The sequence below is a fragment of the Marmota monax genome, unplaced genomic scaffold, assembly GCF_021218885.2.
Source record: "Marmota monax isolate L192 unplaced genomic scaffold, Marmota_monax_Labrador192_F-V1.1 WCK01_AAM20220418_F8-fsc00603, whole genome shotgun sequence".
Taxonomy (NCBI): domain Eukaryota; kingdom Metazoa; phylum Chordata; class Mammalia; order Rodentia; family Sciuridae; genus Marmota; species Marmota monax.
Window position 1 is genome coordinate 18,399 of NW_026694785.1, and position 72,089 is coordinate 90,487.

Genomic DNA, 72,089 nt, shown 5'->3' on the forward strand with positions numbered 1-72,089 from the left:
TATTTAAAAGCTAAAAAAAAAATAGGACAAATGCATCATCTGGTATACAAAGAATTTTTAAACGATGACTAAATAATTACATGGTAAATAATTTATAATAATTTTGTTTCAGAAACTAAGCTTGAAGCACTTAACAAAAATCTCCCCAACCAGAAATGAGCTTTCAAAAACTTTAGTAATATGCAGGGAATATACCTATATATGTTTGTTACTTCCTTGGCCTCTTAGAAGAAATCAGCAAATGTGTTTTTAGAAAGAATTGCAAGCATTTAAAAATATATACATACTTCTTTCACGGAGAAGCCCATGGATAATGCAGCCACATCTGGGATTCTTTCTCCTGGTATAGGCCAATTTCCATTTCGGAAAACAACAGACCCTGGTGATCTTAATATACTGAATTCATTCCCCCAAACCCCTGAAAAGAAAACAGATTCAATGAATCATCAGCACCATAACTCTTTTGTACCCACCTTGAAAACTGTTAAATATAATACATGTTTCCCCACCATCCACCGACTTGGCATACTAAATTACAATTGACGAAATGCTGAATCCTCAATGTCAACAAATTATTTTTCAAAGTTTAAGTTCAGTTAGATGCATATGCCTGTAAATCTCAGCAACTCGGGAGATCAGGGCAGGAGGATTGCACGTTCAAGGCCAGCCTGAGTAACTCAGTGAGATCTTGACTCAAAACAGAAAAAAGAGGGGAGGGATGGCTAGGAATGTAGCTCAGTGGTAGAGTGTTTGCCTAGGGTGCGCAGGGCTCTGGGTTCCAGCTCCAGTACCACAAAAAAAAAAAAAAAAGAAGAAGAAGAAGAAGAAGAAGAAGAAGAATTTAAGTTCATATATTCTTTTTTTTTTAATGGTGCTGAGGATTGAACCCAGGGCCTGTGCATGCAAGGCAAGCACTCTACCAACTGAGCTATAGTCCCAGCCCAAGTTCATATATTCTGCTCAAACAAAAGTACAACCACAAAACAGGATTTTCCTAATGATGTAGACGCCTTCCTACAAACAACACCTAAAAGGCACATGTGACCATCTGGCAAAAATTAGCAGTCAGTGGCATTTCTCCAGAATTTAAAAACAACAACAACAACAACAAAAAGTAAAACCCCAGGGGCTGGGGATGTGGCTCAAGTGGTAGCGTGCTCGCCTAGCATGTGTGAGGCACTGGGTTCGATTCTCAGCATGTAAAAATAAAATAAAGATACTGTGTCCACCTAAAAAACTAAAAATAAATATTGGGCTGGGGATGTGGCTCAAGTGGTAGTGAGCTCGCCTGGCATGCGTGTGGCCCGGGTTCGATCCTCAGCACCACATACCAACAAAGATGTTGTGTCCGCCGAGAACTAAAAAATAAACGTTGAAAAATTCTCCCTCTCTCTTTAAAAAAAAAAAAAAAAAAAAAGTAAAACCCTGGAACAGGCTAAAAAGAAAGAAAACTTGAAATCTCTAAATTATTTCTACCCTGGACCCTCTCTACAAAGTATGAATTCATAAAGTTTCTAGTATCTCATTATAAGACTTTAGTATGTTCTTATCTCAGGATAGATCAATGTCCTACATGCAAACCTAGTGAAATGAGAACTGTCAAGTGGAGGGTGCGTGTGACCAGTCACAAAATAAAACAATTCAGACTTTAGAAACAAAGTCCATGAGGTTTTTTCAGTCAACCTATCTGGAGGGTGTGAACAGGTATTCTGTAATGATTAAGTCAACTACTCCAAGAGTATGGTGTCTGGATTTAAAGATAAAGGCTAATTGAATAAAGGGACCATTTTTATAAGCCCTCCAAGGCTAAGGCTAAGGTTTTTGGCTTCTTTTTTTTTTTTAACCTTTATTTTATTTATTTGTTTTTATGTGGTGCTGAGGATCAAACCCAGGGCCTCGCACGTACTAGGCGAGCGCTCTACCGCTGAGCCCCAGCCCCAGCCCCAGGTTTTTGGCTTCTTCTCCTGTTATGTATTAACCCAGTGGAGTCTAGTTTATACAAGGCAAGGAACTAGTGGAAAGTTTTAGGTTCTTATGAAAAGATCAGCTGCAAGTCCAAAACAAATCTTGGCTCCTATAGGAAGATGAGACTTTAATAAAGCAGGGCTGTTGTTCTCTTGACTTAGAGAAGTACCATTTACAGGGAATAGGAATAAAGTTGGGAGGCGCCAGTAAATGTCTTGGTGTTGCAGTATTGACAGTAAATAAAAGGCCTGGTTTCAATTCGGCACAGCAGCCAGAACAGGGATTTCCAAATCGTTCTAGCCAGAGGCAGTCCAAAAACCAGCAGACTGGAAGGGTCACTTGTAACCCACAGACATCTTGGTTCGCTAAACTCTAAGGAAAATGGGGCAGCACAAGACCTATGCTTTCCAAGTACCATTTGCTTTGAAGGAACCATATTTTCACCTGGAGTACCTTTGTTTTGAGATGTGGCCCTACTCACTCAACCCTGCAAAAGCCACACTATTTAACTTTGGGTCACCTTTGTAGTTAGATTAACCTCCATGGACATACAACAAACTCCTTCAGGAGGCTACCACTTTAGGAAACCTTAGAAATAGGCTCCTTATACAGAGAAAGGTCACATTGTCCAAACTTCTGCTCACTGCAGGTATCACAGCTCTGGGACGCCTGGCTGAAAGCCACCCATACTTGACTTGAACATCACCAATCATGAGGAACCCCATCGCAATTTACAAACACTGTATTTACCTGAAGTCAGCTCCACTGTCCCAACATTCTAGTCCTTTGAAAAGTTCCTCCTTGTACTGAACTGAAATGGGCTCCCTGACCTTCAACTTCTTGAGTTATCACTCAGTCTCACCCGATTACCTTGTCCCCAGAAAGAAGAGGAATTCCTTTCCTCATCACCAATTTATCTGCACAAGCCCCTCCCTGTATGTCCTCTCCCTCCAGACATGAGGGCAGGGATGGCCCCCTCCACTCTAACATAGGCTTGTGTTCAGCCTTCTTAGGGACTTTCACTCATTCACCTACAAAACGATTCATTCAAATGTTAATTTTTTTTTTTTTAGAGAGAGAGAGAGAGAGAGAGAGAGAGAGAATTTTTTTAATATTTATTTTTTAGTTTTCGGCGGACACAACATCTTTCTTTGTGTGTGGTGCTGAGGATCGAACCCGGGCCGCACGCACGCCAGGCAAGCGCGCTCAGCTACCGCTTGAGCCACATCCCCAGCCCTCATTCAAATGTTACTAAGCCACTATTCTGAGACAGACAACATATCAGAAGATAGGCGACGATATGGTGGTAGGCATAGAAAGATGTCCCTGAAGAAAATCAGCTCCGTGAAGGAGGGATTTGCATCTTGTTCACTCAGTATCCCCAGGGTAAGAACGGTGCTTGACAAATTGCTACTCAATACATACTTGCACAGTTAATGAGTGAATGAAGTCACCTCAAACGACCAACGTTCCCCTCTCAAAAACATGCTGAGGGTGTTCCCATTCTAAAATTAAAATGACAAACAACAACTCCAAAACCAGCTACCAGCCTCTGCTTCCCTTCAAAGGAAGAATCCTAGGACTGGAATCAACCATGACCTGCTTCTCTACTTCACCTCCTGGACGCTACCCAGCTACCAAGCCCAGAGTTCCGGATCCCTCCACCACTCACACAGCCCGCCAAGTCCAAAAGACAATTTTCAGCCCTTAATTTACTGAACTTCCCGAAGCATCTGAAATGGGAACACCCTCCTTGAAAATCTCCTTCCTTGAACTTCACGAAGCCAGGGTCCCTGGTTTTCCTTCAATCCCTCTAGTTGCTTTCCTGTTTCTCATCCTTTGAAGCAGTGATGGCCCAACTTTTTAGATTTCAACCCTTTCAGCACAAAGATGGAAGGAAGCCCGTACATATGTGTACATGTATGTACACGTGGGTGCACGCGTATGCTGCACACTTGTACTAAAATGATAGGCTACAGAGCTGGGGATGTAGCTCAGAGGTAGAGCACTTGCCTAGAATGCTTGAGGCCATTGGGTTTAATCCCCAGAACTGTAATAATAACAATGATATTAATACTAACAACAATAGGCTATGTATTTGCATTACATTACAAAGCACACAGAAATGAAAATTTCTAATAAGATTGATACCTGTATAGTATTCTTCCCAATCTAATCATGAGAAAACATCAGTCAAACTGAGGGACATAAACAAGTGACCATTACTGTTTTCAAAAAGATTACTTTTTTTTAAAGTTCTAGTACATTCTCCTAACATCTAAATGGATCACGTAGCATATTCCACTTCGGAGATCTGAGAGCTCCATTCTTGACCCCCTACTTTCCCATTTTAAGAGCTCTCCCTGGCTGAGCCCATCCACTCCTAGGTTGTGAACACCAGAAATGCACTGACGCCTCCCTGATTTTTATTTCCAGCCTAGATCTCCCTTAGGTCTGAGACCTACATACTCAACAGTCCGTTGACATTTCCTTCTAAGTCCCACCTGCCCTTCAGACTCAACAGGTTCAAAACTGGATCTACCATCTTTCCACATGATTCTCCTGCATTCTTTGGCTCCAAAAAGGATGCCATCCTCTGCCCAGTTGCTTGAATCAGTTGCCTTTAAATATATATATATATATATATATATATATATTTTTTTTTTTTTTTTTTTAATTTAAAAAACAATTTTGGATTTGGATTGAACCCAGGGGTGTTTAACCACTGAACCACATTCTCAGCCCTTTTTATGTTTTCACTAAGTTGCTTAGGGTCTCCCTAAGTTGCTGAGGCTGGCCTCAAACGTGATCCTCCTGCCTCAGCCTCCCGAGCTACTGGGATTATAGGCACGTGCCACCATGGCTGGAACTTTTAAATCCTTTTGCAGCACCACGACTAATTGAACCACTGAATTCTATTGACTGCTTTTTCTTATCATCTCCTGAATCCGTTTCCCTCAGTGTCCCTCACCAGGTTTGCTAGATCTGGTTGCCTCTATGACCCTGTTTTCTCATCACTTTTACAAAATACAAATGTGTTTGTCCACCTCTCTGCTTCAATGTCCAGAGCCTCTGACGCAAATCCAAAACATAATAGCCCAGGGGCCTCACCAACCTTACTTCTGGGATCTCTCCAACTTAGCCCCTATACATTCTTGCCTCAGCAAACTATTTGGTCTTTGCCTTTCACATGTCTGTGCTTCTGTCTAAAATGCCTTTTCTTTTCTTTCCGTGTATTTTCTTTTCTTGCTGGGAATGGAACCTGGGGTTTTATGCATGCTACACAAGTGCTCTCCCACTGAGTTACATCCCCAGCCCTAAAAATGTCCTTTCTTTTCACTCCAACCTTTCCCATATTTGCCCTGTGAGGTACCTCCCCAGTCTGGGTGAGAGGCTCCGTGTCCTTCTCTCTAAGAGCTCCACCATACTATGCTATGATCTATGAATGGATGGAATCCATCAATAAGAAAAAAAAGGGGGGTTCTAGTTTTGTCCTCCTGGGTATCAATGACCAAATCAACTCCATCTTCTACATGACATCCCTTAAATTCCATGTGCTTCACTCTTCACCTTTCCTCTCAAGGTTAAATATCTGAATTTTTTTCAAATACTCCTCAGGACATGATATTTATAACTCTAGTTCCTTAGTTCTCTCTCCAGTTCTGTAACCATGTTTTAAAGGATTTTGATTTTCTTCTCAAATAGAGAAGTTGGAGCTCTTGAAGATGTTTTCCATTAAATTACCCTTAGTCATTGTGGAAAATAATAATTTAACCTCATCTGACAAGACCCAGCAATGCAGAAGTTCTTGGTTTGTAGAAACTAGATCATTCTAGTAAGGAAAGCATGTTCAAACCATGTACAGAAACAATTATTTGATCTCAGACTCAAAACCAAACCAGAAAACCTAAACCTCACTGAATCAAAACAATGTCATTAAAGCAGAGAATTTCAACAGATGTTTTGTTTAAAGCACAGTATTAAAGGAAAGATTTTCTTAATTTCAAAAACTGAATTAAAATAAAAAATTCACCCAAAGTATCTTCTTTTCTTGTGTGTGTGGTACTGACAATTGAACCTGGGGGCACCACTGAGCTATATCCCCAGCCCTGTTTGTGCATTTCTTATTTCAAGACATGGGCTCGTTAGTCATTAAGACAGCCCTCCTTGAACTTGGCAATCCTCCTCCTCAGCCTCCAGAGTGGCTGGGATTAGGTCTGAGCCACCATGCCTAATCCAAAGTATCTTAATGGACAGATCAGAATGACCTTTTCAAAGTCAGCTAATGAAAAGAAACAAAAAGCTGGGTGTGGTGGCACACCTCTGTAGTCCCAGTGACTCAGGAGGCTGAGGCAGGAGGATCACCAAGGCCAGCCTCAGCCATTTAACAAGACTGTCCCGAAATAAAAAATAAAAAGGGCCGGGTTTGGAGTATAGTTTAATGGTAGAGCGTTCCTGGGTTCAATCCCTGGTTTCACCAAAAAAAAAAAAAAAAAAAAAAAAGAAAAGAAATGTAACTATTATCAACACACATCCCTGAGCACCTCCAGAGATGGAAGAGAACTACCGATTTCAAGAACATCACTGGTCTATACCTCCCACAGAATTAAATTGTCATTCCTGACGCAGGACCTCCCACAGCATAGGCACAGACCTCCCACTGGTTTTAAAGTGACACACGGGAGACCAGGGCACCAATTCCTCCAAGTTGTTCTCAACTTAGGCTCTTGTTGCCCACCGTGTGCATTCCCTGGATCGGCCCCCATCACACCACATTCTCCCATGCAGCACTGCCTTTGCTACAACACACATTATGGAAAAGGCCCGTGCTTTGGAGCCAGCTGGTCTGGGTTCAAGTCCAGCTTCACTACTTACTGCCTCTATGGTGTTGAATAATCTATTTAGGTCTGATCACTCTGCAAAACGAGGACGACACCCTTTTCTGAGGATTGCTGTCAAATGCAATGCATTACCACATAATACACAAGTTGAGAGGCCAAATGTTCGCTGACTTCCACTCTTGCTCAATGCTTAGGGAACCCAGGTTCCTCTCAGAAAGCTGCCATTGATTTGACATGTGACCCTAAGGATGTGACTCACATCCCAGTTTCCAAATCCTTAAAACTGGGAACTGTGACAAAATATGGAGAGGTGCTTTGTGTTCACCTGGATACAAATCACATAAAATAATGACACCATCCCAGTTTTTACATCCTGAAACATACATGAGTTAGAGCCGTCACCATTATTGATGACAACCACTACATTGAAGACATTAACCGAATGCAAAGAATAATAATAAAGGCAGCAGCCAATGGCAGCTAAGGAATCGGTCTTTCCTTCTTCGCAGCGGGCTGTGGTTCACCAGTCCATTGAGAAATGCGCCCGACCTCCGAAGGGCCTCCCGAGCCGGAAGAGGAGGCCAGGCTGATTGGAGGTTGGCGGCACTGCGGGAGGACGCGCCTTCCTCAAAAAGGCGGAGGGTGGAGGCCGACTCCGAGAACCCCCCACGGAGCCCGGCCCTGGCCCTGGACCGTCGGTCCCTAAGGCCGCACCGCTACGAGCGGATCCCGGGTAACAGCCCTGAGAGAGGCGGCTGAGGCGAGGCCGGCCCTGGCTGCCCGCACTGCGGCATCCGCCGGGCAGCCGCCCACCCCCGGCCGCCCGGGACCCCCGAGCCCCGCGGCGCAGGGCTTCCCAAAGCACGTCCCGCACGTCCGCCCCGACTCCTCACCCGCCACCGACAAGCACAGGATCACGGCGAGCACAACCATGGTGCCGCGGCGGCTTCAGCAGCGCAAGGCGACACTGGGAGGGCGGGTGGGATTCGAGCCACCACCGCAGCTTGAGGGGGTGACACGCTTGATATCGCTCCGATTCCGAGAACTCGCCCCTTTGTAGCGCCGGGACGGCTGCCGCCTTCTCAACCAATGGGCAGCTACGCCGCGAACTACGGGAGAGACGTAGCAGGGAGCGGCCAGCCTTTTGGGCGGGGTATAGAATGATGGATGGAATGCCCTGCCAATGGTAGCCAAGGATTGAAGAGCTGGGCGGTGCCGACCTCCTGCCGGCGATGACGGGTCATAAGATGAAGGGTAAGGCAGGGGGTGTTGAGGGGCTGACCGAGCCGGTCGCGGGGTCGCGAGAGCCCACCGGGTGAGGCTGCCTCTTGAGTGCCGACTTTTTGTTCAGTCTCCGGCGACGATCTCCAACTGGGGGGGGGGGGGTCTGTCTTTCCGGGTCGTGGGCTCCACCCTGCTACGAATGCCAACTGTACAACGGCAGGTTCGGGTTTCGCTTTAACAAGTACCCAGATGTTGAGCATCTGCGGGAAAAAAGCTAGATGCCCCTGGGAATCCCTGCTCCCAAGGAGGGGTGTTGGATAAAATACAGGACTCCCAGAATTGAATTTCAGATAAACAACAAATATTTTTTAGTACGTCTCGAACATTTTTATGGGACATACTAAAGGAAGTATTCATTTTTTTTATCTGAAAATCAAATATAACTGAGCGTCCTTATTTTGATTAGCCGAATCTGGCAGCCCTGCCTCCGAATACTTTCCGAACTACCAAGAACGGTGGGACGGAACATCCATTTTTCAGTTTCTAGTCTGGGCAAGGTGTTCTGTGCCGATATAGCAGAGCTAGACTTAGTAATTGGACCAGGATCTTCCCTTCCCACAGCTTATGGTCTTTAGTCCCTACGGTGTGAAGCAGGAAGTGACACTGGTTAGAAAATGATACTCCTGCTGATGACCTTGACAGATGGATATGATTTCAGTATGCGAGGAGGTAGGGAGCTTCTTCCAGGTAGGGGAAACTCTAAAGTAAGAAAGCCTCCTCATTAACTGTTCAGCTTGATAAAAGAAGAGATTGTATGAGGGAAGGGGATGCCAAGCTAAAACTTTAAGTTAGGGACATATTTATTAAGAATCTTGAAATGTACATGAGAAAGAACTACACTTTTCAGGAAATGCATAGAAGGTGGTTGAGTACTGTTCAGTGCACAAATATAAGACAGACTTATTAGGAGAAGAATGTCTCTGTTTTCTCAGTTCCCACTCTTTATTTTCTTCTTAGAATTAACTTGGAAGGAGAAAAGAGACAGAGAGAGACAGACAGACGGACGGATGGACAGGCACGGGCGCGGGTTGAAAACAGCAATCCCAGGAGTTTCCCAGGCAGCAAAACAACCCAAGGAAAATTTGCCCACCTCAAAACTGGAATCAGAAGATTCCCCAAATACTCAGCCTGAGCTTTCTAGAACCCATTTTGCTTATCAAAACCACTGTGTGTGTGTGTCTGTTGCAAGCACTCCACCACCAAGCCACATGCCCAGCCCCAAAGCCACTCTCAGTTTAGAAAACGGACTCTGGAGTTTCTCCCTCAACCTCAGGAAACTCTGAACTCTCAAAATTGCATTTTTTTCCAGCAGAGAATTTTCACAAATGTGACTTAAATCTGAAAAAGCAAAGATATTTTGTCCATTGAAAATGTAAAATTATGAGAACCAAAATGTCTAAAGCAGCTAATTTCCAAAACATCAACTCTAACATGACTAGCTTGAAAAAAATTTTTTTAATCATTTTTAGGCATGATGAATTCATTTCTGTGCACATCAATTGAAAAATCCTTCTTGCTTCATATCCTAGAACGGTTTTAAACCAGAGGCCCTTCAAGAGCTTATCTAAATTACCCTTATTTAGGGAGACAATCAGCTAAAAGTGGACCAGAGTTTCTGCAGTTTCATCTAGCCTAAAGAAACAGGGGAAGGAGGTTTTTTTTTTCTTTTTCTGTTCTTAAAAGAGTTCTAGGACAATCTTATTTCTTTTAATTTGAGGAATAGCATCAAAATTGTATAGATAGGAATATAAAACAAATCTCCACCCTGCAAGAAAACCTCATAGTGTCACAATTTTTCTTACTCTGTTTGTCTTGAGAAATAACATAGTCTTTTGGGCTAAGGGCAAATAGCTTATCCTTACATCTAAAGTTCCCTTCCCGCTTTCTCAGAGGACCATTACTGCTTATTAGAGCCTCAGAATTTAGCAAGAAATGCTCTGGAAGCCTTCTCCTCGGTGCATAGATTGAGAGATTGAACCTAGGGAAGTGCATATGTTGTCAAGATCACACTGTGAGTGGTCAGCAGTTCTGTTTTATGATTCAGTCTTTTTTTTTTTAAAGAGAGAGAGACTGAGAATTTTTTAATATTCAACATCTTTATTTTATTTTTATGTGGTGCTGAGGATCGAACCCAGCGCCCCGCGCATGCCAGGTGAGCGCGTTCCCTCCTGAGCCACATCCCCAGCCCATCAGTCTTTTGTTCTTTGGTACCAGGGATTAAACCCAGGGACACTTAACCACTGAGCCCCATCCCCAGCCTTATTTTGCAATTTATTTAGAGACAGGGTCTCACTGAGTTGCTTAGCACCTCGCTAAGTTGCTGGGGCTGACTTAGAACTTGCAATCCTCCTGCCTCAGCCTCGGAAATAGTTGCTGGGATTTCAGCCACCCCCATCCCCGCCTGGCTACAATGGATGATGTACTGTGTGGTTAACTTTTCCTTTGAGGCATTAAAAGGTGCATATGTGTTTGCAGAAAAGGCCTATTTGGCAGCTCAAAAAAAAAAAAAAAAAACAACCTTCTTCCCCTTCCCTTGCTGCCACAGGCCAGGGGCCTGCCAGCCATTGCCCTGAGGGGAAGACTCAGAGGAGAAAGGGAAAACAGAGATGTCAATTTCTTGGCTCTTGAATTTCAAGACTAAAGTTCTGAATGTGAGATTTGAAAGAACACACATTTTGGTTGGCGTCCCTAATTCTGTTCCCTTCCCCAATTCATTCTAGCAATGAGTTCTGAGTTACCCCAGAGAGAGCTTGGTGGCCTGGCCTGCAAACCAGCCCTCTGGAAGCCCTGTAGAGGCTGAGGTCATGCTCTGCCCCCAGAGCATGCAACCTCCCACTCAATGATAATAATTATTATTAATGAAGAATTTCTGCTCTTCAAAAAACTGGGGAACATTTTTTTTTTTTTTGGTACAGAGGATTGAACCCAGGGGTGTTTTACCACTGGGCCACATCTCCAGCCCTTTTCATTTTTTATTCAGAGACAGGGTCTCAGTAATTTGCTTAGGGTTTCCCTGAATTGCTGAGGCTGGCCTTGAACTTGTGATCCTCCTGCCTCAGCCTCCTAAGCCACTGAGATTACAGGCATGCACCACCATGCCCAGCTCTTGGAAATGATGTTGACCAAATTATATGGTTATATTGTGTGTGCATACAAATATGTAACAACAAATTCCACCGTTATATATAATGATCATGCACCAACAAAAATATGGAAAAAAAGGATTTCTGTTCTTCAAAAGACATCATATGCAGTACAGAAAGGTGGGGAAGGGAGAGGAGGATAGCTGTACAATGCAGAAACCTGACAACACTCCCTCAGTCAGGAGATCAAGGTCAACATCAGCAGTGATAAACCACATTGATAGTATGTATCCGGATATGATATGATGCTTCACCTGTGTGGTCTTCCACCCCCATGAGAGAAGTATGGGACAAATTCTAGTAGAGGAGCTTTCTACAAAACACCTGATCACTACCCTTCAAAACTGTCAATGTTGCCAAAGATAAGGAAAGTCTAAGAAACTGTCACAGCCAAGAGAAGCCTAAAGAGAAATGATGATGGAATGTAATGAGGTGTCCTGCTTGGGCTACTCCAACAGAAAAAAGGAAATATGAATAAAGTATGAACTTTAGTTAATAGTAATACATCAATATTGGTTCATTAGTTGTGACAAATGGACCACACTGACGCTAATAATAGGGAAGGCTGGGTGTGAGGTATGTGGGAAATATCTGTATTGTATTCTCGATTTTTCTGTAAATGTCAAACTGTTCTGAAAAAAAAAAAACACTATAAAGTAAGTGAAAATATGAGCCAGAAAATGGGAAAAGATAAGTTGTATCCAGAATATATGAATCACCCTGTGACTCAATAAGAACAAGACAATCTGATAGAAAAGTAGGTCACAGACTTTCACAGACCTCACCAAAGAGGAAATCAAAGGCCAGTAAATACATATTAAAAAAAGATTCTCAACCTTATTATTAGTTAGGGAAATGCAAATCTGAAACCACGAGATAGCACCACACACCACTAGGTTGGCAAAAGCTAAATGCCTGGCCATGCCAAGCGTAGGCAAGGATTGTGAATCAGCTGAAACTCGTATTGTGCTAGTAGGAGTATAAATTGGTGCAATGGTATCCAAGAATATTGCCTAATCTATTAAAGTTGAAGCTATTCCTAGCCTATGAGTCAGCTGTTCAGTTGGAATAAATACCACACTAAAATGCATTTACATACGACAGAATACATGTACAAGAATGTCCCTACCAGCACCGGTCGTAATAGCCCCAGAGTGAAAGCAGTTTAAATGTCCATTAGCAATAGAATGTCTGGGTGTGGTGGTGCATGCTTGTGATCCCAGTGACTTGGGAGGCTGAGGCAGGAGGATCACAAGTTGGAGGCCAGCCTCAACAACTTATTGAGGCCCTAAGCAACTTAGTGAGACCCTGTCTCTAAATAAAAAATAAAAAGGGCTGGGGATGTGGCTCAGGGGTTAAGTGCCCCTGGGTTCAATCCCCAGTACCAAAAAACAAAGCAAAAAATAAATAAATAAATAAAAATAAAGAGATTGTTATGTAAAAATCAGAATAGTGGTAGCCTCCAGGGTGGAGAGAAAACAGATATTTCTGAAACACACATGCAGCAGGATTTAGGGGTGCCAGTCATTTCTTAATATAGGTAGTGGTTGCTACACTAGTGTTCATTTTATATGATTATCCATATTCTGAACATTGATGTGTATTCATTGTGTGTTATATTTCACAGTAGAAAGCCTTTATAAGTCTAGTTTGCTCCTTTGAATCTTGAGAAGGCACACTTCCCTTTGACTTGGTAGAAATTACATGTAGTGGATTCAATTTATGTTTGAAGAATCTTGTATTTACAGATCAGTTCTTCAGTGAGTGTGGAAGTTTCCAAAGAAAGGCCAGTGTTATGGTTGCCCTTATAAGGGACTGTCTTCCCAGATATTTTATTTATTTATTTAGGTGCTGGAGATGTGAACCCAGGGACACTTAACCACTGAGCCATATCCTTTTAAATATTTTATTTACAGACAGAGCCTTGCTGAATTGCTGAGGCTGACTTTGAACTCGTGATCCTCCTGCCTCAGCCTCCTGAGCTGCTGGGATTACAGGTGTGTGCCACCACGCCCTGCTTAGTGTGTTCTCTTCAAAAATGCAAGTGACATGGGACTCCTACTTCATCATTGTCGACTCGGTGTGTATACTGTCAGATATACATTAAAATACCCAAAACATTAGGCTCAGCTGCACCCATCTCCACAACTGGAATGTACTGTAATAAGCCATCTTTGGCAGGGCAGTCGCATGGGTCACACCTGGTCATTCTTGAAACCTTCCCATTCCTTCTCACGTCCCCGCCAGCTAGTCTGTGCTTGATAAACTACCAACTGAAATGGGGTGGTCACGTGACCCAGACAGGCCAATGGGCTTCTCAATCCTAGAATTTGGGGATTGGGGCTCAAAGATCCTACTGATTTCTTTGGTAACCCTTGAACAGAGAGACCTGGGAGTTACCATCTTTTGCCACATATTTAGAGAGGAGTAAAGCTGACATCCGAAGACAAGTAGACAGGAAAGACCAGATGTGTCCACTGGTCCTACCGGGTTTGAAATTCTTGGTTGTCAATCCCTGGGAAGTCTCAACGGCTTTCCCTGACTTGGAAATAGGTGAAATGCCCCCAGAATCCTTATAACTCAATCCTGTCATTTAAAAAATAAATTTACTGTAATTATACTAAAATGTTTTACCATCTTAACCATTTTTGGGGGTAGGTGGTACTGGGGATTGAACTCAGGGGCACTCGACCACTGAGCCACATCCCCAGCCCTATTTTGTATTTTATTTAGAGACAGGGTCTCACTGAGTTGCTTAGCGCCTTGCTCTTGCTGAGGCTGGCTTTGAACTGCGATCCTCCTGCCTCGGCCTCCCGAAACCCTGGGAATTACAGGAGCTTCTTAACCATTTTAAGTGTACAGTTCAGTGGCATTAAGTACTTTGGAATTGTTAAGCAACTGTTACCACCATCCATCTCCAAAACACTTTCCTTGTGTAAATCTGCAACTCTGTACACATTAAACAATCATTCCTCCTTCCTCCCTTCCCCCAGCTTCTGACAACTATCATTCCATTTTCTCTCTATGAATTTGAGTACTGGTAAGTTACATTGTATTCTTTTGCAACTGGCTTCTTTGTTTTTAAAAATTTGTTTTCCCCAGTACTGGAGATTGAACCCAGGGGCATGCAGCTCTGACTTATACCCAAAGCCCCTTTAAAATTTAATTTAATTTTGAGACAAGGTCTCACCAGGTTGCCAAGGTTGGCCTTGAACTTGATCCTCTTATCTCAGCCTCTCCAACTGCTAGGATTATAAGCATGTGCCACTGCTGCTGGCTGCAATGGGCTTATCTTATTTAATATCCTTACAGTATCCTTGAGGTCCCTCCATATTGTAGCACATGTCAGAATTGCCTTCCTTTTTAAGGCTGAATAGTATTCCACTATATGGATTTATCACATTTTGTTTATCCATTCATCTGTTGATGGACACTTGGGTTGCTTCTGTGTTTTGGTTATTATGGATAGTTCTGCTATGAACATGGATTTGTAAAACATCTCTTCAAGACTGTTTTCAGCTGGGCATGGTGGTGCACACCTGTCATCCCAGCAGCTTGGGAGGCTGAGGCAGGAGGATCATGAATTCAAAGCCAGCTTCAGCAACTTAGTGAGGCCCTAAGCATATCTGTGAGTCCCTGTCTCTAAATTAAAATATAAAACAGGGATTGAGACATGGCTCAGTGGTTAAGTGCCCCTAAGTTCAGTCCCCAGTATAAACCCTGTTTTCAGCTAGGAAGTGGGCTTTGCCAGATCATGAAATTGTATTTTAATTTTTTGAGAAACTACCATACGGTTTTCCACAGAGCATATAGCCCTGTGTAATTTCACCAACCATGCGTAAGGTTCCCAGCCTCTTTACATCCTTGCCAACGCTTGGTATTTATTTATTTATTTATTTATCTCTTTATCTCTTTATTTATTTATTTTATATTGGTTATCCCAATGGGTATAAGGGCAGTCTCTTCTTTTGCATCAGCTGATTTGATTGGGTGTGTGGGGCTTGTGACTAACAACCCTGACTAAAATAAGAATGTTTTAGGGCTGGGGTGTGGCTCAGTGGCAAAGTACTTACCTAGCATGTGCAAGGCCCTGGGTTCCATCCCCAGTGCGCGTGTGCACACACACATACACACGCGCGCGCACGCACACACACACACAAAAGCATGTTCTTTTTTGTTCACTGTTTAAGTACCCCTATTTCTTTCTCTCAAGCTCCTTATAACATGCTTCTGATAAATTTATCACTAATTCCTCCTTTTTTGAGGTCTGTTTATACTTTTTATGTATTTATTTTATTTGTTCTTTTTAGCTACACAGGACAGTGGAGTGTATTTGGACATATCATACAGACATGGAGTATCACTTCCCATTCTTGCTGGGGTTGTGGCTCAGGGATAGAGCATTTGCCTTGTGCATATAAGGTTCTGGGTTGGATCCTCAGCACCACATAAAAATAAATTACTAACTTCCCATTCTTGTGGTTGCACATGATGTGGAGTTTCACTGGTCGTGTATTCATATATGAACTCAGGAAAGTTCTGCCCCATTCATTCTAATATCTTTGCTATTCCCATCCCCCTCCCCTCCCTCATACTTTTGATTTAACAATAGCAAAATCACGATGGCTCAGAAGCCAGTGTCCTGGAGGGCATAGTAGCTATAGTCTCCTCTAAGACATGTCATGCTCAGAAGCTGTGTGCCAGACACTAAGTATCCATCTTCACCCCCTTTTTGATTTCTCTCTTATCTCAGGGGCTGGAAAGCTAACAACTATATTACCCAGACTCCCTTGCACTAGAATTTTCCAGACATGATTGGGATTTCACTGATGAGATGCTTGGTGCTGGTGAACAGGTGCTGGTGTAGAGGGGGCCAGACTCTAATCTCTCTGTCTAGTGGCCAGCTTCATGGTGGGATTGGCAATTCTGGTAGCAAAGTGGCAGCTTCCTCATCTCTGGATCGCAGCTAAAGTCGTGTGATTTTTGAAACCAATAGCCCAAGGACAGTCCCTCCCCTTCTGCTCTTCAAGCTCTTTTGAGGATTTTGTAAGCACCTTAAATTCTCAGCATAGAATCTTTCTGTTTGAAATATTTTTTCCTGATTAAACCCTGACTGAGTCAGAGGGCAATCTTATTTCCAAGTTTTAATGGGAACTTCATCTTATTAAGCCACTGGACACTTACTTTGGTGATTTCACCACCACCCTGAAAAAAACCTGTATCCTCTGACTCTATGATGAGAGTACTCAAAATATTTCTTATCTTTAAGGGTGATAGAGGCAGACTTGGAGGGAGCACAGGTGAACTTTCTCGGGTACTAAAAATGCTTTATATCTTGAACTGGGTGGTAGTTACATGGAGGATATACATAGGTGAAAGTATAACAACTCAGTGTTCGTAGAAAATGTTGTAAGAACACAATATTTGATGAATAAATGAATGAATTATTTAATAAATGATTTCTATTTATATGTGGAGTATGAAATAGAGGAAATCTAATAGCGAAGTATTTTGATTTCTGTTGCTATAACAAAATACATGAGGCTTAGTAATATATGAAGAAAAGAGGTTTATTTAGCTCACAGTTTTGGATGCTGTATGTTCAAGACTAGCAGTCCCATCAGTTCAGCTTCTGATGAGGGCTTCATGGAGGATGGCATCACAAGGGCAGGAGAACATGCAGAGGAAGTCATATGGCAAAACAAGAAGCCAAAGAGATTCAGAGGCAAGGCTTGCTCTTTTATAACAATTCACTCCTGAGGGAATTTACCAGGGTCTAAGAGAACTACATCAATCCCTTCTAAGGCCTAGAGATCAATGGCCTAAGCCTGACCTTTTGTTTTCTTCCCTCCCTCCCTTCCTTTCTTCCGGTGCTGGGTATAGAACCCAGGCCCTCACGCATGCCAGGCAAGTGCTCTACCCCAGCCCAAGCATTACCTATTAAAAGTTCTGCCACCTTGACACCACCACACTAGGGGTGAAGCTTCCAGCACATGAACCTTTCGAGGACAATCATACCCAAACCATAACATGAAGGTACCAGTAAGTTTAATTTCTAGATAATCACACAGGCAAAGACAGGGCAAAAACTGTGTCTCCCCAGCAATTCTTTTCATGACAAATTTTCATGAGAGCTGGTTGGAATGCATGGCTACCAGAGCAGGTCCTGTGTCCTCGGTTTCCCCCCAGCAGTTCCCCTTCTTTTCTGTCTTCCCCATTCTGCATTAAACCCCATAGACTACCTACCCCCCCTCTGGTACCAGGGATTGAACCCATGGGTTCTTAACCACTGAGCCCCATCCCCAGCCCCTTTTTAAATTTTTTATTTAGAGACAGGGTCTCCCTGAGTTGCTTAGAACCTCACTAAATTGCTGAGGCTGGCTTTGAACTTGTGATCCTCCTGCCTCAGCCTCCCAAGCTTCAGGGATTACAAACATGAGCCACAGCCCCCGGCCCCCAGTCCCCTAAATAATGTTATAACAGCAGTTACATTTCAATATGAGTTTTGGAAAAAGTATTTGAACCATAGCAGGAAGAAACAGACCCCACACCTCTCAATAGAGGCCTGTTAAAGCCAAAGTCCCACTGTAAGAAGAGACTGTTGGGCTCCATGTCAGAGAGCTGTTTAGAAAATACAATCTGCCACAGGGGGTTTGCATACAGATGAGAAGTTAATGGTTGTCATAGCTAATATAATACTATTTTGCCTAACAATATGTATGTAAACATTTCACCACATTCTTCTATAAGATCATTTAACTCTTTTTGTTTTATTTTGCAATGCTGGGGTTGGAAATCTTTTTTATATTTTATTTAGAGACAGGGTCTCGCTGACTTGCTTAGGGCCTCACTAAGTTGCTGAGACTGGCTTTGAACTCATGATCCTCCTGCCTCAGGCTGCCCAGGCAAGTGCTCTACCACTAAGCTATACCCCCAGTCCTGACAGTGCCAAGTTTTAAAATTCATGTGACCAAAGTAATACATACAATTTCAAAATATACAAATGCATGAAGAAAAATAAAGTCATGTTATATATCCATGCTTTTTTTTTGTACTTAAAAATTATACCCCCTACCAGGACCCTTCTCAGTTCCGTGTACTTGCTAACATTTCAGCTAATGTGGGAATTTAAACATCTTTAACACTCATCAGGGACTGGACCCTACTACTGCTATATCATAGAACTCAGGCTGAGCAGGACATAAAATATATATATATCTCAGTTACTTTACTAAGGCAGGAAGTAGAGATGTATATTATTAATTTCCAGTGTGGTATTTGGCTTTAATACATGACATTTATTTGCCATTTAGTAACATCATTACCGAGTTGATTGTATCTTATTCTTTTTTTACAGCTACATAGTATTTCATAGTCTGGGTTCTGGTTTCTATAAGTTATTTGTTGCAGGTTAACCAACTTATTTATTTATTTATATTTTTGGATCCCCAAAGTATAATTTATTGTCTTCCTGGGGCAGTTGAAGAAGAGAAGGAGGTGGGTGGAAAGGAGGGGCTCAGCTGAGCTGGGGCACTTGACCACAGAGACCCAAATCCATCTGCCCAAAAGGAGCAGAATGGGGACAGAGGAATGGAGATACAAAAACCCTGTGTCCCAGGCTGGGGTTGTAGCTCAGTGGTAGAGCGGTTGCCTCACACATGTGAGACCCTGGGTTTGATCCCCAGAATCATATAAAAATAAACAATTTTTTAAAAAAGATATTGTGTCCATCTACAACTAAAAATATATATATTAAAAAAAAAAAACTTGTGTCCCCACACTGGGCCATCCCACCACATGACTGTCAGCTTGGCTGGCAGGAGAGCAGTGCCACCCTCTCTGATCACACCAGGACTGGGTCCTGCTTAAAGAACAAGAATGTGAAGAAGAATGGCTTCTCGGGTGTCAACAAGAGGCTGAACTTCTTACTTAGGTCATTGGTCTGTAGGATTTCAATTCTGAAGTTCTCCAGCCCACAAATGAGGGGAAGGGTTCCCTCCAGCTCTGCCACCCACCACCCCACATGAGGCTGCATACTCCAGCCAAGCCCAGGTACCAGAAGTCGGTTTTGTCCTTGTTTTTGCTTAGCCATTGGGTGAGATGGACATCACCAGGGTTGGAGAGGAAGATGGTTTCTCAGCCCATGGTATAGTTGGCTGCCTGCATCAGTGTCTTGGCCGGAATCACGTAACCACAAAGAATCAAGTCATGCACAAGATACCTCTGCATAGTCACGGAGGTGAAATGCAGTCTGTGGGAAGAGGGCACTCAGAAACTGACAGCCACAAAGCCTGGGCACAGGCCACACACCCCACCCCCACCCCACTCCAGCATAGCGTCTCAGTCCTGCATCAGCTCCCCAGGGTATCTGAGGCTGACTGATTTTTTAAAAATATTTTTTTCATTGAATATGGACACAATATCTTTATTTTATTTATTTTTATGTGGTGCTGAGGATCGAACCCAGTGCTTCACGCATGCGAGGCAAGCACTCTACCACTGAGCCACAATCCCAGTCCCTGAGGTTGACCGGTTTTAACAGAACCAAAGATTATACAATAAAACTTTATATGCATTCACTAAAAACACCTTGCAACCTTTCTGAGAATTGTAAAAAGCAAGCAGTAGAGAACACGACCTTGCGGAGACTCTCTAGTTACAACTGGAGATTAGTGCGTTGGTTGTGTGTTTTCTTTGTTTGTTTTGATACTGGGGATTGAACTCAGGGGCACTCAACCACTGAGCCACATCCCCAGCCCTATTTTGTATTTTATTTAGAGACAGGGTCTCACTGAGTTGCTCAGGGCCTCTCTAAGTTGCTGAGGCTGGCTTTGAACTCGAGATCCTCCTGCCTCAGCCTCCCGAGCTGCTGGGATCACAGGCGTGAGCCACAGCACCCGTCTCTCAGACATCTTCATAGCACAGTGGGGTACAGCTTTGGATCAGACCTCCTTGTGGTTCATGGACTCATGGTAGTCTTCCAGAATATTAGCGTCCTAGCGGCACAAGGGTTCCTTCTTGTTATTCTGGTTTATTTTGGGGTACAGCCTCTCTGCATCACTGTCCACAGCCATTATGGCTGGGCAGCCCTTGCCAGAACCATTGAACACTCCAAAAAATTCTCTCATCGGCTTTTTTCTGGCTTCCTTAGCAATTCAGTGCCTTTGCAGCCAGCAGGCCCAGCACACTTTTCATGAACGCACTTGGCAGGCCCAGGTCCTTTGTCCACACCCATGGTCCACTTTCAGCTTCTCAAATCCAGGCCCCAGCTGGGTCTTCTCTTTTCTCCTGTATCTTGTGGGCTCCGACTCACTCCCACTCTTGATCCAGGTCTCTCTGGCTCCTTGTCCCAAGGTGTCTTGGTTGTGGAGGGCACATCATCCCCAATATCTTCAAGAATGTCCATGTTGGCTTCTGGAAGTTTCTTCTCTCCAGCTTCCCTTTATCCAAATTCTTCTTGAGCTTGCTGTGGGCACCCTGCCTCAGGTACTGTGTGAGGCTTGCTGATGACGATGTCATTCGTGGCTAGGGTAGTCTGGATCCCCCTCGTGGGTCAATCTGCCTTGTTGAGGATAAGAGCGGTGGGATATGTTAGCATCATCATTCAGGTGTGTCGCATAGGCTGTGCCACGTGGCAGGAGCAGCTCATTCTGCTCACATGCTCTGTTCTGGAAAAGTATTTGGTAAACGTTGCTGCCCAGGAGTGTTTTCAATTTCATTTCATGCCCAGGATCCTCATGGTTCTTGGTTTCCTCCTGAGCCTTTGCCATCGATTCCCTGTCTCTCTTTGCTGCCAATCTGAGCTCAGATTTTTTGAAGCAGAGCAAAACCCAAGGCTTTCACCAACTGGGTGTGTTCCATGGCACCACCCAAGAATTTGGACTCCTGGATGAGGTGCATTCTTTTCTGTAGCTGGTTCGTGGGCCTCTGTAGTGGAGGCCACGGTAGTTAGCTGCGTTGCTGATCAGCTTGGTTTGTTCATACCATTTTGTTTTCTTGGCACAATCCAGTACTTTCTCTCTCTCTCTCTCTCTCTCTCTCTCTCTCCATTTCTGGTTGGCACAGCTTGGCATCATAATTTTTCTTTTTCATCCTTTGGACAGCTGGGTCTTCACCCTCACTACACTGTCTTGGCATCTCATGGTGACATGACTTACAGGGTGCTACAGAGGTAGGTGCAGCCCTTGGGGTCATGAGAAGTTTCCTGAATGCTTCATTGGTGAATTTTGACTGGTGGAGGGACTGAGGATCACCCACCTTGTGGTCATCTGGGGCCAAAGGGTTAGAAAACGTTTTTCAATCTTGCTTTGAAAATTTCCCCCAGGTCTTTCAATGTTAGCAAGGACTGAGCAGCTAACAACACCACAACTTCAAGATTTTTTTTCCCCACAGTGCATTTCATAAACAACCCACAACCAGGTGCAGTGGTGCAGGCCTGGCATCCCAGAGACTTGGGAGACTGAGGCAGGAGGATTGAAGGTTTGAGGCCAGCTTCAGCAATTTAGCGAGGTCCTAAGCAACTCAGCAAGACCGTATCTCAAAATAAGAAATAGAAAGGGCTGGGGATGTGGCTCAGTGCTTAAGCACCCCTGGGTTCAATTCTTGGTGCTGGAAAAAAAAAAAAAAAACAACAACCCACAGTGCTTTGTGCCAGTAGTGTTTCTGCCTGCACCTTGTCTCAATCATTGGTGCAGAGAAACCGGAAGTGTAATTTACTTAATTTTTGTTTTTAATTTTTTTTAGTTGCAGATGGACCCTTAATTAATTGATTGATTGATTGATTGATTTTTGTGTGGTGCCTCACGCGTGCTAGGCAAATGCTCTACCACTGAGCCCCAGCCCCAGCCCCAATTTACTTTAAATATAGACAGCATGTTAGGAACGTGTGCAACACATACTTAAGCAGCCCTCCGGGTGCAGTTTGTTGCTCTTTACAGGAAGTTACGCTCCAGAAGTGATCAGCTAGTTTTAATCAGAGAAGTCAACCTCTAAGTATTTCATCTACATCACTTTTCTCTCCCATCCACACCAAGTGTTTTGCTAATGAGAATAGTGTTCAAGTAAGTCTGTATAATGGCTATTAGGAAAGGGTTGTTTTTCTTGGGGGCGGGTACTGGGGTTTGAACTCAGGGGCACTCGACCACTGAGCCACATCCCCAGCCCTATTTTGTATTTTATTTAGAGACAGGGTCTCACTGAGTTACTTAGGGCCTCGCCATTGCTGAGGCTGGCTTTGAACTCTCGATCCTCCTGCCTCAGCCTCCTGAATGGCAAGGTCTCTCTCTCTTTTTTTTTTTTTTAATATTTTTAGTTGTAGATGATCATGATGCCTTTATTTTATTTGTTTATGTTTTTTTTATGTGGTGCTGAGGATTGAACCCAGTGCCTCACCTGTGCTAGGCAAGCTCTCTACCACTGAGCCACAACCCCAGCTCCAGAAGAGGGCTCTTATTGAACTGAGGTGTAGCTCAGTAGTAGAGTTCTTTCCTAGCATGCAGAAGGCCCTAGATTCCATCTCTAGCACCAAAAACCAAACCAAAACAAAATAAACAACAATAACAACAAAACACAGCAAAAAAAAAAAAAAAAGATAAGAAAAAGCTCTTCTTGTTGAAATTGAAAACTATTCAAGGCCTATGGATTGGCTGAACCATTTGAGATATTGCTCCCCCTTGCACAAACAGGGTGGGGGGAATCTAGATAGGCACGTGGCCTGTGTTCAGTGGCACCTAAGGCTAAATCTCTAATGGGTCCTTTGTGCAGCCATGAATTTGGACACTGTGGTTTCCTGATGCTGGATACTTTGTCTCAAAAGAACCTTGCATGGGAGGCAGGGAACTGGAATTCCAGAGTCCATTGAAAGGACTGTGCTTGTGATTGTGGTTGCTTGTTAATATACATAAGGCTGATTTGGGTCTCAGAGCTACTTTCATTATAACTTGGGAGCAAGGTGAGGAATACTTGAGCCTCACTCACCTTGGCTAAAAGGGAGCTTCAGGTTTGCCTTACCAAATTGGCCTACTTCAGTTCACAACATTATGAATACATTACAATTTATTTTTTCTTTTTGCTGTATCAGGGATTGGATCCAGGGGTGCTCTCCCACTGGGCTACATCCCCAGTGCCTTTATGAAAATTGTATCTTGAAACAGGGTCTCACTAAGTTGCTGAGGCTGCCTTGAAATTGCAATCCTCCTGTCTCGGCCTCCCAAGTTTCTGGGATTACAGGAATGCACCACTGTACCCAGTTTCACAATTTATTTTTTCCAAACCTATTTCAAAAGATATTCAAAATGCTTCCATTTATCTGTTGAAGGGCACCTAGTTCCATAGTTTAGCTATTGTGAATTGAGCTGCTGTAAACATTGATGTGGCTGCGTCACTGAGGCATGTTGATTTTAATTCCTTTATAGTAAAATGAATTGGACATTATTATCCTATGTACATATATGATTACATGATCAATGTAATTCTACATCATGTACAACCAGAAGAATGATAAGTCATACTTCACATATGTAGAGTATGTCAAAATACATTCTATTATCATGTATAACTAATAAGAACACATTTTAAAAAATGCTTCCTGTATTTTGCCTTTATGTGAAATGCTACACTACCATCTGGGTCACAACGTATCTATATAAATCATTTCAGTAATTGCAAAATATTTCTTAGATTTTTACAGAATCTAGATTTGAACCTAGGTCTGGTCGATGCCAAAACCCAATCCTTCCCAATATTTCTGGATAGAATTTTCTGGAAGATTGAACTTAAGAATAAAAGTTCCTGGGGCTAATCAAGGATGGATGCTATTTTCCCAGTTCCTATTTGGGATTCTAATCTCAGACCTCAGTTGACCTTTCACCCTCCTGGGTCAACTTTCCAATGACTCTCCATTCCTTTTTACAGGTATGGTGCTATGAACAAATCCAGAAGAATCCTGTCCTAAGTTAATTTTCAAACCTAGGAAAGTACTAAGCTCAGATTGTCAGTATATGGAGTTAAATATTACCTCACACACTGGGCAGTGGATTTAACATCATAATGAATAATTTGGAGCATCAAGTGCAATATGGAGAGATACCATGTACACATTACCTATTTATGGGACAATTTGCTATCTTAACTACATTATACTCACCTTCTACCCACCAACCGAAAAGTAAACCAGCAACATTTGCCAGGAAGTAGCAAACATATATTAATGACAAAGGGAAGGAATGGTATTATTCTAAATTACCAGTTGTAGTGCTCCTAAATAGAAGGGATTTTTTTTTGGGGGGGGGGTGTTACCAGGTATTAAACCCAGGGGCAGTCAACCACTGAGCCACATCCCCAGTTCTTTTTCTTTTTTCTTTAGAGACAAGGTCTCACTGAGTTGTGTAGAGCCTCACTAAATTGCTGAGGCTGGCTTTGAACTCGCGATCCTCCTGCCTCAGCCTCCTGAGCTGCTGGAATTATAGACATGTGCCGCTGCGCTCAGTTCCTATTCATTTTTAAAACCAGCTTAAATGGGTGCCCAGCACTAGTGTATCTTCCATACTGAGGGCCACAACAGTGCCATTATATCCATTGATTTCTTTCAAATTGACACAATATTCAATTTCCAAAAGCCACATCTGCTCTGGGTAAACTGATAACACCAAATTCTTCTGGGTCTCTCTGTGTAGCAGTCTTTCCTCCCCAGTGTAGGACAGGACCCCTTGGGTATGACCCTGCCATACAAGGCAGGTCAGAGGATTTCTTCATGGCTAGCTCTTACCCAAAAAGGCAGGGAAAGTTAGCGTAATGTTTCTAGGTTTTATGGGAGAGCTTTGGGAGAACGGGATTCTAGTTTCTATGACCTGCCTTGGGAGATTGAGGGCATCAGGAGGGAAAAAGAGGAAAAAAAAAAAAAAAAACAAAAAAAAACCTCGTTGGAGAAATCTTGCTTCTGAGCCCTGCAAAAAGCTTATGTTTATAAAAGGATTCTCATTACCAGGTGCAGTGGTGCCCGCCTGTCATCCCAGCAACTTGGGAAGCTGAGACAGGAGGATCCCAAGTTCAAGGCCAGCCTCAGCATCTTAGCAAGGCCCTAAGCAACTTAGAGAGACCCTGTCTCAAAACAATATTAAAAAGGCCTGGGGATGTGGCTCAGTGGTTGAGTGCCCCTGGGTTCAATCCCCAGGAAGGAGAAGGAGAAGAAGGAGAGGAACTTCCCAGGTACTCAGTGGCCATGCCCAGTTTTGAGTAGGTAGCACATGTCCTGGATTCTAACCACTGTCCTCCATGGCCTCCATCTGCCCAGCCACATTAGAAAGATGTTTGAAGTAAGTTTCCCACTTCAGGAAGGTGACCTAGAATTGGGAAAAAAAAAAAAAAAGGAGATCAATCAACCCTAGGAACAAATAGCACAGAAGCATACTTGGTAGGCAGGTTTTACCAGTTTGGGGTTAAGTAAGTTTGTATGGCTTTTTTCTTTTGGGGGGCGGGTACCTGGGATTGAACCCAGGAGCACTTAACCACTGAGCCACATCCCCAGCCCAATTTTGTATCTTATTTAGAGAAAACGTCTCACTGAGTTGCTTAGGTCCTCACTAAATTACCGAGGCTGGCTTTGAACTTGTGATCCTCCTGCCTCAGCCTCCTGAGCCCTGGGATTACAGGTGTGCACCAGGACACCTGGCGGCTTTTGTTTATTAAACATTTTAGAAAAACATTTAACATTTTTAAGCTTACAGGAAAAGGGGGGGGGCACCCATGTACCCATCACCCAGAGTAACTACTATCAATTTATGACCAATTTGGTGCCATCTATACCTCCTCTGTTTTTCCTTCCCCCTCACCTCCTCCCTTCTGGGTGTTTTGAAGCAAATCCCAAACATGACATTATTTCATCCATAAATATTTCAGTATATATCACTTAAAGAGAAGGAATCCTTGTAGACATAGCCACAATACCATAATCACCCCCAAAGTAATTATCAATAATACCTTAAGGGTTGGGGCTGGGGCTCAGTGGTAGAGTGCTTGCCTCGCACATGTGAGGCACTGTTTTTTGTTTGTTTTTTAATATTTTTTTGTAGTCGTAGATGGACAGCATGCCTTTATTTTATTTGTTTATTTTTATTTGGTGCTGAGGATCGAACCCAGTGCTTTACATATGCTAGGCAAGCGTTCCACCACTGAGACCCAGCCCAGAGGCACTAGGTTTTCATCCTCAGCACCACATAAAAATAAATATAATGAAGATATTGTCCATCTACAACTATAAAAGTATTTTTTTTAAAAAACAATACCTTAATATCATTCCATTTGCTATGTTCAGATTGAGGAACAACATGCCCAGATTAACACAAAGCCCAGTTTGTCTCTTGGGCTCTTTCTTTGAATCTGAGTGGTCCTGAAAAGACACCTTCTTTTCTTGCTGCTATTGTTGCTCCCGAGTCCTGCTGATGGCAGCCAGGATGGTCTTTTCCATTCTACCACATTTAATTCAGAGCTAGGCCCTAATGACTCGCCAAGGAACTTTGACCCTGCCTCTGGGGAGCCCTGAGATTTGGATCCCAAGTGGGAGGCTCTTTGCTTTTCTTTGAAATACTTAGCTCTGTTTCCACAACACAAGGCCTCCAAGCCTGGAGCTACCACCCACCATGATGAGAATCTGCCTTTCCCATTCGCAGTCTTTGCAACCATATTGACGTTAGTCCAACTTCTTCCTTCTTGGTGAATTTCCCAAGAGTTCCCAAGTCCCCTGCCTGGAAGCTGACCCCCACCCCGAACCTCCTTAAGCCTTCAGAGAAGGGAGATTCTTTCAAAGTGGAGGGCTGAGGCCCACATCCCTCTATTCTCTGGACTCTCTTTGACTTCCACCTTCTCCTGGGACAGGTTCTGCATACCAAGGGCCACTGGGAGGGGCAGGTCCTATCCAGCCACAAGAAAGGCCTTCTTATACCCGTCCCCTAGCAATAGCTATGTGTCACCCATAATAGTTTTATAGGTAAGAAAGGTGGACCAAGTTCTGCTCCAAGGTGACCTGCTAACCTCTTCTAGACATCCTCGTTTGTTTTGATTCTCTTTTGTTTGCTATTTAATTTCAATCTTGGTCATTTTTTTTTCAGGAGGTGATATATCTTCATGGTTCAAAATTCAAGGACACACAATCAGCTCTTCATATCCATGGGTTCTCCTCTGTGGATTCAACAAACCATGGATGGAAACTATTCCCCTAAAATGGGTCTGTATTAAACATGTACAGATTTTTTTTTTCTTCTCATTATTCCCTAAGTAGGGGATCCTGGAACCAGTCCTGCACAGATCTTAAGGGATGCTATACTTCTAGATATTCACCCAATGATTGTATAACAGGGGTTCACTTGATGTTTTGACTATATCCCTTGTGGCTTGGAAACTACATTTTTTTTTTCTTTTTCCCAACCTTCTGCCTTCTTCTCCTTGATCTTTTCCCTGGTCTTCTCCTTCCTGATTGCTCCTCCCTAATCTCATTTTCTCTGAATCACCTCTTTTGTGGCCCAATGGCAGACCGGCAGAGCGCTTGCCTAGCATGCATGAGGCACTGGGTTCCATCCTCAGCACTACATAAAAATAGATAAAATAAAGGCATTCTGTCCATCTACAACTACAAATTTTTTTTAAAGTCCCCATTTTAACTACAACTAAAAAATAAATATTTAAAAAAGGGCTGGGGTTGTGGCTTAGTGGTAGAGTGCTCTCTTAGCTCGTGTGAGGCCCTGGGTTCAATCCTCAGCACCACATAAAAATAAAAATATAAAATAAAGATACTATGTCCAACTACAACTAAAAAATAAATATAAAAATATAAATAAAAATCCCCATTTGGGGCAGAATCACAGCCTCTTGGGACAGGAGTCCCCTGTGCTTCTCCTTTGCTACCAAAGTTTTTTCCTTTTTCTCAAAATCATGTCCTCATTATTGGATTGGTAGTGGGGACAAGGACTGAAATTTTGGCAACAATTGAACTCAGGGGCACTTGACCAGTGAACCCCATCCCCAGCCCTGTTTTGTATTTTATTAGAGCCTCACTGAGTTGCTTAGGGCCTGGCTGTTGCTGAGGCTGGCTTTGAACTCGAGATCCTTCTGCCTCAGCCTCCCAAGCCCCTGGGACTACAGTCATATGCCACCTCGCCCAGCCCAACTAAATGTTTTCTACTGGTGGACTTTTGAGTTGTTTGCAATCCAATTACTAATAATGCCGTACTGAATAAACTTACAAACAAGACCTAGACAGCTTTTGATGAGCAACTTCTCTTGTTAGACACAAAGTTTTAATCAAAGGAATTAGTGGGGATAGAGCTCTGTGGCAGAGCACTTGCCTAGCATGTGGGTTGAATCTCTAGTCACACACACACACATACATACACACACTGTTGCATCTGAGCTAGGAATTGGGAAATAAAGGGAAAGATATTGAAACTCAAAGAAAGTCCACACTGGAGAACCCTTGAAATGCAGGAAACACCCATGAACTGTGGAAAGGCAGAAGTGCCCATAAACCCTTGCAACTCCTGAGCAACCCAGCCTACACCCTTGGCTGGCACCCTTGACCCATGCCGTTGTCTGCATATGTATCATGGGCCATGCACAAGTAGAGGAAAAACTGCAGTGAAATTGTGTAGCTCCGCCCCTGGCTCCACCTCTAATCCAGGCCTTAGCAACCATCCCTCCATAACTATTGACACCCACAGCAAGGGTCTGCTCTACTCTCCCCCTCTGGACATGGCCTGCATTCTTCCTTGAATGCAACCTCCTTCCTTTAGCCCAAGGCATGTCTCTAGATGCCCCCCCCCACCTCCCCTGCATATATATATGCTTTCCTAAATAAACCTCTGTCTATGTCTCTACTGGTTCATGTTCAAATTGTTTCCCACCACATCTGCCAGGAACCCTGCTTGTCCTGAGTGGAGTTTCCCCTGCTCTCGAAGAACTCCTTGGACCTTCTTTCGAGACAATTTTTCTGTCATGATACATTGAACATAGACACACAGAATGTTTGGAATGGGGAGTGAGTGGTTACTTCAATTTCAAAACACACATATAAATAACTCAAAAAACTTAACACCAAAAAAACATACAAAAACCAGGGGCTGGGAATGTGGCTCAAGTGGTGGCGCGCTCGCCTGGCATGCCCGGGGCACTGGGTTCGATCCTCAGCACCACATAAAAATAAAATAAAGATGTTGTGTCCGCTGAAAACTAAAAAATAAATATTAAAAAATCTCTTTCTCTCTTTAAAAAAATACAAAAACCCAATAACCCAATCAATAAATGGGCAAAAGACCTAAATTGTCATTTTTCAATGTCTATTGAGAGGAAATAAAAATGGCTAAAAATATATAAAAAAATACATCCTTAGTGCCGGATGCGGTGGTGTAATCCCTGTAATCCCAGTGGCTCAGGAGGCTGAGACAGGAGGATCATGAGTTCAAAGCCAGTCTCAGCAAGAGCGAGATGCTAAGCAACTCAGCGAGACCCTGTCTCTAAATAAAATACAAAATAGGGCTGGGGTTGGGGCTCAGTGGGCAAGTACTCCCGAGTTCAATCCCCAGTACCCCTTTCCCCCCAAAGAAAGAAAGATTAGCCAAAATAACTTTTGTTTTGAAGATTTGAAACTATCATTACCCTCACATAAAACAACAAGAATAAGCAAATATTTTATCTCGGAAGGTGTGGATACAAGATTAATTTTATAATACCCAAGGGGAAGTCTTAAAATAGGGGAAAAATACTAAGACGTGGACTTTATGAAAATTAGAAAAAAAATGAAGCAAATATATTATTGAAAATACTCTATGATGATTGGTTACTTTGGAGGCTCAGCAAACCAGCTTCTTTCCATATTTCTACTATGCCATTCTGTGCTGTTAGTACCTTGTCTCGTGCTCACAATATGGCTGTGTCAGCTCCAGGCATCACATCTTTATTAGCCTAGTTTTCCTTTGCTGCAACAAAGATATCAAATGCTGGGTACTTTGTAAAGAGAAGAGTTTAGCGCAGAGTGGTTTTTGTTGTTATTGTTGTTGTGTTTATTTGTCTTGTTTTGTTACTGGGATTTAACTCAGGAGCACTTAACCAGTGAGCCACATCCCCAGCCCTTTTTATATTTTATTTAGAGACAGGATCTTGGTAAATTGCTTAGGGCCTTGCTAAATTGCTGAGGCTGGCCTTGAATTTGGGATCCTCCTGCCTCAGCCTCCTTAGCCCCTGGGATTACAGGTGTGCACCACTGACACCTAACTTTGAGTCTGCTTTTTAGTCATTAGTAAAAACTACATCAATAGCAGGGCACAGTGGCACACCCCTGTAATCCCAAGGTACTCAGAAGGCTTGAGGCAGGAGGATCACAGATTCCAGGTCAGTCTTAGCAACTTAGTGAGGCCCTGTCTCAAAATAAAAAAATAAATAAATAAAAAGGAGTAGGGATATAGCTCAGTGGTTGAGCTTTCCTGGGTTCCATCCCCAGTACCAGAAACACACACACACACACACACACACACACACAAATCCCTGACAAACAACTTGCAAAACACTCTTCCTGAACCAATTATTATTAAGGCACTATTCTAAAATTCCAAATAAAAACTCTGGGTGTGGCTCAGTGGTCGAGTGCCCCTGAGTTCAATCCCCGGTACCCCAACCCCCCATTAAGACATTTAGACAGAAAAATCACAAAGGAGGGGCCAGGAGAGGTAAGTAGGTAATAAGTACACTCTCAGAAATGTGCACGTCTTGTACCTACCTACTCAGGACATAAGCCAGCACCCGTGGCCTGGGTGCGAGTGGGTGGGGGGTGTCAGCTTCTATGGGAGGGGGCCAACTCCCCACGCAGAGGGAGAAGTTAAGTTACAGATCAGCCCATAGCACAGCCACTGGTGACTGTCGGGGATCAGGGTGACTGCCGTTGATTCTTCAAGATCATAAATAAATACATGCATAAATAGGAATAAAAAATAACTGATTCTTCACGATGTACCCCCAACTCCACTCGCAGCCTGGAGGGGACTGGCTTGCTCCTGAAGCACAAGGCCCGCTCCCCATGATTGAACACAATCAGGATCTGCTGTGGAGCGAGGCCTCGCTGCCTGAGAGCGGCCAATACGTCGGCACCGGATTTTTGCAAAAAGTAAAAGCTTTATCGCTTTATCGCACAGACACCAGCAAGAAGGCCAGAGGCTATAATAAGCCCCAACTGTCTCCCGATTGGTTGGCAGCGGGGGTGGTTTGCAGGGAGGAGGAGGGGCAAGTCGCTGGATGACTGGAAGGCGCGCCTCTTCGCGGGGGGGCGGGGCGGGCGAGCTTCTTTATTGGGTCAGGGCCGGGGTTCTGTTCTATGCAGGGGATTTCAAGCTTGTGACATCCATGACCAGCTAACCTGACTGCTTCTGCTCAGGTCCATCCTTTTTTCGTTTTTGTATCGGGGATTGAACCTAGGGACTTGAACCATTGAGCCAAGTCCCCACCCTTTTTAAATATTTTATTTAGAGCCGGGTGCCTCTAATCCCAGCAGCTTGGGAGGCTGAGGCAGGAGGATCTCAAGTTGGAGGCCAGCCTCTGCAAAAGCGAGGCTCAAAGCAACTCAGTGAGACCCTGTCTCTAAATAAAATACAAAATAGGGCTGAGGATGTGGCTCAGTGTTCGAGTGCCCCTGAGTTCAATCCCCCGTACCAAAAAAAAAAAAAAAGAAATACACACACGCACACACACACACATACATACACACACGCCCCAACCCTCTCCAAGCTGGGGAGTCTGGCTTTGAATTCGCAATCCACCATCCTCAGTCTCCTGAGCTGCTGGGATTTACAGGTGCGCACCACTGCGCCCCAGGCCCTGGCCATCCTTGAAAAGCCGGTTCTAAATCATAAGATTCATTAGTGAAAGGCTTGGAGGCTTTTCCTGGAAGGCAAGTTAAGGAATTTATTTCCAGGTGTGTCCAGGTCTTAGCTCAGTTCAGGTTTGACAAGGAGGGACAAGCCAGAGACCAGAAACATCCAGCCATTCAGAGGCTCTGCCACTTGGATCAAAATTTAATATATTCTTTTTCTTTGTAAAATACTTCACCTGTCTGAGTGAACAAAACTTTCTCAAATATTAAATAATATTGACATAACAAATTAAACTTTTGAGTCCACTGAACCTAAAGTTCTCCTGAATATTCCAATAGTATACACAAACAATACAAATTTAACCTAAAATCCTAAGTCTACATCATTTACATATTTTAAATATAGTGTCACATGGCTGTTACTTGAATAGGCTAAATTCTCTGTCTCTCTCTTTTGTACTACAGATTAAACCCAGGGATGCTTAACCACTGAACAACATCCTCAAACCACCACCTGCCTCCGCTTTTGAAACAGGGTCTTGTTAAATTGCTTAAGGCCTCATTATGTTGCTGATGCTGGCCTTGAACTTTTTGATCCTCCTGTCTCAGCCTCCTTAGTCACTAGGATTACGGGCATATACCAGCTAAACTAAAGTCTCTTAAACATTACAAGTATATATAACATTGTCTATTGCTCAGTTTCTTTGTAAGAAAATATGGACCACTCTTAAATATTTCTAAATTTAAATAGAAATCTTCCCTGGGCCAAGGGGCATGGTAGTATATACCTGTCATCCCAGCTATCAGAGAGGCTGAAGGGGCAGGATCACAAGTTTAAGGCCAGCCTTGACAATTTAGCAAGACTCTCTTAAAATAAAAAGGGTTGAGGGTATGGCTTAGTGGTAAAGCGCCCTTGGGTTCAATCCCCAGTACACACACACACACACACACACACACACACACACACCTTCCCTGGGTCAAAGTTGTTACCCAGTTAGGAACATAATCATTGGTCTACAAATTTGGATATAAAGGGAGACTAAGTTTCAAAGGAAGTGCCCATAAACCATTCAAGTGCAGGAAACGCCCAAGAACCACTGAAATGCAAAAAGCACCCATGAACAATTGTGCCCTTGACCCATGCGCTTGTAAAATGAGGGTAATGGGCCAGCACAGGGAAACCTGACTTGAAATTGTGTAGCTTCGCCCAAGCTCCACCTCTAGACCAGCCCCTAGCAACCATCTCTCTATAAACATTAACACCCTTCACAACCGGGTTGCAGACTGTCCCTCCAGAGAGCCCACAATCTCCCTTAAATGTATATTCTTTGCTTTACCCCAAAGGTCAGTCTCCTCACCCCCTACTTTTTTTTTCTGGAACCAGGGATTGAACTCAGGGGCACTCACCCACTGAGCCACATCCCCAGCCCTATTTTGTACTTTATTTAGAGACAGGGTCTCACTGAGTTGCTTAGGGCCTCACCATTGCTGAGGATGGCTTTGAACTCGAGATCCTCCTGCCTCAGCCACCCGAGCCTCTGGGATTACAGGCGAGCGCCACAGGACATGATTTCTAAGTGTACCGTGGCAACTTGGATAGAGGAGTGGTGCCTCATTCTCCCACAGCAATGGGCTACTATGTCCTTACAAGTAACTGCTTAGCGCTCGCTGGGGATGCTTATTCTGGTGACAGACCACTCAGTACCCATGTCTGATTGTGGGCTTCTGGTTGGTCTAGTCTCTTGTCTCCCAGGAGACAAGACTTTGCTTTGAGATCTTCAGCTGGCTTCCTCCTTGGGCCACCATTCTTTTGACCCCTTGGCATGCCACCCAGGGGCATTCCGGTTTCCTCTTATCCCAGGAATATGTGAAGCCCAGAGATCCTGTCCCTTGCCACAGGACCTTACTCTCGGGGTGACTAAGTAGCAAGTTTCAGGATGCCGCAGCTACAGGTGCTAAGGGGTAGCTTCCTTAATTTTGTTTGTTTGGTACCAGGGATTGAACCCAGGGGCGCTCAACCACTGAGCCCCATCCCCAGCCCTTTTTATTTATTTTGAGACAGGGTTTTGCTCAATTGCTGAGGCTGGCCTGGAACTTGATATCCTCTTGCCTCAGATCCCCCAAATCGCTGGGATTAGAGCAGGCACCACCATGCCCAGCTGTGAGTGATTTTTTTTTTTTTTTAGCTCGATAGCCAGATGCTGCTGCTGAAATGTTTTTTTTTTTGGATCTCAGATCCTCCCTCCTTTTCCCAGAAATACATCCCTTAAGGAGCTCCTTCCTTAAGTGAGGATCAGTTGCTGGTAAAATCTCAACTGACCATGAAAATTGTCATTTTTTGTCACCCTTCTTCTTGCAATCCAGGTTATCTCAGCATAAAATTCAAGTACATGCTTATTTTATCTCAGCAAGTTAAAGATAGCATTTGGTGCCAAGAAGATTCCGTGGAGAAAGAATAGTCTTTTCAACCAGCGGTGCTGGGTGGGGCATGGTGGCCGAATGATTCAGGAAGCTGAGGCAGGAGGATGGCAAGTTCAAGGTCAGCCTATCAAATAAATCAGGGAGACCCTGTCTCAACATAAAAAATATAAAGAGCTGGGCATGCAGTGCAGTGGTAGAGCACCTGTGGGTCCAATCCCCAGTACCAGAAAAAAGGGAGGGGCTGTATTTTGGTTTCTACTGTTGCTGTTGGGACTTCTGCTGACATTCAAAATGTCATTCTTTTATAGGTAATTATACCCCCCAGGTCGCTTTTAGAATCTTCAATTGCTAGGACTAAATACTACAAACTGGACAATACATAAAGAAAAGAAATTTAGTTTGGACACTTCTGGAGGCTGGGAAGGTCAAGGTTGAGAAGCTGCATCTACTGAGAACCTTCTTGTTGGTGGAGAGTCTGCAGAATCCCAAGGTGATGCAGGTCATCACAGGGCAGGACAAAGCCTTTGTGCTGCTCTGGTCTCTCTTCCTCTTCTTATAAAGTCACCAATACCATCATGGGGTCCCCACACTCATGACCTCATCTAATCCTGATTACATCACTTTGGAGATCAAATTTCCAGTACATGAAATTTTGGGGACTCATGCAAAGCACACTATTTTGTTTTTTCATGGTTCTACAATATTATTGTGATGTTTCTCAGAATGGATTTCTTTTTATCCCGTTTGAATTTGTTGGACTGCTTGGACGTGAGGAGTCATGTATTTCTTTAATTTTGGAAAATTCAAAGTTATTATCCCCTCAATTGCTGCTTTTCTTTCCTTTATTTTGTTCTGACACTCCAGCCAACATTTATTAGACTATTCTATCTCCCATATCTACGAGTCCCTCCTTTTCATCTCTTTTTCTTTGTTGTATCTGGGTAACATCTCAGAACTTCTTATTAAAATATTCAAGGCCGGGTGCAGTGGTGCATGCCTGTGATCCCAGAGACTCAGGAGGCTGAGGCTGAGGAGGATCACAAGTTCAAAGCCAGCCTCAGCAACTTAGCAAGGCCCTGAGAAACTCAATGAGACCCTGTCTCTAAATAAAATACCAAATAGAGCTGGGGATGGGGCTCAGTGGTTGAGTTCCCCTGAGTTCAATCCCTGGTACCAAAAATAAATAAGTAAGTAAATAAATAAATAGATATTTTACTTATCTATCTCTTTACTTGTGTGTCTAAAAACCTCTCACATATAACACAGCCAAGACTAGACCCTTCCTCCTCCAGCCTTTCTGAATAAGTGGTAACTCCAATTTTCCAGTTACTCAGACCCAAATCCTGGTGTTATCCTCACCTTTGCTCTTTCCTTCACACCCTACATTTAATCTGTAAGCGTTACCCTTAAAATATATCGTGTATGTGTGTGTGTATGTGTGTGTGTTTCTGGGAATGGTACCCAGGCCCTTATGCATGCTAGTAGGAAATGTACCACTGAGCCACATCCCCAGTCCTTTTTATATATTTTATTTTGAGACAGGGTCTTGCTAAATTGCTCAGGACCTCACTAAGTTGCTGAGGCTGGCTTCAAACTGTGATCCTCCTGCCTCAGCCTCCCAAGCTTCTGGGATTACAGGCGTGCCACCCAATGCCCACCTAAGCCTATGTCTTTTTTTTTTCATTTTTAAAATATATATTTTAGTTGTAGGTGGAAACAATACTTTTATTTATTTTGATGTGGTGCTGAGGATCGAACCCAGGGCCTCACACATGCTAGGCGAGCACTCTACCACTGAGCCACAACCCCAGCCCAAACCTGTGTTTTTGATTCGGTCCTCTCTTTGTCCTGAACATAAGCCTTTGATCTGTACAGGACATTTTTTCCTTGAGGGTAGATCTACTTAGTTACTGTTTAGGAAGGAGAGAATTAGAACAAACAAATATTCCCATCAAGGTACAGAGTCTTAATAGGCTAGAGTTCTTCACTCCAGGCCTCTGACCAAAGAGCTCAATCATCCAGAATTAGGCATCTTGGACTGTCGTCCAGACAAATGAAAGAAGAAATTCTGCTTGCATCTGGCCACCTGGCTGAATCCTCACCCTTTGTGCCTTGTAGGAGCCTCATCCCTTTCTAAGGTCTTGTGTAGTGGCCTTCTATCTGATCCGCCACAGATCTTTTCTCTGTTACTTCTTCCACCTTTCTCCCCCAACCCCAAGTCCATCTGCTAGAAAGAATTCTCACTCTGTTTCTCCAATGAAAAGCCTCCTTTCCTCCCCTGCCTCCTTTCCTTCAGCATCACGTCAAAATGCTTCATCAGGGACTGGGATGGAGCTCCCTGGTAGAGCGATTGCGCAGCATGCACAAGGACCTGGCTTCCATCCCCTGCACCACACACACACACACACACACACACATACACATATACACACACACGCAAAGCTTCACCAGGACCTCCACACTGGGCAGCCTCCCTCAGCCTCTCTCTACTCCCTCTGCAACATCTCATGCCCTTAGAGATGTAATTTCTTCTGCTTGGACAGTTTTTCTGCTTGCTCATCACTCACTTGACTTTCCAGAACAAGCTTATGTTACCTCTTCCAGAAAGTCTCTCTGGACTCCTCTAAACAGGGCTCCCCTCTCTTACGAGGTCTAATAGAGGATGTTGCCATTATTTGCTTTCACTTACGTCCTTTTTTGACACATGGAGCACCTTTGAGGGCTGTAATCCTGCTTCTTCTTTTTTATCCCCAGAACCTTAGCACAGTGTGGAGCTCACGGAAGGTGCTCAAAAAGAATTTGATGAGGGCTGGGGCTGGGGCTCAGTAGTAGAGCACTTGCCTAGCATGTGTGGCACTGGGTTCAATCCTCAGCAGCGCATATAAACAAACAAATCAATAAATGCATGCTGGGTATGGTGGCACACGCCTGTTATCCCAGCGGCTCGGGAGGCTGAGGCAGGAGGACCGTGAGTTCAAAGCCAGCCTCAGCAAAAAGTGAGGCCCTAAGCAACTCAGTGAGACCCTGTCTCTAAATAAAATACAAAGTAGGGTTGGGGATATGGCTCAGTGGTTGAGTGCCCCTGAGTTCAATCCCAGATACCGAAAAGTGAATGAATGAAAGAATAAATAAAGAAAATCCATTTTAAAAATAATTTGATGAGTGATGTATTAATACATAAATGAATGAATGACCATTGTGGTCTACTACCATTCCCATCCACCTCCCTTCCCTTCATTCCCATTACTCTAATCCAATGAACTTGTAATCTTCCCCTCCTCCTCTTGTTGTGTGTTAACATCCACAGATCAGAGAGAACATTTAGCCTTTGGTTTTTTGGGATTGGCTTATTTTACTTAGCATGAGAGTCTCCAGTTCTATCCATTTACTGGCAAATACCATAATTTCATTCTTGTTTAAGGCTGAGTAATATTCCATTGGGTATATATGCCACAATTTCTTTATCTATTCATCTGTTGAAGGGTACCTAGGTTGGTTCCAGAGCTTAGCTATTGTGAATTGAGCTGCTATAAACATTGATGTGGCTGTGTCACTGTAGTATGCTGATTAAGTCCTTTGAGTATAGATCGAGGAGAGGGATAGCTGGATAGACTGCCATTTGGGGCCCTTAGTGAGCCTCACAGCTCCCCTGTATTCATGCTCTTCTGCAGTTCCTCCCACACTGACCCTGGGCTGGGAAGTAATATCGTTTCCTCTTACAGCCCAGCAGGTGGAACCCATCACATGGCCCCTCCTAAAAGCAAGATGAACAAACACTGGTATTGAATTATCTTCATGCAAAATATTCTTCCACATATGATCCTTGAAGGAATTGTTAAAAAGGCAAACTCAGGCGTGGTGGTGCACGCCTGCAATCCCAGTGACTCAGGAGGCTGAGGCAGGAGGATCGTGACTTCAAAGCCAGCCTCGACAATTTAGTGAGGACCTAAGCAACTTGGTGAGACCCTGTCTCTAAATAAGATATAAAAAATGGCTGGGGATGTGGCTCAGTGGTCCAGTGTCCCCGAGTTCAATCCCTGGCATCCCCCGCCAATAAAGGCAAACTCAGGCACACTAACACTTTAAAAGGGTTTATTTGAGCAAACAAGCACTCATGAATTGGGTACCTCCAAACCAGAAGAAGTTCAAGAGTTTCACTGAGGGAATACAAGGGGCAGGCGAGGGGGACTTTCATTGGATGGACCCAGAAGTAAAGGAAAGCAAATATGTGATTGGTTACAGTTATGCAGTTACCTTATTTGGTATATCCTGATGGAAAGTCCCTAGCTATATATATAACTATGAGTTTGTTGACTGCATCTGATGGGTTGAGCATGGGTTTTGTTTTTCTTTAATATACACATTTTCAAGACATAGCTTGCTATAGTTTGAAGGCGTCCCTCAGGGTTTGTGTGTTGGAAATTCCATCCCCAATATATCTATTACTCATATTTTTTTTTCTTTTTGTGGTGCTGGGGATTGAACCCAGAGCCTTGTGCATGCGAGGCAAGCACTCTACCAACTGAGCTACATCCCCAGCCCTCCACCTCCAATATATCTATGAGTAAAGAAACACTAAAGATTGCCAGAAAACAGTCAGAAGGCCGTGAAGGGGTGGGACCCTTCACTCTTTAAGTTCTCTTTAAGAGAACTCCAATGAATGGGTTAATGCAGTTATCAAAATAGGAGATTCCTCACAAAATTTGCCCAAATCTTCCCTTCTTGCTCTCTCTTGCCACCATGGGGTAATGCAGCAGGAAGGCCCTCAGCATGTGTGCCCCTCAGTCTTGGACTCCCCAGCTTCCAGAACCACAAGCCAAATACATTTCTGTTCATTATAAATTACCGAGCCTCAGGTATTCTGTTCTAGGAGTGAAAAATGGACTAAGCCATAGCTCAGGTTAAGTTTTGCCTATGTTTGCAAATTAAGCAAGACCGAGGTTACTAGTATGGCCTAACTGGCTTTGTCTGCTCACAGATTCCCCAGGTCTGGTCTCCATTTTAATTTACTCTAATAGAATTTTCTGAGATAAATATCACTGGTGCCATCTTTTTTTCATAGATGAGACATGGAAAAGCAAGTGTGTCAGTTAGGTAATGAGGAAATTGGAGTTCAAGCTTCAAAACCAGACTGTTTGGTTGGGTCTGGTGGGCACACCTGTAATCATAGTGGCTCAGGAGGCTGATGCAGGAGGATCTCGAATTCAAAGCCAGCCTCAGCAAAAGTGAGGCACTTAGCAATTCAGTGAGACTCTGTGTCAAAATAAAATACAATAAAGGGCTGGGGATGGGGTTCAGTGGTTAAGCGCCCCTGACATCAATGAGAAAAGTCTCCTTTGTGTTCTCCATGTCCCTTATGGGCTCTGATGTTCTTTGCTTTCCATGAGGCTGAACAGGAAGCAGCCATGTCTGGGGCAAAAGTGAGCCCACAGCTTGGTAACTGGAAACTGGGGAGCTCCTGATTCCAAAAAGGGTTCATTCTTTTCTAGAAGGTCTGAAAGAGAGGACCCAGTCTGCTGTGAAAATCAAAGCTCAGAAGAGGAGGTTCACCTCAGCAGCAGAGCAGAGATCACAGACATTACACTGGGGCTTTGGTGTGGTGGGCGCATGATTCCCCTCCAAGGAAGAACGCGTTGCTCTGCCTGCTATTGGCAGTGTGATTGGCAGACAGCTCTCAGCTCCCACTCCTTCAGGGTGGGCCTCAGCTTCAGAGGGCACCTCACCCAAGGTCACGGCCTTGGGGGTGAGCCCCGTCCATGGACTGATAGCTGCTGCAGTGAAAAAGTGCAGTCATCTCGGGACAACTCTGAAGGGCCATTCTCGCTCCTGTGGGGGGCACAGAGGCCATCTCTGGGCCCATGTCACAGCAGACTTTGCTACCTGCCCTCCTTCTCCAGCTTCTTTCTCCTCCTTTCTCAGGGTATTTAATAAACTGCTATGGTCGGAACTTGTCCCCTCAAAGTTCTTGTGTCAGAAACTTAATCCTCAAATTCATATGTGAATGGCCTTGGGGGTGGGGATTTGGGGATGTTATTAGGATTAGATGAGGTCATGAGGTTGGGGTCTCCATGATGGCATCAGTGGCTTCCAACAAGAGGAAGAGACAGGACATGAAGTCACATGCTTGCTGTGTCTCCCCATGTGATGTCTCATGCCATGTTATGATGAAGCACACTTGCCCTCACCAGATGCTGAGCAGATGCTGACACTATACCCTTGAACTTCAACTTCCCAGCCTCCATAACCATGATCTAAATAAACTTCAATTCTTTAAAAAAATTTTTTTAGTTGTACTTAATAATAATACCTTTATTTATTTATTTTTATGTGGTGCTGAGGATCAAACCCAGGGCTTCACATATGCCACTCACATGCTCTACCACTAAGCCCCAGCCCCAGCCCTAAACCTCTCTTCTTTATAAATCACCTCTCTCAGGTATTTTATTATAGTAACAGAAAACCAAAGAAGACATGGACACTCAGCTCTGCCTCCAGGCCTCCTTCCTAGGAACTCAACCTGGAACACTTAGGCAAGTTAATTTGTCTCCCAGAGACTGGCTTCCTTCATCTGTGGAGCAGGCGTGATGACACCTTCCTAGAGGCTTGCTGTGTAGATTAAATGAGATACACAACTCATAGTCCTGTTCCCAGGCGTGTCGCCTGTACATGAGAGGGATGCTCATTAGCATGTCAGACGCTGGCACTCACTTGCTGACAGTGACAGCAAGCTGCTGCAAGGGATCATGTGAGTGTTCTGAGACTGTGCATGCTCCTCTGAAAGCTGTCCAGTGGTTCCCAGAGTCCCTCCTGCTACGCCAAGGCTGGCAGTTGACCTCCTTGCATGGCACCGCAGTCTACAGGGTGGTGACAAAAGTCCTGTCAAAACCCTGAAGGAAATGGAGGAGTTTAGTTGAGTCCCCGGATGGCGAGCCATCTCTGCAGGAGACATTTCTAATTTTTTTGAACCCTAGGAGGTAGAGCCACCAAGTAGGGCAGGGGAACTGCTGTCCTCAGGGGGCCTCAGCAGGACCACAGTGTCAGCTGGGAGCAACACCAATTTTAATGCTTCCCAAATTCTTTGGATGTGATGGAAATAGAACATACCTGGGCTTGAAGTAGAGCACATGTTTCTCCTTTTGACGAGGCCCCCGGGTGTGGGGGAGGCTGAGGGACCTTTGCAACTCTCCTGGCTCTGTCACCCCATGGTGGGTGAGCAATGCTTCAAAAATTATTTTCATATTCCAGAAGTAATGCAAGAGCCACATTCAGGCTGTCCACTGGGGGAAAATGTAAAACACACAGAACTGTGTGTTCATGAAAAGAAAAGAAAAAATAATTTGTCTTTTTAATCCTCACCCTGTAGAGACAAAGACACAATATTTTGGACACACACACTTAACATACTGTTTTCTTCATAGGCACATTGTCAAGTTGTAGCAGGGTTACATCACATTTGTCATTAAAATATGTCAATTGAGGGCTGGGGTCGTGGCTCAGTGGTAGAGCACTTGCCTAGCACGCGTGAGGCCCCTCAGCACCACATAAAACCATAAAAACAAACAAACAAATAAAATAAAATAAAGGTATGTGTCATCTACAACTTAGAAAAAATTAAAAATATCAATTGAACTGCATATACTTTGAAGAGTGAGAAAAAATGAGTCGAAATAATAAAGCCTATTTTGCCCATGAGTTTGCTCAAAGAATGAGGTTGATGGAAGCTGCAGATCTATTTCTGCAGTTGTTTTCCATTCAAATTGTATGTTTCCAATCTTGTCAAGTGATATTAGTGTCTAGGGTACATATTTTCCACACAGTATGGGCCCTACATATAAGCAAACTACTCCATTAGGGGCTCACCCTGAGAAACAGGGAACTTGCTGTGTAAGATTTAGGCCAAACCTCCCATGTTTCTGTTCTGTTCTTTTGTTCTGGGGACCAGACTTAAGGCCTTGCAGCATGCTAAGTGCATGCTCTTCCAGTGAGCTACACCCCCAGCTTCAAATTTTCCAGGGCAGTTTTGACTACTGGCAATTTCCTTTTAATGACTGTCTTTAGAAGCCACCCCCTCCAGAGGGTGCAGTTTGACTGCACATTTGTTTACGACGCTTCAAATAGTTTCAGTGTTCCAGTAAGAACTATGTAAAATACAGCTGTCCATGACATATCGGCTCTCTAGCGTAGTCATTTCTTTCGGATACACTTCTAGAAGTAGAGTCGTCCTGATTACAGTGGACTCAACATCCGCTCTTGTTAACAGTGTCAGGGCAGGCCTGCTTTCCTTTTTCTTGACAACACAGACTATTGTCACTCAGAAAAATTCAGGATGTGTGTTTTTATAAAAAACACAATCCAGCGGGTGCAGTGGCATATCCCTGTAATCCCAGAGGCTTGGGAGGCTGAGGCAGGAGGACTGCAAGTTTGAGGCAAGCCTCAACAATTTAGTGAGGCCCTAAGCAACTCAGTGAGATTCTTTCTCAAAATAAATAAGAAAAGGGTTGGGAATGTAGCTCAAGGGTAAAGCCCTGCTATTCTTTGGGCTAGGTCACCAAGGCCACATGTCCCCACACAGACTGAAGCCTTAGGCCAGAGATACAATCTTGCCTTTGGACAATCTGTAACATTTATCTGCTCTAAGTCATGTTTGTTTGTTTTTTAAACCAAAATAATTTTTGAACCCATATTGTCTTCTGGGCCACTAACTTGTCTACCAGAGACTGAAGATGTGGTAAGTACGGGCCTTCATATTTTCTATTTTATCCTGAGAGGTTTGTTAGGCCAAGTCCAGGGAGGCCAAAATGAGACTGGCCTATGAATGTGAGGCGAGCTGTATGTCAAGATCCCTGAAATGGAAAAAACAAATGAGTTTTAAAAATAATTGTTGGGGGAGGGCTGGGGTTGTGGCTCAGTGGTACAGCACTTGCCTAGCATGTGTGAGGCCCTGGGTTTGATTCTCAGCACCACATATAAATAAATAAAATAAAGATCCATCAACAACCAAAAAATATTTTAAAAAATAATTGTTGGTGAGCCAGGAGTAGTGGCCCACTCCTATAATCCTAGCAACTTGGGAGGCTGAGTTAGGAGGATCACAAGTTCGAGGCCAGCCTCAGCAACTTAGTGAGGCCCTAAGCAACTCAGTGAGACCCTGTCTCTAAATAAAATACCAAATAGGGCTGGGGATGTGGCTCAGTGGTTAAGCATCCCTGGATTCAATCCCTGGTTAATAATAATAATAATAATAATAATAATAATAATAATAATTATTATTATTATGGGTGTTTTTCTGTGAAGTTACATTTTGTTCTAGAAAACACAAGCTATTCAATTTTTTCTCCTCTGTATATATTAGCCAATAAAAAATAGAAAAATAAAGAAAAACGAAGAAGAAAAGCAATTTGACAACCAGGGAAAGGATACAGGAAATAAGAACATGTGAGAATTCCATTAAGTTCCCGGATGAAGCCAGGCCAGTCTGGAGTGTTAGTGCAGGAAAGACTGGAAAGGAAAGATCAATTGAAACCATCTGCTTTTGCAAGAGGGCCAGGTGCCACCCTGACAGATGGCCATGAGTGCTAGCCTGGCATAGGACCAGCTGGGGCTCAGTCTAATGGCAGAGAGCAGAGTCTGCCCTCAGCTTGTGTGGTGACCACCCAAACCTGGTCAAGGCGTGGCCACAGAGGCCTACAACTTCTGTCCTTCTGTTTTCTGAGATTGAAATCTGCAGGGTGCTTAGGGCCTTAAATGAAAGTCATTATAAGGAGACAAGCAGTAGGGTACTGTGGGCAAAAAGTTTTTTTGCAAAAAGTATATTTGAAAAGCATTCCTGCCTCAGATTTGGTTGAAATGACACAAATCAGCACTAAGGCCCAAATGTCCCATCACATTTCCCTATAGTTCATAATAATGTACAATAGCTCCCCTTATCCCCTGGGGACAGGGTCCATGACTCCCAAGGGGATGTCTGAAATTTCATGTAGTACCAAACTCTATGTTTCTTCCTATTTGAACATATCTATGATAAAGTTTATTTATTTTTTTGGTACAGGGATTGAACCCAGGGGCACTCAACCACTGAGCCCCATCCCCAGCCCTATTTTCTATTTTATCTAGAGACAGGGTCTCACTGAGTTGCTTAGGGCCTCACTAAGTTGCTGAGGCTGGTTTTGAACTTGAGATCCTCCTGCCTCAGCCTCCCAAACTATTGGAATTACAGGTGTGAGCCACCATGCTGGGGCCTTTTTATTTTTTGTTTTTGTTTTGAGACAGCATGTCTGTAAATTGCCCAAGCTGGCCTTGAACTTGCAATCCTCCTACCTCAGTTTCCCGAATTGCTGGGATTACAGGTGTGCACCATCAATCCCAGCTGACATTTGTTTTGTCTTTCCTTTTCTTTTATCTTTTTTTGGGGGATGGGGGGTACTGGGGATTGAACTCAGGGGCACTTGACCGCTGAGGCACACCCCCAGCCCTATTTTATATTTGATTTAGATACAGGGTCTTGCTAAATTGCTTAGCACCTCCCTAAGTTGCTGAGGCTGGCTTTGAACTTGCGATCCTCCTGCCTCAGCCTCCCAAACCACTGAGATTACAGGTGTGTGCCACCTCACCCGGCTGCCTTTCCTTTTCTTTTCAAGAAAATTATCCTAATCCATTCTTACCTGTGGTACCTAAATGGATGACCATGAGTCTCACCCCTCCTTTCACCTGTGCCCATTGCCATGTGGCTCAGCCAGCATCAGCCAATGGGCTGTTAGCAGACATGACACAGAAGTTGGAAGCGGCTTGTGCATTGGAGCTTACTGTGTCCTGGGCCTCTGCCATCTCTACGATTGTATGTCCTGGCTAGCCTGCTGGATGTTGAGGGACAGAGCTGGGTTGAGGCCAGCCTAGATCAGCCAGCAACCAGCTGATCCCCAAATGCTCGAGTGAGTCCAGCCGAGCTGAACAGGGCCAAGTCCCCGGATGCATAAGCACTTCTTGTCGTCTGGCTCACAGCTAAAGTCGTTGCTTAGGCAGAGGTTATTGTAGCAGAACCTAACCCACACATCCAAGGGGCTAGAGAGCCTGAATTTGCCTTTGCTCCGGACAGGAAAGGGAAATTGGCTTTTCACATGTTTTGCTGCCCTGCTGCCCCACTGGTGATATTTATAGAGAAATTCGTGCAAATTTGTCTCTGATTGCAGGAGCCCCAGCAGCAGAATCCTGGGAGAATTTCAGTAACCCAGAGCAGTCACAAATTATGCTGTGTTGGAACTGCGCATGATTTTATAATACGATCAACCATAAAACCTTAAGAGCCCCTTTAGAAAAATCTTCCAAAATCATGTGTGGGCAAAAAACCCTCCATATGTGTAACTGGAGCTGGCTGGTGTTTGTTTTAGAAACTTCCTTATTTCCTGACTTGCAAAAGTTCCCTCTTGCCGACTCAGCAGGGTAATAACATCCGTATGAGCATGAATGTCCTCTGTCCATAACTCGAGTCTCTTGCAACCACGCAGAAGTCATACACCCAGAGTCCTCACAGCAGGGCTGTAATTCTTAAATACTTAAAATATTATGTATGTTGTCTCTCTTGATGAATAGAACATTTTTTCATCTCGCTGTTAACAAACTTAGATTCTCTCAAGTGATTGAAAAGCACTTTGCAAGCCTAAAGTTCTATAAAAACTCTAAGTAATAGCAACAATAAAACCTTATTAGCCATTTCGGGCTCTGAATCAAGATTTTCAATCCTTGGCATCTAATTAAATGTTTTACACTCTACAGGAGCACGTAGCATTGTACCTCTCTCCAAAACTTCTTTTCCTGATTGGGATTAGGAAATTGGTCAAGACTTTGTATGGGGCACACAGATGCAATTCTCAATCAAGATGTCTGTGGGATTGCTTTCAGATATGGTCCTGGTTTATGTCGTGAACTACTGGGGGTGCCGGGAGTGGGAAGGCTAGTAAGAAAGCCACTATTTGGGGGTAACTCATGGCATGTTAGTGGCTTTAGGGGTGTTATCTTGTTAAAGCTTTATGCCTGCCTGTATTTTTTTGGGGGGAGTGCTGGGATTGAACCCAGGGGTACTTAACCACTGAGCCACATCCCCAGTTCTTTTAAATTTTTTATTTAGAGATAGGGTCTTACTGAGTTGCTTAGGGCCTTTCTAAGTTGCTGAGGCTGTTTTTAAACCCGCGATCCTCCTGCCTCAGCCTCCTGAGCCACTGGGATGACAGGCGTGCGCCACTGCACCCTGCTTGCTTGTATTTTGAAGTAGTTTTAGTGTGATCCCTAATTTATGGGAAAATGAGATGTGTGGGCCGGGGAAAACCTATGAGTTCAGGCTTAAAACTCATTGACCTTACAAAAAGTAGTGCTCAGCTTCAAAATCCCAGACCTTCATACTCCCTGTTCTGAAATCCTCTTCACTTATAATCTGTGCTTGCGCTGTCTAAACACAGTGGCTTTCAAACTAAGTTGGTCAAATACACATACTTCCAAGATTTAGTGTGAACAAAAAGAATTTTTTTTTCTTTCTTTCTTCTTCTTCTTCTTTTTTTTTTTTTGGTACTGTGGATTGAACCTAGGGGTCCTCTGCCACTGAGCTACACTTCCAGCCCTGTTAAAATTTTAATTTAGAGACAGGGTCTCACTGAGTTGCTTAGGGCCTCTCTAAGTTGCTGAGGCTGGCTTGGAACTTGCCATCCTCCTGCCTCAGCCTCCCAAGAGGCTGGGATTACAGGTGTTCACCACCACCACCACCGGCTCTGTTGTGCTCTTTGACTCAGAGCTGAAACTGCAGAGTCACAGCAATGCCTTCTGGTCCACCATGTGCCGAGAAGCCACTTCTGGTGTGAATACATCTTTGTGACTGGATTCTGGGGCTTCTGGAACTTCTGGTTCTTTGGTGCATCTTTTGGCAAAGAGCTGGTGGAATCTGTAGTAACGGGGGGAACATTAAGCATAGCACTGTAGCTCCTGGACAACCAACTAGTGAACTTTCCCAAGGTCACCGACACACTCTGGCTTTCCCGGGGAAGGTGACTCTGAGATGAGCTGGGTGTGGGAGGCTTATTAAGGAGAGCCGGGGATTGGCACTGGAGGAGGGAAGTGGAGACAGCAAGGGCAGGTGGAAAGAAGAGTCGGGCCGCCGGGCACTCTGTGGAGAAATCCCGGCCCACTCCATGGGAGGTTTGAAAGACAGATGTTGTGTCCGCAGAAAACTAAAAAATAAATATTAAAATTCTCTCTCTCTCTCTCTTTAAATAAAGATAGAATGACCTTGGAAGCCACTCCAGGGTGGACTGAGAGGGTGGAGCCTCTTGCTATCAGTCACAGCATGTGGGCTATCCTGGGAAAAGATTTACCTAAGGCGGTCCCCTAAGGGCTTGATGGTCTATGGTGGGGTGTCTGCTGGTGACCTTCCTCAGCGAGAAGGAGAAATGCTTCATTCCTGAAGGGGTAACACAGGCGGCCTGTGACTCCTGGTCCCCTGTCTTCTAGCCAGCACTGATTCTTCCCTTCTGCCCCAACACAAGGCTCAGGGCGCTGTCCAGAGCGGGGCAGTTTAGAAGACAAAAGAGCACAATCCTGATTGGGCTAATCAGGATTTGAAACCAGAAAGGCATTTTACAGAGGAAATGCACCATGGTGTTTCTGATTCTGTTCCTCTTTGAGGAAGTACCCATTGTCCCAAGGGATGTGTCAATCAAGGAGCAGTCCAGGAACAAGGGGGAGTTCCTAAGGGTGCTGTCCAGATCTGCAGGGTTGGGATGGTGAGCTTTGCCAGGTCCTCTTGCACGATGTGATCCCCAACTTCAGGCAGCAGCGTCATCAGTGTGAGAAAACGAACTCACAACTCACCAGGAAACAAACACAGAGCCCGGTGCAGTGCTGCAGGCCTGTTAATCCCAGCTACTCAGGTGGCTGAGGCAGGAAGGCTGCAAGTTCAAGGGCAGCTGCAGCAACTTAGTGAGACCCTGTCTCAAAATTAAAAAAAAAAAAATTATAACTGTGTAATAGAATAGGAAGCCTTGGTTCAACCCCTCGCATGGGGCGTGGGTGGTGGTAGTGGAGATAGGCACGGTCATCTCAACCTTCACACAGGTGTTTATACACTCAGGAGAGCAGCGTGGTTGCTCATGGGCTGTGCCCTTTGCCCTCTCATTACTAGAGTCCGCACATCTAGGTCAAGAGCTCTCCGAAATGGCAAAGCTTCCAAAAGAAGTCAAGAAGTGATCAGTCAGGCGTGGTGCTCAGCATCTGTGATCCTAGCAGCCCAGGAGGCTGAGACAGGAGGATCGCGAGTTCAAAGCCAGCCTCAGCAACTCAGAGGCCCTAAGCAACCCTGTCTCTAAATAAAACACAAAATAGGGCTGGGGATGGGGCTCAGGGGTTGAGTGCCCCTGAGTTCAATCCTCAGTACCCTCCCACCCCATCCCCCCAAAAAAAGAACTGATCAGTCCTGGTGGCCACCCCATGCTTTCTGTGCCATGTGTTCTGAGTGAGTTGCTGGCCTAAAAGAGTAGAGGCTGACAGTGTCCCATGTCAGCTTGGAAAATAAAGAATTGAATGCAAGATTCTTCTATTTCTACCATTGTCTTTCTTAGGCAAGTTGCTCCTCTTTTTTTTTTAGTGGTGAACACAGGAGTATTTCAAGCTTTCGCAGGGCCCCAGCAAAACTAGATGGAAGCATATCTCTCCAAGACAGGCGAGGATCGGGGCTGGTTTTTCAGATAAAGCGCTGTAAGGAACGCCGACTGGGGGCTATGCAGAAATGCACAAGAAAGTTCCAAGCAGAGCAGCAAATAATCAAGCAATTATTGAGCTAAGACTATAGCTTTAAGTCCTGAAACTTCTGAGTCAGAAAATTCTTCTAATAATAGTTAATAAGAACATAATCCTTAACTATAAGACGCAGGGAAAGTTGTCTAGAAGACGAACTGCGGGTTACAGCCGAGTTAACAAACAAAAACGCAGATTTGTGACGACTTTAACCAAAAAGAATGGAACAATAGTAAGTGCACTGAAGCTTGGCAAAGGGGAAAAGGCTCGGGCAGGGAACATGAAAAACCTGCTTTGCCTTGATTAGCTCTTAATGAGTTTTTTGACTCAATGGACAGACCACTCCTTTACCGCCATCTTGTGGTCAGATGCAGAACTGCAGCCCACTTGCATGGGTCTGTCCCCTCACCCCTCTTTTGTTTGCCAAAGATTCAGGTGCCTCAGTCCCCAAAGTGGGAGCAGACTGGGTTTGTCCCGCCTCTAGGGCTTCGCCTCTGTGGCTTCCAAGTCTCAGCCATATTACATGAAATAGCTATAGCTCTTTTTACTTGGCCCTTTCTTCCCTCTGTCAAGCATGACTTGCTGTGGAAATGTGTGTGTTGTGTGGAATGTGGCACGTACACAATTTTGGGATCTCAAAGCAAAAGAATATAAGATCTCAGTTACAAATTTAACTATAACAAGAAATCCCAAGAATTCTAAACTTCAAAGAGTTGACAAATGCCCTAAATCCCACAAAATCTGGACAATGTAGCATAGTATTTGTGTGTGTGTGTGTGAGTGTGTGTGTGTGTGTGTGTGTGTGTGTTTTGCACTAGGGATTGAACACAGAAGCAGAAGCCCTATACCACTAAGCCACACCCTCAGTCCTTTTTTCCCCCTTTGGTACCAGGGATTGAACTCAGGGGCACTTAACCACTGAGCCACATCCCCAGCCCTTTTTTGTATTTTATTTAGAGACAGGTTCTCTCTGGGTTGCTTAGGGCCTTGTGAAGTTGCTGAGGCTGGTTTTGAACTCACGATCCTCCTGCCTCAGCCTCCCTAGCTGCTGAGATTACAGGCATGGGCCATTGTGCCCAGCACCCCTGTCCTTTTCATTTTTTTAAAAAAAATTGAGACAGATTCTCCTTAAGTTGCCAAGGCTGGCCTCAAACTTGTGATCCTCCTACCTCAGCCTCCCCAGTAGCTGGTGTGTGCCACCATGCCCTGCTAATACATTTCCATAATACTTTTTTTTTACATCTCCATAATACTTTCTAACTATTTTGGCCACATACCGGTTGATCAATTTTTGGTTGGATCAATAATTCTAAAAAAAAAAAAACTAATAAAGTTGACTTGAAATGAGAGCATATAAGAGCAATTCAAATGCCTTCTTAAATTGCCACTATATTGTACTGGGCTTACATAATTATGTAATTGAATCACTCTTATGGGATAAAAATTGACTCATCGATAAATATGTTTCTTTAGGGTATTTTGCTGTGTCAGTGGTGATTTGGCCTGCTGTTTCATCTGGATCTGCCAGATTCCATCAGGATAATGCCATCCGATACTACAAGATAGGGTCCAATTAACCGGGGTGGATAAAACATGTGATTTCACACACAGGTCTATTCACTGTTTGTTGTACGGCTCTCGGCTTTGTGCCCTGCAAACAAGGATTTCTGACTAATTCTGTTTCACCCACATTTCACTGAAAAAGCAAAAGAAATGTATGGGGCATTCATAAATATGTACACTGTGTCCCAGAACAGATTTCCAACCAGAGAGACTCTCTGCTTTGTCTAAGCAGGGATGAAAACTGAATCCCCTGTTTACAATTTCTCATGTCTGATGAGTGCAAGAATTTTCTGCAGAATAACTTCAGACTCTGGATCTTTCAAACCTTGTTTTTTCTGCATTATCCAAATACTTCTGGTTCTGGGTACCAAAGGACATGTTTACATTGAGATCTAACCTCTGGGCTTGTGTCTTCATGTTCTATCCCTTGCACAGTCAACCCTGTGGGTGATGAGAGAAAGCTAGCATTGTCTTAAAAGTACACATAAAATATCCCCCTGAACTCAAATTAAATATATCCTCCATCCAACTTCCCCTTGGCTGAATACAAAAAAATCCCCTAAAAAAGAAAAAAGAAAAAGACCCCCACACACCCCGCCAAAAGAAAGAAACAAAACAAGAAAAAAACATAAATGAAAGCAAAAAATCTTTCCCCTAGCTCTTATAGCCTTGAGATCAGGTAGATTGTTGGAAGTAGGAGTGGAAGAAGATACCAGAGATAGGTAGGTAGATAGATAGATGATAAACAGATGAATATGTTGCTTCTTGCCTTCAATAATCTTGAAGACCAGTAGGCCATTTAAAGATGGTAGGTACATGCTGGGCACAGTGGTGCACACCTGTAATCCCAGCAGCTTGGGAGGGTGAGGCAGGAGGATCGTGAGTTCAAAGCCAGCCTCAGCAAAAGTGAGGCCCTAAGCAACTCAGTGAGACTCTGAATCTGAATAAAATACAAAATAGGGCTGGGGATGTGACTCAGTGGTCGAGTGTCCCTGAGTTCAATCCCCAGTATCTCCCTCCCCCCCAAAAAAGATGGCAACTACAGTATAAGATATGTAAAGATAACAGCAAAAACAACAATAAAAAGCTAACACTGAGTGCTTAATGCTGCAGCCTGAATGTGTCCCCCCAAATTCATGTATTGAAAACTTAATTCCTAATGCAAAAGTATTGAGAAGTGGGGCCTTTGGGGAGGTGTCCAGAGAGCTCCATCCTCATAAATGGATTAATGCTGCTCTAAAAAGGGCTTGTGAGATGGCTTCTCTTTCTTCTACTCTTCTGCCAAGTGAGAACACAGTCTTTGTCCCTTTTTGCCCTTCTGCCTTCTGTCATGGGAAGACACAACATTCCACCTCTCCAGAGGACAGCCACAAGGGGCCATCTTGGAACCAGAGATCAAACCTGCCAGTACATTGACCTTGAACTTTCCAGCCTCCAGAACTATAAGAAATAAATTTCAGTTCTTTATAAGTTACTCAGTCTGTGGTATTCTGTTATCGCAGCACACCCTGGTCTGAGATCTTCTTCTAAACATCTTACACCTATAATATCTTTGGAATCTCACAGCAACTCCATAGAGTAGGTATGATTATCAACAGTCTCTTAAACTAAGGCTAAAAGAGGTTCAGGGATCCTGCAGAACAGAGGCTGAGGCTGGGGAGACTGATGGGTGGGGTGGGTTTCCTTCAGAACAAGGAAGAGATAATGGGGCTGGAGTGTAGGAAAGGCCCTGGGGAGACTGGTAGGAGGTCAGGTGACTGCAAGATAACTAGAGACAAACAACAGTGACGGTATTTGCTTGGAAAAAAAAATTTGTTTGGGGGGGGGGGGGGTTTTAAAGAACAAAAAAAAAAAAAAACTAGGAGGAAAATAAGCAACTAAGGGTAAAAATACAAACCTTAGGAAAAAAAACTAGAAGATAGAAATAAGATAAAAAATGGTTGAAAATATCAAGTAAGGTATTACAGATAGAAAATGCAAAAAGCTAAGACAACTATTAGATACAGACATACTTATTAAAGCAAAAAGAGGGAATTGGAAGGGGGTATATATCCCCCAAAGATAAACTTAAAATAACGCTTTTTACACTAAACTTTTTAAATTTGGATTCATAAGGACTTAGTGCTGCGGAAAGACATATGTATCCAAAAAATGTACATAAGCCTAAGGTACTTTGGAAAGATATTCTAACAGGACAATGGAAAGGTCCTGACCCAGTGATTATCTGGAGTCGGGGGTCTGTTTGTGTTTTTCCACAGGGAGAACAGCAGCCCATTTGGATTCCAGAGAGATTAACTAAAACAATTTCTACAGATCGAAAAGAAGATGATTTGACTCAAATCCATAACAGCTGATATCGAGAGGGGGAATGTAGGAAGAGAAGCTGGCTTAGATGAACACAAGGAGTTCATTCCTGCCGTGTTGATTTGAAGAGTCCGTGGAACATCTAAGTAGAGAGGGTGGGACATGTTTGCACATATGGGTCCAGAGCTCAAGAGAGAGATCTGGGCAGGGATCTGGCAGCATGGGTCATCTTTGTGGAGTGGTAGCTGACTCCAGGAGACTGACCGAGATCTCCTGAACTGTGTTGGCAGTGGGCAGAGGAAGAAGGGCAAGCAAAGGAGTGATCTGAGAAGAAGCAGAAAGTGGAGGGAAGAAAGCATTTCGAAAAAAGAGCTCATGGTCACAGTGGAACCCATTGTCAATAATGTCCGGAACATCTAGAATAAACAAGACAGTCACAGTAATTCTGGTGTCAAGAGTTTGAGTTGTCCCAGGAGCAGATCAAGGCAAGGACATGAGAGCAAGTAGATTTTAGCAGATTCAGAGAATATGGCTTTAGGACTGAGGAAGCGAGATGGGGAGGGAGGGTGGCCAACTTCAACTGTGGGCAATTTGGCACTCAAGCCCACAAGGGACCTTTGAAAGATGGTATGGAGCACACAGGGCCGAGTTATCCATCACAGGTTAGGTTCTTGGGAGGCAGAAACTGAAATGGAGTTTGACATGGCAGATAGTTACTCGGGCAACATCTGCAGCAATAGGGGGAGGAAGCAGGATGGGGTAGAGAGAGGGTTCAATTGCCAAGTAGGACCGACAAAGCCTGGAGTGATCAGGGGGACTCTGAAGCACGGGTGTCTTGTTGGAGTTGTCCCGCAGTGGGTTGAAAGGACCAGCCAGTAGACGTGGGCTACCCCAGGATGGAAGTGCCTGTGGGTGAGGTGGTTCTGAGACCCTAGCTGCAGGCTAGCTGCGGATAGCTGAGGTCACTAATCCTACTTGTCAGGGATGTGGGGGGCACATCTTTGTGTACTACATTAGCCCAGTCAAGGCTTCAGAGAGCTGGGGTGTTTATACACCCGAGAGTTGTCAAAGTCAGCTGGGGGCATGAGGATCTCCAGCAGGGCAAGTGTCCTGCACCCAGCAGAGGAGGCTGCCCTGGCTTCAGGCAGACATCAGCAGTCACAAGAAACAGCAGCACATGAAGAGGTGGAACCCATTATCAATAATACAAATAACAATAAGTGTTGGCGAAGGTGTGCAGAAAAAGTTCACTCCCACATTGCTGGTGGGACTGAAAATTGGTGTAACCCCTCTGGAAAGCAGGATGCAGATTCCTCAGAAAACTTGGAATGGAACCATCATTTGACCCAGCTATCCCACTCCTTCGTTTATACCCAAAGGAGTTAACATCAGCATGCTATAGTGACACAGCCACTTCAATGTTTATAGCAGCTTAATTCACAATAGCTAGACTTTGGAACCAACTAGGTGACCTTCAACAGATGAATGGATAAAGAAAATGTGGCATATACACAATGAAATATTACTCAGCTATAAAGAAGAATGAAATTATGCATTTGCTTGTAAGTGGATGGAACTGGAGACTATCATGCTAAGTGAAATAAGCCAATCCCCCCCAAATCAAAGGCTGAGTGTTCTCTCTGATACTAATACACAATAAGGGGCGGGGGGAACAGAAGTTCATTGGATTAGACAAAGGGGAATGAACAGAAGGGAGGGGGATGGGAATGGGAAAGACAGTAGAATGAATTGGACATAAATCTCCTCTGTTCATATATGAATACACGACCAGTGAAACTCCACATCATGTACAACCACAAGAATGGGAAGTGATCCTCCATGTATGTGTGATATGCCAAAATACACTCTACTGTCATGTATATCTAAAAAGAACACATTTAAAAAAAACAGGTGGAGTCTGAGCAAGGAGAGCGGGTCCCCATCAGGTGGGTGGGGGTGGTTTCTCTGAAGTGCGACTGGCAGGAAGGAAGGCAGTCAAACAGCTGCCTCGTGGCTTCACTTTCTATGGTTTTCTCTCTGCTGTGTGACTGCTAGAGTTTGCGTCTTCAGGATTAGTTCCCAGCTTGGCACTACTGAGAGGTGGGGGAGCTGCTAAGAGATGGCACATAATGGAAGGCTTTAGGTTATAGGAAACATGCTCTCAAGGGGCAGTGCACGGCCCTGGTCTCTTCCTCTTCCTCTTCCTCTTTTCTATCCTTGTCATTATGTGAGCAATGGGCCCCAACACATGCTCCCCTACATGATGCACTTCACCACAGGCCCAAAAAAATTGGACCAACCAGCAAGATACTGAAACCTCCAACACTTTGAAAGGAAACAAAACTTTCTCCTTTATAAGTTAATTATCTCAGGTATTTTGTTACAGTAACGGAAACCTGACTGACACAATGACTTTGACTCTTGTGTTTACAGCTGATTGACTCATGGGAAGATGCTTTGACCCACAGTGAGACAATCAGAGTCCTTCTGTGGAATAATAAAATTAAAACTATGGGAAACAAGGAAGATGAACTTTCCCTGGAGGTGGAACCCACTGGATACAAGGCTCTTGAGCAACTAGAAGTCCTGTGGAAGAGTATGTCATTATTTCAAAGAGAAAAGCAGATCCCATCCTTTCCCTTCTTTTCTTCCTGTAGCCCAGAGACATTCCTAGCCTTGTCCCAATAAGATGCCCTTTGTGCTAAGGAGGGCTGAGCTGGGTTTCTGGTCTTGGAGAGGAGTTAGCTAGGAGAGTTTAGGAACGGGAGGGATGGGAGGAAATACCGAAAGTACTGATGACTTCCAAGGAGCTGGCAAAGACAAGGAAAGCAAAGAAAAAAAGAGAATATGTAGAAACTAGACAAGAACAAAGGGTCAAGAGAGGGTTTTTATTTTATTTTATTTTTTTAGGATGTGAAAAACTTAAACATGTTTATGTGCTGAGGGTAAAGAGCCAGTAAAAGCAACATAAATCATAACAACAGAATGTACTAAAACAAGGCAGAGATACAAAGCTATAAAGCCTTAAAGATAAGGAAAATATTCCCTCAATAAAAATAAAGAGAAAAAGCAGAAGGAAAATAACTCTTTGCAGCCGAAGGCAGGCATTGGCATGAACACCGAGGGTGTTTGCCTGGTCTCAGGCCACCACTTACTCCGGAGGCCAAGAACAGTTCAAACCCCATAACCTCTGGATTCTTTCATGTCCTGGAGGTTCATTCAGAGCACTTAGAAGGGACCTTTGGAAGCAGTTACTTGGTGATTAGGACACGACACGTCCATTCTGTCCAGTATACATAGCATTGGGTACTGACTCAAGACCACCTTGGGGATGTTTATTGTGGAAATTGGTGCTGAGAGAGAGGTTGTTGCTGTGGCTAACCTGCATGGTTCAGAAGCATTTGAAACTGGTTTGTGGAGACGTTTGGAAAAGTTTGGAGATGCAAGATGGAGAAGCCTAAAATGTTGTAAGCAGAGATTAGTGGACGACTCTGGTGGGGCCTCAGAAGACCAGAATGCTGAGAGGAATGTAAACACTAAAGGCTGTGGTCATGAGGTCTCAGAGGAGGATAAGGATTCTACTGATAATTGAAGTAGAGGCCATCTGTTACATCCTGGCAAAGAACTTGTCTATATTTTGCCCATGTCTTTTGTGAGGCTGAATTTAAAGGTGATGGACTAATGGATCAGGCTGAGGAAATTTCAAAGAAGCACAGCATCGAGGTACTGGCATGGGTATTGCTGACATCTTTTATCCAGGTTTACTGTGATAATCGGGAGCAGAAAGCAGAGAAGCAAGCTTGGCAAAACTTGCAATTTGGCCAGAGAAGAAGTATGTCTAAATTAGAGGCCAAGGAAGGTGTGGTTGCTGAAAAGATTACCACCACTAAAGAGAAGATAAGTGCTTTGCACAGACACAGTAGAAAAAAATACCTTGACGTCATCTCAGGACTCAGCAAGAGCACACCCATGGCAGGCTTAAGGTTGTCAAGGTGAAAACTAAAGGTGCCTAAGAAGTTGTTTACCCAAGAATTTATTTCTACCCCATTCTTAGCTGCCCAGGCACTCAGAGGCCACTGTAGCTATGGTCCAAGGGGGCTCAGCTACTGCCCAAGCTGGTCACAGACGTTGGAGTCATCTATGTGGTGTGATTCTGCAGAGGGCATGAGTTGGTAGGGATCACAGAGGCTTCCATTGAGATTTCCAAGGAACACCTGGGAGGCAAGGCAAAACATAGTTGGGTCAGAAGTCCTGTGGGCAGCCCAGTAGGGCATCAAGCTGTGAGAATGAATCTGAATCTGTACTGGAGAACCTGGGGATTAAGAATGACAGTAATATGGAACATTGGGCTGAGGAAAGCTGCTGGCTGCCAACAGAGCCAGCCCAAGAGAGAGGCCCTGTGGGTTGCAGCCAGAAAGCCACGGGGCAAGGCTGTAACAAGAGATCACATCTCCTCATTATGTGCCCCAGATGCTGGACATGGAGCTACAAGACCTCATGTTTGCCTGGCTATGTTTAGTTTTGTTTGGGGGCTCCAAACCTTTTTTATGTGTCCTTATTTCCCCTTTTGGAATGGGAATGTTTACTCTGTGCCGTTATATATTAGCTGTATGTAATTTTTTCAAAACAGGGATTCAAAGCAAATAGTGTGCCTTGAGTCTTGGAGACTTTGGACTTGGACTTTTGCACAGTGCTGGAACAGGTAAGACTCTGGGGACTCTTGGAGATGAACCGAATGTATTTTCAATCATGAGATGAACATAAGCTTTTGAGAGCCAGGGGCAGAATGTTATGCTTTGTATATGAGGTGTCTCCCCCAAAAGCTCATGTTATATAATGCAGAAATGTTCAGAGATGATATGATTAGAACATGACAGCTGTATCCCGGTGGATTAATGCATTTGACAGATTAATAATTTGAATGGATTAATTGGTAGTAATGTAGGCAGGTGAGATGTGGCTGGAGGCAATGCCTCCCTCTTCTAAGTTGTTCTTGCCAGGTATTTGGGTCTCAGCAACAAAAAGCTGAGTAATAAAAGGGGGATTCTGGAGAGCATGGAGTGGAGATGCAGGAGGGAAAGGACTGGCTGCATATGAGAGAGATTAACCTCAAATCAAATAAGAAACCCTGGGCCATGAGACAGAAGAGAATGGAGAAATCTTGTGTGTCAGTGGGGTGGGGTAGTGGGCAGAAAGGAATTCCATTTTCTTGGCAAAGTCAAAGGCAAGGCTATATGCTGAGAGTTATTGAAAATGTGTTAGATACAATAGTTAGGAAGGATTTTGACTTTAAATAACCAAAGCCCCAACTAACAATGGCTTAAAATTTAAGGATCTTTACTACTTAATTAGCCAGAAGTCCAAAGATAGACAGTTCATCCTATCTGGTTTGTCTGCAGTTCATTGATTGCTTTGAGAACCCAACTCTGTTGGTCACTCTGCTTTGTTATCCTTAGCTTATTGGCTTTTTCTCACCATTCTCATGGTATCAAGATGGTTGCTGTTGCTCCAGGCATCAAGTGCCTTTTGTAAAAAAATTCATGGACAGTCAGGCAATGAGAAAACTTTTTTGGCAAACACTCTCAGGGTCTGGTCTACTGAAGTGGGGAGTTTGACAAAGGGGGAATTTTTCTGCCCTTTGAAATATCTGTAAAAGGGAATGGAGAGAAATAGAACATTGTTCCACAGCTGTAGGGTCCAGCTAAAGTGTCACGCCTTGGAAAACATCAACAATGCTGATCTCTATCAGGTGCCACCAAACATTTACAAGATCAAATGATTGGATTCCAAGAAGAGTCCCCTAGATTAGTCATCATGTGCAACTGACACTCAGGGTCCACTTACGAAAAAGAAATCACTCTTTGCATTTTATGATATAGTGTTAGGTTGTAGATTGTTAGAGTCAGTTTTCCAGAGGAATCCTAATTTTTTTTTTTGGATGCTGGAGATTGAACCCAGGGGTGCTTAACCACTGAGCCACATCCCTAGCCCTTTGTATTTTTTATTTGGAGACAGGGTCTTACTAAGTGCTTAGACAGTCTTTGAACTTGTGATCCTCCTGCCTCAGCCTCCTGAGTCACTGGGATGACAGGTGTGTGTCACTATGTCCCACTCCAGGTATTTTAAACAGAAAGGGATTTAATTCAGGCTATTGTGTCTTTGTCTGTTTAGGCTGCTGAGACAAAATACCATGAACACTGCAGCTTATAAACAATAGAAATTCATTTCTCACAGTTTTAGAGCTCTGGAAGTTCAAGATCAAGACTCTGGCAGATTTGATGTCTGGTGGAGGTCCTCTTTCTGATTCATGTAGAACAACTTTTCACTGTGTCCTTACATGGTGAAAGGGATGAGCTGGTCCTCTGGAGTCCCTTTTATAAGGGAATTAATCCTAATCACTTACCAAAGGCCTCATCTCCTAATACCACAACTTTGAGGGTTAGGATTTCATAAATGAATTTCAAATGGAGACATTTGTCCATTGTAATTGAGTATTTGCAAAATTGATGTTAGGAAGGGAGGATGAGGTCTTAGACTGGCCCCCAGGAATGACTCTCAAAATGACACCACAGAACTACTGGTGTCTCATGGGAGCGATTCCACCTCCACCTTGATCAGGAAGCTGGGAATTAGAAGGCTCTGGGGGACTGGTGACTTCAAGAACATAGTGCTTTAGCTGCAACCCAGGGATCATGAAGACACTTATACTATTGTCACAACTGCCAATTGTGACAGTAGTATAAGTTGGGGCTGAACACTGGAAAAGTGTTGCAGAAATTCTCTGGACTTCAACAGTATTTGTCAATGGGATGTAGCTTCTGTCTCATTGCATGTTTCCAATCATATGCAAGAAAAGCCCTTTAGGGGTGGGGCTGGGGCTCAGAGGTAGAGTGCTTGTCTCACATGCATGAGGCACTAGGTTGGATCCTCAGCACAACATAAATAAATAAAATAAAAGCATTGTGTCTATCTACAACAACAACAACAAAAGGTCTTAAAAATAAAAGAAAAGCCCTTTAAGCACATTTTATAATGATAGTGATTTTTTCCTTGTAACCTGGGCTGACCCTGGAACTCTCAAAATGAGTAGTCAAGAAAGACCTTGACACATCTGGGAGAATGCTACAGACTTGGTGAATGAAATGCTAACTTGGGGTCAGGACACTTCATGCAGATCAGAGATGACCTCTGAGAGTCCCATCCTCAGGAGTACATCTGTACAGATGTACTATTTACTCATCTGCTAACCTCTCTTAGCAGCGAAAAAGCTGACTAAGAATGGCAGTTATCAAGAATACAAACAACAATAAGTGTTGGCAAGGATGTAGGGGGAAAGGTTCACTTATCTATTGCTGGTGGGATTGCAAATTGGTGCAGCCAATCTGGAAAGCAGTATGGAGATTCCTTGGTAAACTGGGAATGGAACCACCATTTAACCCAGCTATCCTACTCCTCAGTCTATACCCAGAGGACTTAAAAACAGCATACTACATGGACACAGCCACATCAATGTGTTTAGCAGCTCAATTCACAATAGCTAAACTGTGGAACCAACCTAGATGCCCTTCAATAGATGAATGGATTAAAAATGTGGCATATATACACAATGGAATATTACTCAGCCATAAAGAAGAATGAAATTATGGCATTTGCTGGTAAATGGATGGAACTGGAGAGTATCATGCTAAGTGAAATAAGCCAATACCAGAAAACCAAAGGCTGAAAGTTTTCTCTGATATGTGGATGCTAACTCACAATGGAGGAGTGGGGGGAAGAATAGAAGTTTATTGGAGTAGACAAAGGGGAATGAAATGAAGGGAGGGGGGATGACAATAGGAAAGACAGTAGAATGAACTGAACATAACTTTCCTCTGTTCATATATGAATACACGACCAGTGAAACTCCACATCATGTACAACCACAGGAATGGAAAGTGATACTCCATGTATGTATGATATGCCAAAATACATTCTACTGTCATGAGTGTCTAAAAAGAACAAATAAAAACATCCTTAAAAAAAAAGACTCACCTCTCCTTGAGCATGGGTAGGACTCATCGATGTGATGGCACATCACTCCTGTGATTAGGTTATGTCCTGTTTCCTGGCCGACTTTAAAGAAAGAGATAAATTGAGCAGGCCTGACCTACTCAAGCGGGCACAGGTGAGCTCTTAAAAAGAACCCTGCTCTTCCTAAAGGGAGGGATTCAACACAGGAGCCATGTTTGATATCAGGGAGATTCTACATTTGAAGATGGTGAGGCCTCACGTCAAGGACCTGAAAGTGGCCACTAGGTGTTAAGAGTAATCTCCGGATGGTAGCCAGCAAAGAACTGAATTCTGCCAGTAACTTGAATGAGCTTGAAAGAGAATGTTGATCTTCAGGTGGGACTATAGCCCCGGCTGCCACCTTGATTTCAGCCTCAGAACAACATGAACTGAGAATCCAGCTTCACCATGCCCGATTTCTGACCTGCAGAATTCCAAGTTAAGAAGTGGTTGTTATTTTAAGCTGCCAGACTTGTGATAATTTGTGATAGAGCTTTAATTACAGACAAATTAAAGTCTAGAATTAAAATTTGAATATGGTTTAAGCATGTCCCCCAAGGGTTTATGTGTTAGAAGCCTGATCCTCAGGGGGGTGATGTTAGGAAGCAGAGCCTAGTGGGAGTCTTTGGGTCATTGGGAGTGTACCCTCAGAAGACATGAAGGTAGTTCTTCTGGGATCCCTGAGTTAGTTCTCATGAGAAGGTTACGATAAAGAAGCAAGCCTGTCCATCTCCCTCTCTGGTTTCCTGTCTTTCAATGTGATCTTGCTCTTGTACATGTTCTTTCATCAGGATGCTATCTGCTATACAGTTCTCACCTGATCCTAGCACCTTGCCCTTGAACCTTCAGAACTATGAACTAAATAAACCGCTTTTCTTCATAAAGTTACCCAGCTTCAGGTGTTTTGTTATAGTAACAGAAAATTAACAAATAGCCACAGAAAGCTAATACATCCATTCTAACATTGTTCCTGCCTAAAGTTTACTGTGTCACCAAGCGACACTTAACCTCTCTGAGCTTCAGCTTCCACAGTTAATGAAAATAATAACTCATTCCTACCTGCAGGATTAATGTGAAATAACCAAAGTGTAGTAAATGTATGTGAGAACACTTTGAGTGTTATAAAGTGGAAAATTTATTATTGTCATATTACAAATAAACCTCCAACTTTGACCACAGGAAATGATTTAGAACCAACCCACTCAGGGCTGACAAGCACTGATTTGGTTACAGGCCTTCAGTCATAATCTTAGCTGGATGTGGTAAGCTTTGCATTGGATCTGGTGAGCTGGGGCATGAGGTGACATGCCACCTGCATGTCATTTTATCTCTGCCACAGATTTAACAAAGGCAAATGCCTTCACATTTATTTACTACTATTTTTTTAATTCCTCAAAGTGAAATACATAGGAATTTTATTTTTTACCTGCTAGAAACTTGTATGCCTTCCAGAACTTTCAGTTCTCTCTCTGATGGGGAAATATTGCCCTGTCCATATTCTCCTCAGCTTACCCAAATCCTGTGCTTCCTGCCTCTTAAAATGGCAGTATTATTGTCACTATATGGTTATAAATTTTTTTTAAAAATTTCTTTTAGTTGTAGATAGACACGATATCTTTTATTTATTTTTATGTGATGCTGAGGATCAAACCCAGTGCCCCACAAATGCTAGGCAAGCACTCTACCTCTGAGCCTTAGCCCCAGCCCACTATACGGTTCTTATTTTAACAAATTTAAGTCTGGAATGGATTAAAATACCTTTCACTCATATTTGTCAAATTAAGGCATTATTCTTCATTCATTCATTTTTTAAATATTTACTTTTTAGTAGTGGTTGGACACAATACCTTTATTTATTTATTTTTATGTGGTGCTGAGGATCGAACCCAGGGCCTCCCACATGCTAGGTGAGTGCTCTACCACTGAGCCACGACCCCAGCCCTCATTCATTCATTTTAAAAAATATTTTTTCTGTTTCTCCTCCCACCTTTTCTACACACTGTGTCTTTCCCTGTCCCAGTGTTCCCTGTAGAGTTAAATGGTGTTTTTGAATGGATCACTATTCAGTGTTGATCATTGTTGATCTTATTCAATGTTTAAATGCTTTATAATTTTTTGTAGTACTGGAGATTGAGTGCAGGGGTCCTCTACCACTGAGCTACCTCCCCAGCCCTTTTAATTTTATTTTGAGAACGGGTCTTGCTTAGTTGATGAGGCTGGCCTCGAACTTGCCATCCTCTTTCCTTAACCTCCCAAGTCACTGGGAACACAGGTGTATGTCATCATAGACATGTTTTATGCAGTTGATTCATGTAGGGAATTATGGCTGTTACTCTTTTTTTGCACCTTCATTCCCCTGGAGTTATAGTCATTTTCTCAGTTTTCTATGTACTTATTAATAACACAGCTATAAACTTTGCCAGATGTCTAAATCTTCTTTGAAGATAGTTGTACATACTAAATATTCTGTCAATGTCATCTTGTGGAAAGTCTCTTGGAGATTTCTGATGCAACCCAACTGGGACCAGCTGCCCTCCAGGCCTGGTAGACCATGACTTTTAGGACTTTAGATCAAGCCCATATTCTGTGCCAAGGGGGTATGGTATTTGATACTCAAACAACCTTGTGAAGTAGATATTTGTTTTCTTTCATCCTTTCTTTCCTTCCTTCCTTTCTTTCTTGGGATTGAACTCAAGGACGCTTAACTACTGAGCCCCATCCCCAGCCCTTTTTATATTTTATTTAGATACAGGGTCTTCCTGAGTTGCTTAGGACCTCGCTAAGTTGCAGAAGCTAGCTTTGAACTCAAAATCCTCCTGCCTCAGCTTCCAAAGCCACTGGGATTACAGGTGTGGACCACTGTGCCCGGCTTGAAGTAGATATTTGGATCCCCAGGACACTGAGGGATAACCTGACCAAAAGATAGCTAATAAGCATCAGAACCAGTATTTCAACCAATTATTGCTAAACTCCAAAACCTATGTTTCCCTCTCAATATTGACTGTATAATATGCATATGGTAATGAGCATAGACCTTTCTTTTCTTTTTTATCTTATCTACTTATTTATTAGTGCTGTGGTGGAACCCAAGGTCTGGCACATGCTAAGGATGAGCTCTATCATGGAGCTATAACCCCAGCCACAGATCTTAACTGGGTATCTTGATTGCTTTTTTAATACGTATACACCCATGTGATCAGCACTCAGATCGACGTATTGAACAATTCTATCACCCACAGAAAATTCTCTCATATTCTTTTCCAGACAATACCTTCCCACACTTCACCTCTTAACAGTGATGACTATGGTGACTTTTACTACCATGGGTTAAATTTTATCTGTTTTTAAGCTCCATATAAACGGAAGCTTGTCTTATTTTCTCTTCTATGTCTGGCATGTTCCATGCAGTGCAATGGATGCGTGATTCATCCATGAAATCAGGCATATCCATACCTTATTCTTCCATATCCTGTTGGACAGCCAGGCATGGTGGTGCACGTCTGTAATTGGCAGCTTGGGAGGCTGAGGCAGGAGGATCGTGGGTTCAAAGCCAGCCTCAGCAAAAGCGAGTCCCCAAGCAACTCAGTGAGGCCCTGTCTATAAATAAAATACAAAATAGGGATGGGGATGTGGCTCTGTGGTTTGAGTGCCCCTGAGTTCAATCCCAATCCTGTTGGACAAGTACCTATTGGTGATTCCAAGCCTGTGTTCTTTTTTTTTTATTTTTTTTTTATTTTTTTATTTTTTAATTTTTTTTTCTTTTTAAATTTTTTATTGTGGGTTGTTCAAAACATTACAAATTTCTTGACATATCATATTCCACACTTTGATTCAAGTGGGTTATGAACTCCCACCTTCACCCCATACACAGATTGCAGAATCACATCAGTTACACATCCATTGATTTACAAATTGCCATACTAGTGTCTGTTGTGCTTCGCTGCCTTTCACATCCTCCCCCCTCCCCCCTCCCCACCTCTCCCCTCCCCTCCCCTCCTCTCTCTCTACCTCCTCCACTGTATAACCCTGAGGGTCTCCTTCCATTACCATGCAATTTCCCTTCTCTCTCCCTTTCCCTCCCACCTCTCATCCCTGTTAAATGTTAATCTTCTTCTCCTGCTCTTCGTCCCTACTCTGTTCTTAGTTACTCTCTTTATATCAAAGAAGACATTTGGCATTTGTTTTTTAGGGATTGGCTAGCTTCACTTAGCATAATCTGCTCTAATGCCATCCATTTCCCTGTAAATTCTATGATTTTGTCATTTTTTAATGCAGAGTAATACTCCATTGTGTATAAATGCCACATTTTTTTATCCATTCGTCTATTGAAGGGCATCTAGGTTGGTTCCACAGTCTTGCTATTGTGAACTGTGCTGCTATGAACATCGATGTAGCAGTGTCCCTGTAGCATGCTCTTTTTAGGTCTTTAGGGAATAGACCAAGAAGGGGAATAGCTGGGTCAAATGGTGGCTCCATTCCCAGCTTTCCAAGAAATCTCCATACTGCTTTCCAAATTGGCTGCACCAATCTGCAGTCCCACCAGCAATGTACAAGTGTACACTTTTCCCCACATCCTCGCCAGCACTTGTTGTTGTTTGACTTCCTAATGGCTGCCAATCTTACTGGAGTGAGATGGTATCTTAGGGTGGTTTTGATTTGCATTTCTCTGACAGCTAGAGATGGTGAGCATTTTTTCATGTACTTGTTGATTGACTGTATGTCCTCCTCTGAGAAGTGTCTGTTCAGGTCCTTGGCCCATTTGTTGATTGGGTTGTTTGTTCTCTTATTGTCTAATTTTTTGAGTTCTTTGTATACTCTGGATATTAGGGCTCTATCTGAAGTGTGAGGAGTAAAGATTTGTTCCCAGGGTGTAGGCTCCCTATTTACCTCTCTTATTGTTTCTTTTGCTGAGAAAAAACTTCTTAGTTTGAGTAAGTCCCATTTGTTGATTCTAGTTATTAACTTTTGTGCTATGGGTGTCCTATTGAGGAATTTGGAGCCCGACCCCACCGACTGTAGATCGTAGCCAACTTTTTCTTCTATCAGACGGCGTGTCTCTGATTTGATATCGAGCTCCTTGATCCATTTTGAATTCACTTTTGTGCATGGCGAGAGAAAGGGATTCAGTTTCATTTTGTTGCATATGGATTTCCAGTTTTCCCAGCACCATTTGTTGAAGATGCTGTCCTTCCTCCATTGCATGCTTTTAGCCCCTTTATCAAATATAAGATAGTTGTAGTTTTGTGGATCGGTTTCTGTGTCCTCTATTCTGTACCATTGGTCCACCCTCCTGTTTTGGTACCAGTACCATGCTGTTTTTGTTACTATTGCTCTGTAGTATAGTTTGAAGTCTGGTATCGCTATACCGCCTGATTCACACTTCTTGCTTAGCATTGTTTTTGCTATTCTGGGTCTTTTATTTTTCCATATGAATTTCATGATTGCTTTCTCTATTTCTACAAGAAATGCCGTTGGGATTTTGATTGGCATTGCATTAAACCTATAGAGAACTTTTGGTAATATCGCCATTTTGATGATGTTAGTTCTGCCTATCCATGAACAGGGTATATTTTTCCATCTTCTAAGATCTTCTTCTATTTCTCTCTTGAGGGTTCTGTAGTTTTCATTGTATAAGTCTTTCACCTCTTTTGTTAGGTTGATTCCCAAGTATTTTATTTTTTTTGAAGATATTTTGAATGGAGTGGTTGTCCTCATTTCCATTTCAGAGGATTTGTCGCTGATATACAGGAATGCCTTTGATTTATGCGTGTTGATTTTAAATCCTGCCACTTTGCTGAATTCATTTATTAGCTCTAATAGTTTCTTTGTAGAGCCTTTTGGGTCTGCTAGGTATAGAATCATATCATCTGCAAATAGTGATAATTTAAGTTCTTCTTTTCCTATTTTGATTCCTTTAATTTCTTTCGTCTGTCTAATTGCTCTGGCCAGTGTTTCGAGAACTATGTTGAACAGAAGTGGTGAGAGAGGGCATCCCTGTCTTGTTCCAGATTTTAGAGGGAATGCCTTCAGTTTTTCTCCATTCAGAATGATGCTAGCCTGAGGCTTAGCATAGATTGCTTTTACAATATTGAGGTATGTTCCTGTTATCCCTAGTTTTTCTAGAGTTTTGAACATAAAGGGATGCTGTACTTTGTCGAATCAAGCCTGTGTTCTTAACCACTCAGTTTTGCAGGAAATAAATATTATCCTGTTGTGGATTGGCTTTGCTTGGACTTCCCTTTGCCAAGGCTGGTAGGATTGATGGGTTGGATTTAGCATCAGAGATGAAGCAAGGGTTTCTGGGCTTGAGACAGAAACACCCTTGCCCACCTGAGAGGGGTCAGCCCTGCAGCCTCCCAGTGCTGGCTCGCCCTATGGGGCTGGGGGCAGCTCTTCCCCTGAGGTGAGTTGTTTTGAAATTTCCATGGAAACCCAAGGGCCCCCCTCGGTTCCCAGGCAATCCTTGAGCTCTGGCTGACCACACATTCAGAGTTAGAAGGGATTGTCTGGGCTCAAAAGCCATTTGTAAAGCTAACAAACAAATCACAAGGCAAATTGAGGCCAGTCCGTTTCTGGGGGAACCCAGCAACCATTTCATTGTGGGCTTAGGAGTGGGTTGGCTGAGCCACAGGCCTGCGGGGTCACCCTCACAAAGCCTGGGGAAGTTTTATGGGTCCTTGGTGAACTTGTGCTTCTGTTACAATCAACATGCCCAACAAAGAGGCCCTTGAAAGAAAAGAAGTTTTATGGCCTTCCACAGCAAACTGGGGCTTGTTCTCTGGCTTTGGGAGGAGGCAAGCAAGAGGGTGATTTACAGCGGCTAGGGGACCTCCCTCCTGTGACTTCTCCGGGCGCAGCCTGCATATGGTGGTCTCTAGGAGTCCGCAGCCTGGTGTACCGTGAGCAGCTGGGGGTGACGGTTTATAGCCTCGAAGATGATTGAGAGTCTGGAAAACGGGCCTGATGAGCAAGCTTAAAAAAGACCTGGATTATTCAGTCTGAAGAAGTCAAGATTAACACCCACGTTCAAGTCTATGAGGGGCTTTTAGCCCAAAGTTGGTGGTCTGCTCGGCTCCATCTCTCAGAACAAGAAAAAGAAATCATAAAATGAGGAAGTGGTTTTAAATTCTGGCAGGAAGGATTGAGGGCTGAAAATCAAAAAGCCACATTGGACATTTGATTGGGTTCCCTCAGGGCCGGGGCGGGGGCGGGGAGCCTTCTCTGCAGAGCTGTTGCAACACACCAGTGTCACCTTGGCCTGAGATGTTTGGAGACTGGCAGTGCCTAGAGGTCAAGAAGATGCAGAGTGACTTTTCAGGGGGCATCCTTTTTGCACTGTGGTCCCACGTATGCCCCCCCCCCCAGAAGCAAATGGTGAGATGAGGGCGGGGCAGGGTTTCACTTGGAAAGAGATCGGAAATAGCACAGGGGTGGCCGGGGTGCCAAAGAAGGAAGGATGCTAACGGGGGTGGCGCTAAGCAGCCGGCTACCTGTGTCAGCAAATGGGATGCAAACCCACTGGGGATCTGAGGGACAAGAGCGTCTAGTAGAAATGTTCTCCCTCATGTGCAAAGAAGCTAAAGTATGGCTGTCCCTTTGTATGCATGGGGGACTCCTTTCAGGACCCCCTGAGCATAGCAACATCCACGGATGATCAAGTCTCTTATATAAAAAGGCATTGTATTTGTATAGCACCTACGCACATCCTCTTGTATATGTAACTCGTCTCTAGATTATTTATAATAACCCATACAGTGGAATTACTATGTGAATAGTTGTACTTTATTGTTTAGAGAAATAATGACAAGAAAAAAATCTGTGCATGTTTGATATCAACACCCCCCCCCCCTTTTTTTTTGTATGGGGGATTGAACCCAGGGGCACTGAACCACTGAGCTGCATCCCCAGCCTTTTTTATTTTTTATTTTGAGGCAGGGTCTCACTAAACTGTTGAGGCTGGCTTTGAACTTGTGATCCTCCTGCCTCAGCCTCCGGAGCTGCTAGGATTACAGGCATGTGCCAATGTGCCTGGCTCAACATCATTGTTTAAAGAATATTTTCAGTTGGTAGTTGGTTAAATCCAGGGATATGGAACCACAGACAAGGAAAGCCAAGTATGCTTCTCCGTCAACTGTCACTCCTCACTGGTTGAGGCTCATTCCTTTTCCAAAGAGTCCCATGGTCTTTGATGTAAGTAACAGAGTGTTAGAAAAAAGAGACTACCCAGAACTTTCAAGGATGGTTGGTATGAGTAAACAATGGTACCAGGGACATTGGTATGTGCTTCACCATGTGCCCCCTACTAGAATAGAAAAAAATATGGGTACCAAGTAATAAATGGAGTCCTGGCCCAGTTCCGAATGATGGTATTTCCATTGGGTTCATGAATCTACCCAGGGGTCATTTCTGTGTTCCCTGAAGGTCTAATTAGAATGGACATATGTAGTGGCTAGAGGAATCCCTCCATATTGGTCTCTTGTCTATGGATGACCAGTGGGGAAGACAAAGAGGAAGTGTCTGAAAGGCCCCGTCATGCACCAAGCCAAGACAGTAATTCATCAACAGTAGCCCATCCTGAGGGGATGGCAGAGTTCAGGGCAAACCTTAATGATGTAAAGAATGCCAAGTTCATGGCCCCCAACATATTCCTATTTAATTAATTAGTTTAATCCCTAAAAAAAAACCACTGGATGGATCATCGTGAACAACAGTGGACCACTTAACCAAGAAGTAGCCTAAATTGTAGCTGCTGTGTCTGGTGTGGTACTTTCGCTCCACTACATATGATGTGACCATGGATCCAAGGAATCCATTTTTTTTTCCTCTAACGATTTGCATTCATGTGGGACAGATGATGGCGGGCATAGAAGATCTTGTTCCAGGATCTTGTTCCTCTTATAATGTAATCTGAAGCACTAGGGACCATCTAGACATTCAAGAATATGACACAGATGCATCATTTTGAAGGCATTACATTAATTGGACCAGATATAGGGATGAGCTTAGCCTGACTGCAGCCATCTTGAGTTGAAGCAAACAGAATTGCCCCTGGGTAACCTTGGTTGGTTTTCCCTGCAGAGTTTCCCAGCATACTATATGTCAACAAAACCGCTAGGATGATATATTGAGCTATACAACCCAGACCCGGGTGTTGTCAGTGTCAGGAATGTGTCTAATGTCCTTGATATTAGCTTGACATAACCCAGGTATGTTCCAGCTTGGATGAAGCCACTTTTGTCTTGATCATTATATAAGCCTACTCCTTCTGACCTAAATTGTGGGGATACACTGGTCTTGCTGCTGTCCAGGGTCATGCTTCTGTCAATAAGTCCCCAACAAATTGCACTCTGTGCAATCTTGGACCTGCTGGCCTCTTTCTTTGGTGTTTCCACACCTTGGGGCCAAATTCTCATACATTGGGACTGGGTTTTTCTGGAACACCAGCTGAGCAAGAAGTGGCAAGTAGGTTTAGAGGTCTTGATAAGATATTTGAGCTCTAAAGAGTGGAAGATTGATCGTTTGAGAATTAGAGACCTACCATATCAGTGAAGGTCTCAGGGATCCTGAGGGATAGGGCATGCTGGGATATCTCCCATGATGCCATGGACTGCTTATTGCATTTTGCACACGCCACCACCAAGAGGCGAGGTCTTGAGGCAGCATGTTCTGCCCTTGGAAACAAATACCTGTTAACTGTGATGACAGAGAAGTTTGTCAGTTTTGAGTGGAGCCCAGAGCCAAACAAACAAACAAAAAACAAAAGAGTCTGCAGCAAGTGTGGGCTGTGTGTGTGATGCTTGCCACAGCAAGACAGCAAGCAGCCCGTGACTTGGGTTATATGTCCTGGTACTTGGGAAAAGTGTCGTGGGAAAAGATGTTGGGTGGGTTCATGGTAAGACCCAATGGAAGAATCACAGTGCAGATGCCTGAGGTTCTGGATCAAGGCCATGCCTTGTATTCAGAAAGCGCTCCCTACATATTACTGTGGTAGAAATAGAGCATCTAAATATAGGATCTTAAGTGACCATGTGACCAGAACTGAACATCATGAGCTGGGACCCTGAGACCTACCAAATTATAAGTTTGAGCAGGCCCAGCAGTGATCCATTGTCTGATGAGAATGGTGTTCTTGGATTGAGTACAACTAGGACGAGAGGGCACAAGAAAGTTGCACAAACAGGTGGCCTAGATGTCCATGTTATCCACCACTGCTGTGCCATTAGGTTTCCTTATTTTGAACTCAAATGGCTGCATTTGGAAGGTCCTTTAAGACCAGGTGATGGATAGGAAGAAAAACCGAGCTTGAATCTCAGAGGGGTCAACTTGTGAGGTTGGTGGAAGCCACGAATGGACTAGCCCCACCCAGGGATGGCCCCCCAAATCCTCTCGATGAATGGATATGAGCCTGGAAATAAACTGTCTAGAAATAGAAGTAAGAAAATACACAGATTTGTGAGTGATGAATGATAAATGGCCAGGTTGGTTGTTCAGGGTCCTGGAAGGAGAAAGATTACAAGATCAGATACAAGGAGTTCTGGAGAAGAGGCAATGGGGGGACATGTGGGTATGGGCACAAAGAGTGAAGACCTTTGTATCATACCTCAATGTCCTCCAGAGAACATCTATCACAGAAGAAAGACTAAGCAACCAAACAGACAAAATGACACTGCCAGTTGACATCAGCCATTCTCTGTCATTGTCCCCCTCAATGCTGGCATAAATGGCATAATGCTGTATAAATGAAGTAGTCATGGTAGCGGTGTTGGAAGTTGTATGAATCCATTTTTGTTACTATAACAAAATGCCTGAGGTAATCTAACCTTATAAAGAAAAGAGATTTAGTTAGTTCATTGTTCTGGAGGTTCAAGGACATGGCACAAGCATTAACTTAGCTAAGGAGAG

The 72,089-nt window shown here is 43.7% G+C and overlaps 1 protein-coding gene, 1 non-coding gene and 1 pseudogene across 2 annotated transcripts in view; all 3 read right to left on the reverse strand.

Moving 5' to 3' along the window:
• Positions 1-7,850, reverse strand: part of Atp6ap2 (ATPase H+ transporting accessory protein 2) — a 26,240-nt gene extending 18,390 nt beyond the window's left edge. Inside the window, exons 1-2 of the mRNA XM_046425810.2 lie at positions 7,700-7,850; positions 288-418 (exon numbers count right to left, since the gene is read on the reverse strand). Of these exons, the coding sequence (XP_046281766.1) occupies positions 288-418; positions 7,700-7,739 (171 nt within the window). The 5' untranslated portion in view covers positions 7,740-7,850. The remainder of the gene's footprint in view (positions 1-287; positions 419-7,699) is intronic.
• An 11,589-nt stretch (positions 7,851-19,439) lies between these two features.
• On the reverse strand, positions 19,440-45,323 carry LOC124079982 (protein Red-like; annotated as a pseudogene).
• On the reverse strand, positions 38,964-39,037 carry Trnaa-cgc (transfer RNA alanine (anticodon CGC)). The gene has a single exon. It is a non-coding gene; the product is annotated as a tRNA-Ala (tRNA).
• Positions 45,324-72,089: the final 26,766 nt, after the last annotated feature.